Here is a 72089-nt window from a genome sequence, read left to right on the forward strand (position 1 = left end):
GGAATTCCGCCTGTCAATTTTTTCTGCGGAGAGACACAGAGAGTAGAGGCGCCCTATACTTAACAATAAGACACTGAGGCAGCCGGAGTGGAGTCTGCGGTGGGATTCCGATTGGAATTTCCACCTCTTTTCCTCAGTGTAAACGCACAGTTATACTTTCCTCAGGAGTAGTTTACTCAATGATCTTTGACTATAGGCACATTAATATTCTTCATCATTAGGTGGCGCTGCTGTACATAAAGGCCAGGAATTCCTTTTTACATATTCTGGATATTATTACATGCAAAAAGGGTTGCACCTGACCTGCAGTAGTTAATGATTAAAGGACAACTCCCATGTTTTTTTTTTCCCCTTAAGGGTACAAACCCACTTGACGTATTTGCTGCGTGAATCAGTCTTAAAAATAAGCAGGCAAAACGCAGGTTGGCTTTATACAATTGTTCTGCGTTAAAATACGCAATTGCATACTTTTGAAGCGTGAAGCTTGTTGTTAGCAAAGCATCAGTTGTTAACAACCTGTGCGAAAAACGCATGTAGCTTCACGCTTTAAAAATACGCAATTGCGTATTTTAACGCAGAACAATTGTATAAAGCCAACCTGCGTTTTGCCTGCTTATTTTTAAGACTGATTCACGCAGCAAATACGTCAAGTGGGTTTGTACCCTAACACACATTGCAAAGTTATATAACTTTGCAATGTATGTTAGTACCCTTTTTGGAGCCGTTCCACCTCTCACCAAACAGCAGCTCACGATACGATACATACACTGGATTAAAAAATAAATAAAAAAAAACAGCCAAGTATTTGTGAAGGCAGAAGTTACTGCTGTGATACATGAAGGACTGGAAGGTATAACATATAGAAAAACATTTTTTTAGGTCCTTTAAGTAAACCATATTGGTCCTTTTACACAGAGCAATCATTAAAATTTTCACGATAATCGCATTTGAGCGATAATCATCTTGTGTAAACACTGCGTACGATCAAGGGACGGGCGATAAATCTTTCATCATGATTTTTCAACAAGTTCTCGTCATTGGTCGTTCACTGAAAATTCGCAGATTGTTTCGCATAAACAGTCTTTCATCAATTCACCCTGTGTGTGAGATAGGCTTAAGTGATCTTAACCCTTTGAGGACCAGGCCCAAAATGACCCAGTGGACCGCGCAAATTTTGATCTTAGTGTTTTTGTTTTTCCCTCCTCCCCTTCTCAGTTTTCTATCTACAGGGCCATGTAAGTGCTTGTTTTTTACAGGAATAGTTGTACTTTGTAATGAAGTCTTTCATTTTACCATAACATGTATGATGGAATTCCAAATATATTATTTATGAAGATATAAATTGGTGAAATCGTAAAAAAGAATGCAATATGGTATCATTTGGGGGATTCCTGTGTCTACGTAATGCACTATTATGGTAACAGCAACATGATACTATTATTCTATAGGTCAGTCCGAACACAACCATATGCAGGTTACACAGATTCTCTAACGTTATATATATTTTTTTAAATGAAATCCTTTTTTTGGCAATTATAAATAAAATGGGCCTATTGTGACGCTAATAACAGTTTTATTTTTTCACCTATGGGGCTGTATGGGGTGTCATTTTTTCCGCCATGATCTCTAGTTTTTATTAATACCATATTTGTGAAGATCAGACATTATGATCACTTATTAATTTTTTTTTATATATAATGTAACAAAATCGGTAATCCGCGCACTTTTTCCCCTTTTCGTGTACGCTGTTTACCGTTCGCAATGACGCTTGTTATATTTTTATAGATTGGAGAATTACGCACGCTACGGTATATTATATGTTTATTTATTTATTTTTATGTTTTATTTATATAATGGGAAAGGGGGATGATTTAAACTTTTATTGGGGGAGGGGTTTTGGGGTAGTGTGTTAGTGTTTAACTTTTTTTTTTTTTTTTACACATTTGAAGTCCCTTTGGGGAACTTTTACATCCAGTACTTTGATTTTTACACTGATCATTGCTATGCCTATGGCATAGCAATGATCAGTGTTATCGGTGATCCGCTCATTGAGCCTGCCTGCGCAGGCTTAGTACGGCAGATCGCCGATCGGACCGCAGGGAGGCAGGTAAGAGACCTCTGGCAGTCCGTTTTACATGGTCGCAGCGTTTAAGGAGTTAATGACACGGGGCAGCGCGATCGCTGCAGCGTGTCTTTACCTGTGAGGTCCCAGTTGCTGATTGCAGCCGGCCCCCACCTGCTATGAAGCGCGCTCTGCTCCGGAGCACGCTTCATAGCTGGAGAAACACCCAGGACGTACAGTTACGCTCTAGGTCGTCTGGGGACAGACTTCCAAGGCGTAACTATACGCCCTGGGTCATCTAAGGGTTAAAACAATCGCAATAACGATTTTTTCTAACAATATATTGTTCCGTCTAAACACTCATCGTTATAAAAAAAACACAGTTACTTCGAAATTGTTAATCGTTCGATTAGGCAAATTATCACTCCGTGTAAAAGGACCATATAGAATCTATTGGTTTCCATGGGGCAACGCACATAACCATTCTCTCATGTTCAGTATATGTGCAGAAGTCCTTGGCAAAAGCAATAAATAAGACATGTACTCATACGGTTTATATTTGCGGAATAGATTAGTCCAAAGAATTCAACAGGTCAATTAAAAAAATACGGACAGCATACAGATTACTAGCCTGTCCTTTTTCATGAACCAGTTGCCTGGCAACCCCTGGCTGGGCATCTGTTGCAGCACTACTATAATTTTTACACATTTCGCCAAGTAAGGATGCTTTTTTTTTGCAGGGTAGGGAAAAATAAATTCAAAGAGACGCCACTGCTTGACTGCTAAATACATAGGGGTACATCTATCAATGCTGGCGTGCACTTCTTAGTAAATCTGTCTGGCAGAAAGGAAGTGGGGTTCTAAGAGGTGCACATGTGGTGTCCCACTAGGGGTGTTGCGTATATATACACCCTTCGCAAAAGTCTGTACTTATTGTACTGTTGTGGTGATGAAAGTAGTACTAAAGTTCGCCACTAGATGTCGCTATATTATGTATGGAAGCTGCACAGCTTAAGAATTGTAAAGGGTTATTGTTTTTGTGTGTCACCTGAGTCTGTAGACCAGTAGGAGTCTAGCTTTCTTCTTTTCTGTCATCTCCAATTTCTTCTTCTGATGCACTCTTCACCCACTCACAGCGCACCTAACACGCTGGGGAGAAAGTAAGTCACATGGGTGTAGGAGGAGTAAAGGTCTTTCGTTCTGGACGTTGTAAAGGAAGGACACATGCTAGATAGCTCTCCACATTGGTCCTATCTGGGCCCCTGGCCCTCTGCCAGGTCCCCGTACCTAAGGGCAGTCTTGCGCCCTCCCCAAGCGGGGTACTGACTAAGACAGCACGCTGCTACCAACTTTTTCACTAGTAACACTCCAAAGCACTATGCACTGTTAAACTACTCTTAGGAGAGGACAAGCCAGAGACAACCTCAACCCATGCCATGGGCAAGGAGAAGTCACAGAGCAGGACAGCATCCACAATAGAGCCAAAGAGCTAGGAACTGATCTGGACAGAGCAAATTTGCAGTAGTCTATAATCTCTGTCTCCCAGTGTGGGTGTCAGCAGGAAACCCTCAGCATTCGGCTCAACCTAGGTAACAAGGTCTGGGGCCGGTGTCACCCATTAGGAAGGTTCAGCCGAGTCTAGTGGGCATAAGGTGGTGTGAAGACTAAAGTAAAGGTCAATACACGGGCACTGGTGGTGTTCTAAGTATTCTACCTCATCCTCCAACATCCCGGCAGAGCACAGTACTACATGGCTTAAGACTCTCATGGCATCCTCCTCTCTGCTACTCTACATTTTGTATCGCTCAGCACAACTCAACCTACACTGCACTTCAACTACAGATCAGGTTGTTCTATTGTAGAGTATTTATTGGGAACTTTTGTCAAGTGTGTTTCAAGTGCTTTATCCAGAGAAACCTCATATCTTTGACTCTGTATTACCTGCTGCACATTTACAAATAAACCAGCTTAACTATAACCAGAGACTCATTCGTGAAAAATACCGACACAGCACACACCGCGACCTTGGGACACTTCCCCTTTTCTGTGGGTAGGGGGTCCTATCATCCAGGAGGGTCACTACACCACTCTGGTCATCCGTGACCTAACCCCAAGGGACACAGTAGCAACTAGTCAGGACACTGACCACAGGGGAAAAGGGTACAACCGGCCTTGTAAAATAAAAGCAGGCGTGCCATCACACCTGTGTGCCCACCCGGCATTGGCGTCACGTGACAATATCCCAAGGTCTAGCTGTATCTCAGCCAACCACCCAGAAGTGGTGTCTCACTTCACCATCAAGCAAGTGACCGGATGCTCCTCCAATATAACATTACACCGGGGGTACACCACACACACCTCTTCGTGAAGCTGGCGAAACACATGCCTTGTGCAAAAATCAACTTTCCAGGTGTAAATCTTAGGTGCAATAACTTAGGTGCAGGAGGAAGCCATGCAGCTTCCCTGTCTTGCAGCTCCCTGACCACCCATCAAGTGAGCCTCGCTACGGCTGGCTTAATCCACTGGCAAGGTAAGAATAGGTGCACTTTCTGTGGCATACGCCAATGACGCAATGTTAATAAATGTGCCACATAATCCTTCTGGATGGGATTTAACTCACTCGGGGGTGCACGTTATTCCAAGGTAACGGCTTCAAAAAGCATCTGCAGAACTCACCAAATCTTGACCTGCAATAAATACACTCACCAGCCACTTTATTAGGTACACCTGTCCAACTGCACGTTACCACTTAATTTCTAATCAGCCAATCACATGGCGGCAACTCAGTGCATTTAGGCATGTAGACATGGTCAAGACAAATCTCCTGCAGTTCAAACCGAGCATCAGTATGGGGAAGAAAGGTGATTTGAGTGCCTTTGAACGTGGCATGGTTGTTGTTGCCAGAAGGGCTGGTCTGAGTATTTCAGAAACTGCTGATCTACTGGGATTTTCACACACAACCATCTCTAGGGTTTACAGAGAATAGTCCGAAAAAACATCCAGCGAGTGGCAGTTCTGTGGGCGGAAATGCCTTGTTGATGCCAGAGGAGAATGGGCAGACTGGTTCGAGCTGATAGAAAGGCAACAGTGACTCAAATAGCCAACCGTTACAACCAAGGTAGACAGAAGAGCATCTCTGAACGCACAGTACGTCAAACTTTGAGGCAGATGGGCTACAGCAGCAGAAGACCACCCGTTACTAGCATGGTGTACCTAATAAAGTGGCCGGTGAGTGTATATCTCAAGATTCAGTAAGTGCTGCGCATTCTCCTTTACGTTTATTATTTATATACAGATTAGGTTTAGTAGATTTGTTTTTGCTTTCTCCTTTCTTCCAAGCTCAGGTCTATGTCCCATGCAGAGGTCAGAAAATAACCCAGGTTCAGGCAGATAAACGGCAAACTTCAGCTGAAGACCCTGACCTGCAGGAGGCAGCTGGGTGAAGAAGCACTAGAGTGCAAAGTTCTTGAAGCGTCAGGATGATCACCACCATCTCCTGGACAAATCCCATGATGCCCTTCTAATGATTAGTGGATCTGGCTGTCTGGGGGCAGGCCGGATCACTGCTCTGGAGGGCAGTAGCTCCAAAGAGCCTTATTAGACTACAAACTGCAGGGAACCAGTGCAGAGGATAAATGCAAGAGACTTAGGGTGGTATTATCGGGCCGACATCGGCCTGTGTAATACCTGTAAACGAGCAGCGATCTGCTAGATCGTCGCTCGTTTACTGGGCCTATTACACGCCCCCATAATTAAACAAGGGCTGCAGGGACACAGTTACCGATGTCCTTGCAGCCCTTGCTTAACTATATACATTACCTATCCACGTTCCAGGGCTGCTGCTGCAGTCTTCTCCACGGGTCCCGCGCGCTCTAACTTCAGAGTGGCCAGTCAGCTGACAGGCCGCTCAGCCAATCACAGGCCGAGACCGCCGCGGCCTGTGATTGGCCAGACGGCCTGTCAGCTGACAGGCCACTCTGAAGCTGGAGCGCGCAGGACCCGGGGAGAAGACCACAGCAGCAGCCCTGGAACGTGGATAGGTAATGTATATCACCACTTGCTGGCCGCGCACCGCTATTACACGTAGCGGTGCGTGGTCGGCGCCCGACGAAAATACATCGTTGTCATCTGCTGATCATTGTATTTATGACATGGAGCGATAATCGGATTATCGTTCCGTGTAATAGTACCCTTACCTTCATTCTCAGGGCCCTGTGCAGTCAGGAGATAAAAGCAGCTTAGATTTATGGGGTTATCCAGCACTACAAAAACAGGGCCTCTCCACTCAAAGAATTCTGCCGTTTTGCTCAGTGTGAACTGGCCCTTAGGCTACATTTACACAAGCGTACTCTGCTGCAGATTGCAGCTATTTATACTGATTAAATCCGCAGGGGAAGTACATATGAACACACTCTTATAGGGTAGATGCAGTCTAAGGAGTTGAAGTTCATTTCTATTTGCCAATTTTATCCCAGTATGACCCAGTAAAGAGAAGCATCTGACACAAGCTTATGTATCTCTCCATTTATTGCACCATCAGTGTGAATATTACATTGGTAGAATTACATGTATCAAAACACAAAGATCTGAAAATGACAGATAAGGATATTTTGCAGAAGTACTTAAATATTTAAAACCTTCCCATGACAGATAAGAGACCTGCAGGCCTTTACAAGGCTCTTGGGGGTGCAGCATCCACCAAATACACTAACTTTAATTCACATTCAGCTTTTACCCGGAGTTATGGTATCATTTACACCAAGAGGCCTTACCCAATGGTATTCTATCAGAGAACCCTACAACCACTTTGTAGGCTGCTGCTAAACTATGCCTTCCAAATAATTTTGTGAACAGCAGCCTAGGGAAGTCTGCTCAGTAGTCCATAGGATTTTCTATACAGTCTCCTAGGCTGCTCCTAATCAGGTTTTCTAAATCTTAGAAAGTGTTCTGCAACTTAAGCACATTGCAGTCCAAGGTTGCCAAGGTCAATTTAAAGGATTCAAATGTGTAAAAACTGTGTAGCTCGGCAACTGACATACACAGCGTGCCAAGAAGAAATTGAAAATGCTACTTGTCCAACAAGGTGGTGGTTTATTGGAAAATAGCTGGCTTACACCAAGACTAAGCATTGCAAGGACTGAGCCAATGTGATGAACCCTGTCGCATTCATAGTGTCTAAATTTTTACTGTCTAAGAATTACCCAAGCAAAAAAACTACACCCTTATTGATATTGGACCTAATGTCATATGTATAATACCCAATTATAGAACATATATAAATGATTAATACTAAAACAAATTAATGAAATATTAATCTTTATTACATATCAAAAATATGGCTTAAAAATAGATAATACATACTTCACTGATAACATTACACCAGGAATGGGGAACCTTTGGCCCTCTCCAGCTATAGAAAAACAAGGCAGCCAACAAATATGGTAGATGCAGTAGTATGTAATAAATAAAGAAAAAAAATATGTTACAAAGAAAAATTACTAAATAATCTGGCTCCACCTGCTGGTCAATTCAGTAAATAAAGTGCTGAGTGCAAGCCCTTTGTGTTATAATACACCAGTGCTATAACAATAACAGTAAAACCTAGAATATAAAGAACATGGAAATGACAAAGCATTAAGTTGCAAAACACGTGTCAGACACTCTATATTCTGGCTTTTCACCGAGATTGATCTGTGTGCTGTGACTTTACTGTCCTTGTAGTGTTATTGTTATAGCACTGGTGTATACACACAGGGCTTGCACTCAGCACTTGCCAGATTATTTAGTAATTTTTCTTTGTTTGGGTATGTTCACACTGAGGAATCCACAAGAAATTAAATAGAAAAGTTTCTGCTTGAAATTTCTTGCCAATTCAGCTCTGGCAGAATAGGAAAAGAACTTGAGCCGAATGCAAGCAGAATTCCAGACCCATTGACTTCTATAAGATTCCTCTAGCGGAATCCACCCAAAGAATTGACATGTCATTGACAACGCGAATCTGTGCCGAAATTTTCACAACGGAAATCCCGCCGTGTGCACGAGTGAGCGGGAAGCCCATTATACACAATAAAAAAATAGAAATTTTTGATCTTACGGGTGGAATTTTGCATTTTTCACACGGAATCCGTTTAAAATTCTGCACTGATTCCTCAGTGTGAACATGCTTTTAATTTATTATATACTACTGCATCTACCATACTTGCCTGGCTCCCGTACCAACACTCAGATTAGTACCCTGGTCCCTTTTATTGTCTGTGTACTGTCAGTGAAGTATTTTATCCATTTTTAAACCATTTTTGAACATTAGGGTGCCTTCACAGCACGCTGCGAGTCTGGTAGGTCCTGGAAGATCACTTTCACTACATACACGCAGCGGTCTGAACGTGTATGTAGTGAAAGTGATCTGCCAGGACCTGACAAGACACGCACCGTAATTTACACTGCAAGTCACTAGGTGTGAAGGCACCCTTAATTATTTCATTTGTTGTAGTCTTAATGATTATATAGGTTCTAAGAATTAGACAGGATTTCTAACTCTCCCTGCCCCTGTGTTTCCATTCCTCCTCATTAGGGATTTCAGCTTTGTAAATGAGAACATTCTGGCTACATCTAAAACTAGAAAACATATGCAGATCATGTCCAACACACAAGTACATGGCTCAAAACAGTGACTTGCTGCTTTTATTGAGACCTACTGGATTTTATCAGGGCAGGTGTTTAACCTCTGGAGTAAATGGTCTTTACCTGACTGCAAGCAGAGACCTTAAACAGCAAGAGGTAAAATAAAAGGTTACAGATCATTTTGTAACACAACCAAGCTTTCTGAAAAGGAAGTTTTCAGATGGTGACCTAAAACAAGGTAAAAGCTGAATTTGGGTTTTGATGGAGTTCAAGCTTAAATAAATACTGATGACTGAAAACTTTGCATTGTCAAGACGGAGCCCATAGAGGAAATAGACTAGGATGCAGAATCCACAGGTTGTGAGAGGGGGTAATGGGGGAGAGAAGAGCTAAGAAATGAAGTTAAACTAAAGAGACAGGAAGATGTAGTGATCTGCAGTGTCTAGTCATCCGCCAGTGCTCTCCTCTAGGTGAGGTGAGGAGCAGAGGCTTCATAACAAGCATTCTGGGTACAAATGCTGATCTAAACAGGTCCAGATCTCTGGGAAACCCTGCTGTTCCACTGTTCACCCCTGAGATTCATCCTTATATTGACCAATGTGTTTATCCTACAACTTCCAGCATCTACAAAAACATTCATAGATCCATCAAGGCAGCTTTGCAGACTTTTGTCTACCAGAGAGTCGTAGTGCCACACCGGCCATAACACAGGAAGATCAGGCAAGGGGACAGTTAACAGCAGGGTTTAACCTCAGCAACCCTTCTGGGTGATGTCTCCTCCAGATGATTTGGTGACCTCCAGGGTTGTAAATGCCTATAAAAAAAAATAAAAAATAAATATAAAATTTGACATTTTATTGCAATGAGATACAATCAGGAACTTTAGATAGTTTATTCACATACATTACAAAGTTATATAACTTTGCAATGTGTGTTAACCCCTTGCCTCAGCAGCCTGTTTTGGCCTTAGTGCCCAGGGACTATTTTTCAAATCTGACCCGTCTCTTTATGTAGTTATAACTCTGCAATGCTATTCACCATCAGGGTTATTCTGAGTGTTTTTTCGCGACATATTCCTCTTTGTGTTTGTGACTGCAAGGACCCTGCAGAGACTTGGTTCCCTCTTCACAATGGCGCAGGTAAACAAATCTGAATACCGGCCACCGCAAGCTCCACAACCAGGCCACAAGTCTTGATTCCTCGCAACAATTTGTTTATGAGGTCCTTCTGTTTGTGCTGCGGTGATCACGGACTGCCTTCAGTAGAGTTGTGCCTATCATTTGCACAACTCTAATAGGCGAGTGTGTTGAGAGGCTCTGACGGTATTTTTACTGTTACACCTGTTGTGCTCAGACGCTATTGCAGTAGGAAGCGCCCTTCTTTCTTTCCTTTTTTTTTTTTTTTTTGTGTCTTTGTGGCATACTTTCGATGATACTCAGTTTTTAGTAAAAAAAAAAACAAAAGACAAAACACATTTGCACAAAAAAGTTGAAAAATTTACGTTTCTTTATATTCTAAATTCTCTTTTCCACATTAATTATTACTGCAACATCTATAACATGTCTACTTTATGGTGACATCATTTGGTGAACGTCCTGCTTTTTAGAATGTTAGACTGCTTAGAAATTTTGCAGCGATTTTTCAAAATTTCTGGAAAATTTCAAATTTATTAGGGACCAGTTCAGCTCTGAAGTGGACTGAAGAGCACTGTAAAAACTGCACCCATCAAAGTATTCAAAGTAGCATTTCATAAGTTTATTAATGCTTTAGGTGTTTCGCAGAAATTTTAACAAGTTGCCGAGGGGAAATTTTAAAATGTTAATTTTTTGGCAGAAATTCAATTTTAATTTATTTATTTCCTATTACACAGCAAATACTAACTGAAAAATGGAACTGAATATTTATTCTCCTTATTCCAAGGTTTCTAGAAATCCCCCACATGTGGCCGCAGTGCGTCACCTGACTCAACCACTTGCCTCAGACATCACAGAACTGGTGAATTTTGGGGCCTTTTATTATTTCAGTTTTTCTTTTTTAGCCATTATATCATGTCACAGAGGCGTTGCGGTGCCAAAGTATTTGTGTAAAACAAGTTGACATTTCCATCTGTACCATTCGGGGGGAGGTGGTACGAATTTAAAAAAACAAAAAACAACACAATTTAGCAGCTGTTTTTCATCATTTTTTTTTGTACGCCATTTACTATATAAGTTACATATGACATGTTATCTTTGTTGGTACAATTACAGCGATATCCATTTTATATAGCTTTTGTTATAGTTAATGGCATTTAACGGCTCCCTTTCCGGGCAGTGGCAGGAGGCTGTGTGAGACAGCCTTCTCCCGCTGCCCGATCACTGCTAGGGACAGCGGGGGGAGGCAGGGAAAACATCATTTCGCAGCAAGGGGTTAATTAAGCAGAAAAAGTATAACACCAGAGTTCCCCTTTTAAGAGATGGCCTGAATAAACTCACCTCTGCACAAGTTGGATGGATTCCAATGGTCTCATCCAGCTTTTCTTTGGTCAGACCACACTTCATTGCTGCTGCAAATCCCTGAGTAATCTCTCCTGCATTTGGCCCCAAAACATGGAAGCCGATGACTCTATCCTAAGAAAGGAATAGAAGTTATTACTATGAAATACAACTAAAAAACAAAATGGTATAACCATGGAATAATCCTGTGATGCTTAGAAGTCCGCAATTCTGATATATACCCTTTATCTGTATTGTTGCCTCTACAAACCAGAGTGTTATGTATTATGTCAGGCCATATGCAGACTTTACTTGCTGATTGATTTAGAGACGATGATAGGAAATTGGAAGCACACAAAGAGTTTGACTGCAAGTCTCAGGTTCGATTAATGCTGAATTAGAGACCTAGGAAATGTTTATGTTTCAACAACTATGTTATGGAACGTGGTAATACAGAGATCTCAAAGTGGCTACAATTCCCTACCTGTAACTATCAAAGCATGCTGGGATTTGTGTTACCACAGCTAAAGAGCCAGATGTTAGAGACCCACGCAGTACAGAATCACAAGTGTGTCACTCAACATATCCAAAGCAGGAGCCGAGAAAGTACTGACTAAATCGGCTTATATGTATGTGCTCAGAAGCTCAAAAACAGGAACCTCTGAACACAATGCACAACAGTGGTGCAAGATCTGCTCTTCCCATTCAGAGACAATTTCATGAAGACACACATGCAAGATCTTACACAAGAATAAGCTCTCTAATACTTACATTGTCAAGTTTGTTGCAGATGACTTTGGCGAAACAAGTGTTATTGTCACGCCCAGGGACGGTCCATTCAAGGGGCCAAAACAAAGTGTGGTAAACCTAGAGAGAACAGGAAAGACTTATATTTTTCCTTTTTCATTCCCCACTTCCTGGCCAGTCAAACATTTTACTTTTTCCCTTCATAGACTGTAAAAAAGCAGATTTGACTGACAGATGGGGAGATGCACCACCACCCGAACCTCAAGATCGTAGCGGTTAAACAAAAAAGTTAACACAAAATGACAGTAATGATTTAATAAAGTTTTTTGTGGTTTTCACCAGTCCAGTATCTTGGCAGAGCCTGAAGCACGGTAAAAAACTTTATATGTATAAGACTAAGCAAAGTGGTGGAGAAAACTGGAGAAAAGAACTGTAGACAAACCTCTAGAGTTTCCTCGCCAAAGACTTCAATGGCTTTATCCTCTGAATATCCACAGCAGCCGTACTCCATTGGAGTAAACACTGTTGTTGGTACATTTATGTAGTCACACTGCAAGGAAGGGGATTTACATTAAACTTGCCAAATCTCAAACTTCACTTTACCCCAGAGTCCAATAATACAAAAAAAAACAAAAAAAAAAAAACAAAATCCACATGAACGCATCTGCTCACATTCTAATACCCTTATAGTACACCCCCTGTCAGCTTTGAAGATTACTTCAAATCTCTTCCAGATGTGGATATTTTAAATATGCCTATTTATGTAGTGCGGATTTACAGTTTTGGAATCTGGAAGGAGTAATATCACCCAGCAGAAAGAAACTTTGGATTCTCTGACACCCAGGAAGACATATAGACTTGTCAAAGGACTCTAGTATAATCCTGTAATCAGATTAAAGGCTGCCCATAACTGTGTAACTCAGTGGTCTGCAGCTAGTGGATATTCAGCTGCTGTGAAGCCTATGACTAATGTGCTGGAAGTGGTGGTTCCACAACAGCTAGAGGAACACAGGCTGCAGCTGACTGCTGTTATTCATTAGGTTTAGTACCATACCTTCACATTAGAGCCACCATACAGCCTCCTGGCCAGCAGGCGACCAGCTTGGATTGCCACTGGTGTTAGCTCTAACTTTCCATCCAGGATATCCCCTATGGCGTAGACATAAGGCACATTGGTTTGCTCTTCGTCATTCACTGGAATCTTACCATTCCTGCAAACCGTAATCAAGATATTTATAAAAGCAACAAACACAGAGGAATATATAAAAAGCAAAGAAAAAAAAAAAAAAAAAAAAAAAGTGATCAGCTCTCACTTCTCATTTATTTTCACACCAATTTTCTCAAGACCGATATTTCGCGTGCAAGAATCCCTCCCGACAGCAATTAACACCTGCAAGAAAAAAAGTGAATGAAAAATTACTCAATGGTTGAGTGAATATATTAGGATTTTAATTTCCAAGTATGATTAAAAATAAAATAAAAAAATAAAAATCTATAATTTTCAACATAACAAAACAAATTTAAAATTGGTGAAGATAGTCTCTTTCCCTGGACTGTCATTTGCCATTTAGAAAAACATTTGACATGACAAAGACCAGGTCTGAGTACAGGACCTGTACTGATCGAGAAGACCAGGTTAAGCAAAATCCTCTCCCAGCTGACAGATTTTTGAAGCCAAAGCCAGCAATGGATTTGAAAAGGGGAGAAAACTCAGTCTTTCGTTTAGGACCTGTTCTCTGTTTATAGACCGTTCCTAGCTTTGGCTTAAAGGGGTACTACAGCAAAAATCTTCTTTCTTTAAAATAAACTGGTTTCACATTATTATATAGATTTGTAACTTAAGTACAGGAAGACTTGAGATTTTTTAATAGAATTATCAGATGTTGTATGTCCAGCAGGAAGTGGCGTTTTCTTTCCAGTCAGAGACAGTGCTCTCTGCTGCCACCACCAGATATTTTCTATGGGGATTTGCTCTTGCTCTGGACAGTTCCTGACATGGACAGAGGTGGCAGCAGAGAGCACTGTGTCAGACTGGAAAGAATACACTACTTCCTGCAGGACATACAGCAGCTGATCAGTACTGGAAGACTGGAGATTTTTAAATAGAAGTAAAATTACAAGTCTATATAACTTTCTAAAACCAGTTTATTTGACAAAGATTTTTGCTGGAGTACCCTGTTAAAATAGTCAAGATATCTGTGTATTTGTGTAAAAAAGCTATTTTGTGTAAGTTATTATGTGTACATCAGTAGCACTATTTCGGACCACTATAGGACAGGTCCTCTGCATCTATCAGTGTGCCCTCACCAGTCTCAGTCAGTTTTCCAGTAATCAGCTTGTCAGCGTCTATGCCTCCCATGTACACACAGAAGAGGGGAAAGTCTGCTATTCCCCACAGCCACATCTCACACACAAACAGAAACCGCGCTTGTGTGAGCAAGATTTGGGGGAGGGGAGATGGCATAGCATTGTTGTATGTCTGTGCCTATGAACCGCAGCTGAATGTATTTAAAGTAAGGACTATACAATCACTTACTGTATTATATTCATCTTCAATTATGGTATCGCTTTCGGTAGACTTTGCAACAACTTTTAGCCTCCCTGGAGTCCCAGCTTCTAGCTGCTCCACCTGTTGAAATTCAGAAAAATTATGGTTAACTCTAGAAGCAAGAGTGAAAAAAAGGCTAGGGCTACACAGCAAACTGAACAAGTGTGTGGGCCACATGGACAAAAGCCGATGTGTCGCACTGCATTATGTTGCTTCCAACTGGCCTCTTTGCCAGTCAATCACCCCTGCAGATGGTGCCGACAGGCATAGAGCTGTGACTGGTCACAGCCCAGACGACTAGTTCATGGCTCTCCCCCAGCACCACATGCTGAAATAAACAATGTTTTATCAGGATAAAGGAACAAAACAGCAGATATGGTAGGCAACCTGCTTACAACATCTGTGCAGTGTTGGTGGAAGCTCCTTTAGCATAAATTTACCCTTCAAATTGGTGCCTTTAGAGTAAGTGTACATTTGTCCTTGTTAAAAAATGTTTTATATATATTTATATATATATTCTATCCTGTTCTTGACTAAATGATCAGATGTTTCACTTTTATTTTACTTTTAAAGCTATGCTGCCAGCCCCCATGTATGGTGGGGTGGTGCAACTTTAGGTACTGACACTAATCCCCATTCACATCTTATACATCTACCTCAATGCTGTCAGTTTCCATAAAATATGTCTGCACCCCTGCTGGTGACATTCTAAAAGAAGAGGGTGGTTTCTTACTGAAGTTGGAACAAATTTCTTAATGAACTTCACTCCATGGGTTTCCATGTAGGCTCCAGCTCTTTCTGCCATCTCTTGGTCAAAGCCACGCAGAAATATGGAGCGCACCATCACTGTGACATCCAGGCCGATCCCGGCAAGAAAACCGGCACACTCCAAAGCCACATAGGAGGCTCCGACTACAAGAGTCTTCCCAGGACAGTAGGACAATGAGAAGAGATCATCACTATAAGAGAAACAATGCAGACACAGATAAGAGGGAGGCAGCTTCATATAAATGACTCTAGAGTTGGTTATATACTGTAAATTGTGCTTCTTCAAAACTCCAATCTGGTTATTCACAGGTTGCAGATTACTGCTATATAGTTTCCATGAATTTAGATCGATATGTGCATGTAGACATTGGCATACTTTGCACATCTTGACCATTTATATTTGGGAGGCATTAGGCTCTGCCCGTGTCAGACCTAGGCTCTGTGCACACGGAGAAAAAGTGGCAGAATTCAGATGTGGAGAATGCCGCCAGCCTACCTGTCATAATGACAGTCTATGGGAGGCTCACGCGCCTCCTCTCCACGCGCTGAAGAATGAACATGTTTATTCTTCAGTGCAGAGATATTACTCTAAGTCAAGATATACAGTACTTTCAAAATAACTGGCAGTGAAAGGGTTGACGTTTGCACCATTTTCTGTGTGTTCTTGATGAAACAAGAAGGTTTTCCACTAATTAACATCAGTAATCCCACTAATTAAATACTGCAGCATTATTTGTATGTGAAGAAGAGGAACCGCAACAAGCGGCTTAAGGAGATTAACACACAAATCTAGAAGAATTCACTTTGTGGACAGCGATCCGCTGCCAAGATTCTGTCAAGTCCAGATGGTTTTAAACCCCATTATACTGACACATTAGGAGAACACGGACTCAGACAAATCATTAGTGTATGTCATCAAGCTAGCCAATGCAGGGAATCTAATAAAACGTGACTGCCCTATAAAAATCATCTTACTTTGATGCATCTTTAAGAGGTTATCTAGGCTGAGAGAAACATGGACATTTCCTTTCAGAAAGTGCCTCTCCTGCTTTCAGTTTATGTTAGGGTATTGCAGCTCAGTTTCATTGAAGTGAATTGTAAAAATGACATACAACCTGCGCACAGGGTGATTCTCTGTGTAGGAAGGTAGCTGTGTTCTTAATACTTGACAAAACCTCTTAGTACATTTGTATTTATAGATTAAATAATTCTGAAACATTTAATAGAATGCGGTGGTGTGATTTCTTATTTTCCTGTTGCAAATCTGCATAAATTGATAGCAGAGTATTAAAATTACTTGTCAATGAAGTTTGCTTTTACACACTACGTCCTAGGGCGCATGCTTTACAAAGACCTCAAAGAGGGATGTTCATAAAAGTGAAAAAAAAGTACAACAAATTTCATGCAGATTAGGATTTTTTTATCCCCCTAGTGAATGCTGGGACACTGAATCAGAGGTCTATAATGCCTTTGGTATCTATACAATAAGGACCTAAAAACCAAATTATGTACAGACAAGTAGGCAAGTACAGTGGTGCCTTGGATTCCAAGCATAATTCGTTCCGGGGCCGTGATTGTAATGAAAATCCACTCTTAAACCAAAGCAGATTTTCCTATAAGAAATCACTGATATGCCGATAATTTGTTCCACCACCCCTCCCTCTGTTCGGGGAGAGAGGGGTTACAGCTGTGGAGAGAGTACCTCCACAGTCCTGTCCTCTGATGCAAGCCTCAGCCTGAAGTGGATCTGCTATGATTTGGAAGGTGAGGGAGACTTCCTGGGTCATAGTACAGGGATGTAGAAGAAGCTATGCAGGCCATGCCCCTCCCCCACCCATCCAGTACAGGGAGCTATTACACCAAAGCGATAGTCTTAAACCAAGTTACAATTTTGAAAAACTGAGCTCTTCTTGCAAAATGCTCATAGCACAAGTTGCTCTTAAACCAAGTTACCACTGTACTTACATATGAAGGGATGGTGGGAAGTTTGCTTAACAAACATGAATGATGAAACCCTCCAGAGATTTCACAACCAAAAAGAAGCAGATCACAGATATGGCACAAAACTAAGAAGTCATGTCAATTGGCAACTTTCTGGCTTTGAGAGAGTTAAGAAATTATGGAATCATAAAACAAAAGAAAACTCCAACAGTTTTTTGTTGCACCCCCTCTTGCTTTTATAACAGCTTGCAGTCTCTGAGGCCTGGACTTGGAGTTCTGTTTGTCACTCATTATCAATCTGCCTCCAACTTTCTTTGATTGCTGTTGTCAGACCAGCTTTGCAGGTTGGAGCCTTGTCATGGACCATTTTCTTCAACTTCTACCAAAGATTTTCAATTGGATTGAGATCTGGACTATTTGCAGGCCATGACATTGACACTGTCTTTTTTCAAGAAAAGTTTCAACAGTTCTTGCTCTATGGTAAGAAGGGATGCACGATGCACCGAAATATCAATACTACTATCGATATTCCGGGCATAAAAACGGTTCTGTACAAGGATTTCCTGGTATTCGATACTTTATGTTAAACCGCCTAACAGAGCAGCTTAAAGTATAATGCAGAGAATACGTCCGGCATCTGAGCGCCGGCCATGTTCTTTGTGCACCCCCTAGAGTCAACTCGGCTGACCGTCCACCCTCCTCTCCCAACGGCGCCAAATTCAAATAGCCGGCACTTAGCGATCGCTAGTGCCGGCTATTTAACTGTGTACATGCCGCTGTCACACTTGACATCGGCATTTAACCCCTCCAGAAATGATCCTGCGGGCAGCAGTCATTTAGGGTGCAAGCGGGCCGGGCTGCGGGTGTGCGCAAAACGATTTTTCCGTATGATATATCGTACAGTCTAAACGCTGATAGTTATGAAAAGAAAAAATTGTTACTCCGACATCGTTAATCGTACGATCGGGCCAATTATCGTTTCGTGTAAACGCACTATTAGTTGTGGGAATGAAAAATGACAGGGTGATTCCATAATATTTTTCCTCAGGTTTGAGTGATTCAATAGTTTTTCCCCTCTGCTTTGTCTAAACAATTAAATGTTACTGACCACATTTTTATTTCATGATTTTTGTTAGTGTTTCTAAAAGCGAGAAAGTTACCATTTGACATGATTCCATAATTTTTGCGAGGGGTTATACATATAACCATATGAGGGCTCACACTTTATTAGTACTATACTGGAGTAGATGGAACAATTTTTATTCCATTTCACTCACATACATGTACTGTGCAAAAACCAAAAACAAAAAGTCTTAAGCAGCACCAGTTAGGCAATGTTTGAGCTTGGGTGCATGTCTCACCAGACCGGACCCAGGTCCGTGTAGAGATCCAAAGAAATGTAGAGGAGACTGCACATCCAAAAAAGATCTTCACTTTAATCACACCAGTGCAACGTTTCGGCTATAGAAGCAGCCTTTCTCAGAACAGCTGCTTCTATAGCCGAAACGTTGCACTGGTGTGATTAAAGTGAAGATCTTTTTTTTGGATATACATGTACTGTGGTTATTGAGCTCCTAACAGTGCTCTTCAGGATGCACATCTACTTCTCATTCTCTTCATTTTAGATGGCAGAAATAGGGCTGGGCAGTCTGCCAACAGGACACTAAATCACACCTCTCTACCAGGCCATGATATAAATAGGATAGACTATAGAATAGGATAAATAGGATAGAGTCATGGTTCACAGATGTAAATTGGTCTTAACTCTATACATGGTGTAGTGGCAGGGACAGGTTCCTGCAGCTTGGCTCCCATTGAAGTAAATGTTTATATTACTGTAAAGCAGCTCCCAAATGTACATTGGCACAGGCATGGGTAGGGCTGGGCGGTATACCGCAAAAATACCGATACCGTCACTGGCGTCGGTTAACCGACCTCAACTTAGCCAGGACGGTATCTGCGGTATTTTTGTACTTCCATCTTCCTTTCAGAGCGCCCTCTCCCCTCTCCTGTCCCGTCAGAGTGCTCCCGAACACACGCGCGCTGCCCTGCATTAGCGCTGCACGTTATGTGCAGGGACGCCGGCATCAGAGCGGGAGGAGGAGGAGCAGCAGCAGAAGCAGGGTCCAGGTGAGAATGCCCGCCCCCGCCACAAGTCCCGTCCGAGCGCCCGATCTCCCCACCCGTCTGGTCCCACCTCACCCGTCCGAGGCCCTCACCCCACTGGTCCGGTCCCGTCCGAGGCCTCCCCACCTTGCCTCACCCGTCCGAGGCCCCCCACCGGTCCGGTCTCATCTGAGCGCCCCCCACATCCGGCCGGCAAGTTCTGCACATGTGTGTGTGCAGGGACGCCGGCATTTCAGAGCTGGAGCAGCAGCTGACCTGTAGTCCTCTCAGTAAACGGACAAGGCTGTAAATTAGGAGGAATGGATGGGCTGCAGCAGGCAGGATGTCGCACACAGCAATGTCTCCTACAGCTTATCCTGCCTGCTGCAGCCCATCCATTCCTCCTAATTTACAGCCTTGTCCGTTTACTGAGAGGACTACAGTCATACATACACGCCTATCCACCCCCTGTATAGTAGCACATCCCTGTCCCCCCGTACAGTCATAGACCCCTGTCCACCCTCCCCCTGTACAGTCATAGACCCCTGTCCACCCTCCCCCTGTACAGTCATACACCCTGTCAGCCCTCCCTGTACAGTCATACACCCCTGCCGCCCCCCCCCTGTATAGTCATACACCCGTCGCCCCCCCCTGTACAGTCATACACCCCTGTCCGCCCCCCCTGCATAGTCATACACCCCTGTAGAGTCATACACCCCTGCCGCCCCCCCCCTGCATGGCCACACACCCCTGTACAGTCATACACCCCTGTCCGCCCCCCTGTATAGTCATACACCCCTGTCGGCCCCCCTGTATAGTCATACACCCCTGTCGGCCCCCTTGTAGTCATACACCCCTTTCCGCCCCCCCCCCCTGTAAGTCATACACCCCTGTCCGCCCCCCCTGTATAGTCATACACCCTGTCAGCCCTCCCTGTACAGTCATACACCCCTGCCGCCCCCCCCCTGTATAGTCATACACCCCTGTCGGCCCCCCTGTATAGTCATACACCCCTGTCGGCCCCCCTGTATAGTCATACACCCCTGTCGGCCCCCCTGTATAGTCATACACCCCTGTCGGCCCCCCTGTATAGTCATACACCCCTGTCGGCCCCCCTGTATAGTCATACACCCCTGTCGGCCCCCCTGTATAGTCATACACCCGTCGGCCCCCCTGTATAGTCATACACCCCTGTCGGCCCCCCTGTATAGTCATACACCCCTGTCGGCCCCCCTGTATAGTCATACACCCCTGTCGGCCCCCTTGTAGTCATACACCCCTTTCCGCCCCCCCCCCCCTGTAAGTCATACACCCCTGTCCGCCCCCCCTGTATAGTCATACACCCTGTCAGCCCTCCCTGTACAGTCATACACCCCTGCCGCCCCCCCCCCCCCCCCCCCCGTATAGTCATACACCCCTGTACAGTCATACACCCTGTCAGCCCTCCCCGTACAGTCATGCACCCCTGTCGGCCCCCCCTGTGTAGTCATACACCCCCTAATAATGACAAATGATAATAATAATGATGATAATGATAGACTAACCACGGCTTGCTGCTCAGTGAGCTTTTTTACTTTTTTGATATCAAGTATGGCAAGTGGGTGTGGTTTGCATAGCAAGTGGGTGTGGTTTGCAAAAAGGGGAGTGTCATAATTATCGTTCAGTTATCGTTACCGCCGCTACATGTGCGATAAACCGCGATATTGATTTAGGCCCATATCGCCCAGCCCTAGGCATGGGTCCTCTTTGTTAGCAATCAGCCAGGCAATAAATTATTTTGTCATTAAAATACAAAAAAAAAAAAAAACAACCACCTTTAAAAAAGCCCCAGAGTAGACTCTCTGAAGAACATTGCCAAGCTCAAGGCCCTATTCCACCAACAGATCTGACGACAGATTATCTGCCAAAGATTTGAAGCCAAACCCAGGAACAGACTATAATCAGAGAACAGGTCATAAAGGAAAGACTGGATTTCTCCTTTTTAAATCCACTCCTGGGTTTGGCTTCAAATCTTTGGCAGATAATCTGTCGTCAGATCTGTTGGTGGAATAGGGCCTTCAGCTTGCATGCACAGTCCAAGTAATTTTAATTTCACAGCACAATCTAAGCCCCATCCCCAAATTCTGTGTTCTAAAGACAAAATTTCACTAACAAACAGAGGAAAGTGGATTGCAGAGAAGTGAGACCCTCAGTGACTCACTCAGAGCTTTTTTTCCCCCCTGGGGTAAGGAACGGATTAGCACACCTTGAGCACCGTCATGGTATGGCATTTGCTTACCAGTGGCTGAAGTTGGACGCAGCCCAAAGGCTCCCTGGAAAACACGGATACAGTCATAGGCTGTATACACGTTTTCCAGGACCCCTATAGGGCTGCATCCAACTTTCTCAGCCACTGGTGCTATACCCAAGGCTGTATTCAAAACAAAGAAGCCATGGGCTGACAAGTAAATTTTTCTTGGAATACTCCTTTAAAAAGTCCAAACAAAAAGTGTGCTCAGTATGAGAGGATTTTCCCCTTCACACACGTGACATAGGCACAGATACATGCCTCTATTACATTAGCACTTGGGTAGGAAGCCAAGTTGAAGAATACCACCTGAGGAGATGAAGCATGGTCACCATGCTTGCCAATTAAACATTCCACAGCGGTCTGATTCATGTGATTTTCTTTCCATTGATTTTGTATGATTCTAAGCACAAGATGCCTTTAAATACTAATGTGAACTTGGTGTCAATAACTACAAGCTAATATGTAATCCTCCTCCATGTCATAAAACTGCAAGAACATAGCGGAGATAAGGGAAATGGTGCAATGTCCAAGTGAAGTGTTAACAGACTGGTATGTAGTAAACAGCAGCTAGGGAAAAAAACTGCTTTTACTTTTGAGCAAAGCCTCACCTGGTAATGCAGTATTCTTTATCGCCTGGGATATTGAGATATCTAGGCCTCTCCCCTGTGGCGATCACAAATTTTTCTGCTGTGAAGAAGCTTTCCTTCCCTCGCTTGTTTGTTGCCTAATAATCCAAAAAAATATTTTGAAAATGTTATATTAAGTCATCATGTGAGATGAGACACCCATAATAGTTAAAATCCAGATAGTACAGAAACACTGCTGAGTATAAAGGCATTTTGCGTAACTTAAAGTCAATAGGCATCCATGCAATTCATAAAAAATAAGTTACAGTGCAAGAGCCATAATCGATTTCTACTCTGAAGCATAAGTGCCATATACAGAATAGATTAAAGGGGTAGTCCAGACAGGAGCCTTTTAATATATGCCTAGGAATAGGCTGTCCTGAAACTTCTGGGACCTGGTGTCACGACATTGCAAGCCTACCCAGCCAATCCTCAGCACTGTCCGGCCTCAGTCACAGATTGGCTGGCTGGGCACGCAATGTCATGGCTCCAGGACCCGGAAGTGGCCAAACAGCAGGATGGATCGGTAAGATACCAGCGACGCCACAGGAGCCAGAGAAATAAGTGCAATTTATTGTTTTCAACCAACCTATCTCCAGAAATATATGAAAAAGGCCTCTGCCCAGAGTACCTCTAACACAAATTATATATTTACCTTGATCTTGTGTGCTTCCACAAACTCTCCATATGCGTTCTCATAGAGGACATTTTTGTCCCTCAGTGCCACTCTGTAACCCCAATTCAAAGAACTAATATAGTTCTGGATGCTCTCTGTCATGGTGTCCCAGTTGTGTTGTACTGGAAATTAAACAAAAGGTGAACACAAAACATTAGTAGGAAAGCGCTGACAGGAGGGCTTAATTGTCTTTAAGGAGTTGTCCCTTTTGTATTTTACCTTGTTCATCATATTCCCAGCCAAACTTTCTGGAGTCTTTCAGAGCCTGACCTAGGAGAGCAGCTTGGTGCATTAACTTCTTAGGAATACACCCAACATTGACACATGTACCGCCAAGCCCTTTATAAAAGAAACCACAAATTACGTATAAGAGCCAATGCTTGAAGACTCCATACAGCAATACAGAGACTTTCATGTCTTAGAAGCCATTACTGCTTCCATAACAACTCAGCCTGAGCAGTAAGTGTGTGAAGTACTGCAACTATCCAATGTCATCATTCATCTCAGCAATCCATGGGGAGGGACTGTATGACCAGTGGGCGGCCATCACATTGGTCAAGTGTTCACAGTTCACTGCAGCTGCATCACACACACGCCACTTTAGTTGATGGCTTCAACTTTTACACACATGAAGGAAGTATATCAAGTTGTCCAATCTGATGTAAATGAACTAAAAATAATAAACTGTACAGTATGACAACTTTATGGGGTGGTCACTCTCACACAGCTTTTTGTGACAGTTTTATTAGTTTCTTTTCCCCATGCCCAGAAGTACCCATCAGGAAGGAGATGTATGAGAACACATCAATTACTTCACATTACCCACTTCTAGTTTTGCATCAAAAAATACAAAATGAAAAACTGCCAAAAAAACTGCACTGTTTTTTCCGCCTTATAGGTGTTTGAAACACACACACAAAACTTAGACCTCCTTCTCACACAGCTAGGGGTTTAGACAATACTCTGAGGTAAACCCAACAGGAGGACATATTTTATTCTCCACACCAAACAATAGTCTTATTTGAGCTTAGAATATAACAAAATGCAGTTGTGTAACAGAGAGGTTTATTAACATTAACAAGTTTACTTCTCCTGACAAGCACAGATCTTAATCTGAATCACAAAACTTACCCCAAGCTGCCCCCATAGGAGTGGGAGCAACAAAATCCAGCACCATTACTTTCTTTCCCAGAGCTGCAGCTTCCTATAAAGAAAGAAAGACTCCGTTTTACTGCTACATTTATTCACTTTCACCAATACAATAAAGGAGAAGTCCCACAAAACTGAAGGGAAAAAAAAAATCTATATCTTTTTGACTGGTGCCTTGGATTACGAGCATAATTCGTTCAGGACAGTGCTTGTAATCCAAATCCACTCTTAAACCAAAGGAAAATGTTTCCATAAGAAAAAAATTGAACTGCAGACAATTGGATCGACACTCCAAAAATACTCATTTTTTATTCTGAACAACATGTAAAACAGATGAAACAAACATTTAGAAACAGCTAAATGTTTCATTATACTGTATGTTACTGTACAGTACAGCAATCAGCATGTGGAGTATAATGTATAGCAAGTGTATAAACCTGATAACACAGCAGCAGTTTGTAGATACAGGACGGAACTGCAGATCCCTATAATGCAGTAGTGTAGTACAACAGGCTAGAATATTGAAGCATGCCTGCTGTCAGAGGTCTGTGTGGTCACATGACAGCAGTGGGGAAGGGGTGTGTGTTCAGCATGGACCAATCGGGAAGTGAGAATCAGAGCTGTGCAGAAGGACTGTGACAGATTTTTTTTTTTTTTTTAATTTTGAGACAGTGACAGGGATTGTGGTTGGGAATTGCTATATCTCCCCGAGGTACCTGTCATATGTGAACACTAGGTTCCAGAAAGTCCATACCTCATCCAGGGAAAGCTGGGTGAGATATGGAGGAATCCAGGAAAGTTAAAACCCATAGCAAACTACTTGCTATGGGACTGTTTTTAGTTGCTGTAAAAGGGCCTGGATTTTTATGGAATGACAGGCAGGTTGGTAGTGGGGCCTGTCATTCCCTTTCTGGCCAGTCCAGGTTTTTCTATCTGGCCAAGTCAGCCCAGGTGCTGGAGGCCACTGATCACAGGTCTCATAAGTGGAGGCACAGAGTGTTCGAGCTGTGGCTGTGCATGGAGGTCTCTCCTGGCTGTGGAGAGGGTCAGGGCTGCTAAAGCTTCTGCTTGGACTTTGAGCCACACTGGTATTATACAAACTGATGTTGTTTTATGTTGGGTGACTGGTAGCAAGTCACCTGTATAGCTAGGATTTGCTGTGTTCCTGCTCGTCTGAGCTCTAACTATTTTGAGCCTGTATGTAAGGGTACAAACCCACACACCGTATACACAGCAGATACGCAACAAATACGCAGCAGATTTGTTGGTACAGATTTGATGCTGTGTTCAGTTATTTAGATATAATCTGCTGCGTTTTTGCTGCGTATTTGCTGCGTGTTTGCTGCGTATCGCAGCAGTAAATATGCTGCTTATACGGTGGGTGGGTTTATACCCTAAGGGTACAAACCCACACACCGTATACACAGCAGATACGCAACAAATACGCAGCAAATACGCAGCAGATTTGTTGGTACAGATTTGATGCTGTGTTCAGTTATTTATATATAATCTGCTGCGTTTTTGCTGCGTATTTGCTGCGTGTTTGCTGCGTATTTGCTGCGTATCGCAGCAGTAAATACGCTGCTTATACGGTGTGTGGGTTTATACCCTAAGGCTGAATTTCTTTTGGTTTCAATAAACAAACAGGGGCATCTCATATAATAATATACACACACACACACACACAGGTCACTTTATTAGGTACACCTGTCCAACTGCACGTTACCACTTAATTTCTAATCAGCCAATCACATGGCGGCAACTCAGTGCATTTAGGCATGTAGACATGGTCAAGACAATCTCCTGCAGCTCAAACCGAGCATCAGTATGGGGAAGAAAGGTGATTTGAGTGCCTTTGAACGTGGCATGGTTGTTGGTGCCAGAAGGGCTGGTCTGAGTATTTCAGAAACTGCTGATCTACTGGGATTTTCACGCACAACCATCTCTAGGGTTTACAGAGAATGGTCCGAAAAAGAAAAAACATCCAGTGAGCGGCAGTTCTGTGGGCGGAAATGCCTTGTTGATGCCAGAGGAGAATGGGCAGACTGGTTTGAGCTGATAGAAAGGCAACAGTGACTCAAATAGCCAACCGTTACAACCAAGGTAGGCAAAAGAGCATCTCTGAACGCACAGTACCTCCATCTTTGAGGCAGATGGGCTACAGGAGCAGAAGACCACACCGGGTGCCACTCCTTTCAGCTAAGAACAGGAAACTGAGGCTACAATTTGCACAAGCTCATCGAAATTGGACAGTAGAAGATTGGAAAAACGTTGCCTGGTCTGATGAGTCTCGATTTCTGCTTGAACATGACAATGAGTTCACTGTACTCAAATGGCCTCCACAGCCACCAGATCTCAATCCAATAGAGCATCTTTGGGATGTGGTAGAACGGGAGATTCGCATCATGGATGTGCAGCGACAAATCTGCGGCAACTGTGTGACGCCATTATGTCAATATGGACCAAAATCTCTGAGGAATGCTTCCAGCACCTTGTTGAATCTATGCCACGAAGAATTGAGGCAGTTCTGAAGGCAAAAGCATGGTGTACCTAATAAAGTGGCCGGTGAGTGTATATGTACATAAATAAATCAGGCAGGGGGTGTAGTAAAATAAAGTAAACTTACCTATCCTCGTTCCCCAGTAATACCACACCTGGGTCTTGTTGACAGTTGCTGGTGTTCTGCAGCTCTCCTGGCTGCAATGTCATGTACCCGGGTGAGCGTTTGCCCGCTTAGCCAATCACTGACTGAGGCGGGACACCGCCCACATCACTGACTGGCTGAGCAGGCAGTTGCTCATCCGGGCCATAAGAGCTGGATACGTAACACACAGTTTTCAGCAGATGATCACAGCTGGCGGCCATGAAGTTGACCAGGGAGCAGTGCTACGGAGGCACAGGGAAGGGGGTGTTTACTTGTTTCCTCACATCCCCCTGCCTCCTTTTTTTAATTTCTCTCTTTATATAGTTTCTTCATCCACTATTCCAGGATGAGTGACTGCTTGACACAATTCTGTCAGCCCAATCATTACATACAGATAGCCACAGCAGTGATATGAATGGATTAGAGAAGGGTTCTTGGGCGTATCTATTCAGGGCATGTGTTAATATAGCTTTGCCTGGGATAACCCTATGCTGATTTTGGCAGTCCACCATGAAGCCAGTTGTCACACCTTAGACACTATTCTTAAAGCTGACGCCTTTCCAAACTAATAAAAAATTATACAGAATAAAAACGTCACAGTATATTATGTTTATGTAAAAACCACTTATACCATAGGCAGCGCATGCCTTCTGACAGCACAGGAAGGTATTGTTCATGTATCAGTCACAAGGTAACAAGAACATATAGTCAAAGTCAAAATAGCTGCAGATCCAATTCAATGATGACTGACATCAGACCTTGACAGGCAGGTGATTGTTTGTCCCAAAGAAAGCCTCTTATGTGTATCAGGCAGCTGAGAAAATCTAAAGGAAATCTGCTACTATAATATGTATCTCTAAGGGCCGAATTACGTTCACTAACGTAAGCAAGCGGAACTTGTTAACTGAGCCTATAATACAGGTGAATTATTGAGCAGCTAGGGTTGTATATCTAGTTAGCAATGTCTGTGCAGCCCGGTGTTGTTCTTGCTTCCGCCTTCTGTCCGCAGCAGCCACTGGAACTCTTGAGCTGGCATCATCCTGTATCTGCTAGTGATTGGCCTGTGACTTTCGGGACTAGCTCAGAAGTTCCAGTGGCGCCTGCTGACGCTGGGCAGAAGCAAGGAGGACACCAGGAATCACAGAAAAGTAAGCATTGCTTTTACACAAAGCCATGTGTGCCTGTCAGCCAATTTTTAGACTGGAATAAATGACAGCAGTCAGCCGATCGTTGTCTTTATTACACAGAGCGATAATCTGCCGAATCAGCCCGATTTGGCAGATTAGCGCTCCATGTAATTGGGCCCTAAGAGTGTGAATAAAGCTATAGGGCAGTGCCATAAAGCATCACGTCTCCACTGGTACATGTCTCAATCAGCAGGATTATGGATTTTTAACGGCACATAAGGTAGAACCACAAAGTGCCCCGCTGCTCCTGCTCCTAAATCTCGAAAGTGGTGATCACCTGGGTGTGGGCGAGCAGCCCAGCAGGAGATGCTCTAACCTGCAGGAAAAGCAGCTTGCTGCTTCGGGCTCTGTCTGACTCCCTGTTCAAGCTGGAGGCCGCCAGGAGCTGCAAGCCTGAGCCCTGCGTGCCACTACTTCCCTGCAGGTCAGAGCGCACTTTATTTTTGTGAAAATCAAGTTTACGATTTTTAATGAAAATCAAACTGATTCTCAAATTCTTGGTGAATTGATCAAATTAATTGCCCAGCCCTAGCTGCAGGTAAATAGTTTTAATAAGCTTACATCCACATCTGCCATCATCTCTTGTTTATTTAGTGGAAAACTTAAGACTTGGGGAAAAAAGAAGGGCATGGGGTGAGACAAAAAAAAAAAAAAAAAAAAAAAGTGACAATACCTTGGAGCACGCCAGACCACCTGAGCCACCGCCAATGACAATAAGGTCATAATCGTAGGTGACAACGTTGTTATCCAACAGCTTCTGCAGAGTTCCATCCTGGTGAGCCTGCAACCCAGAACACACATGATTAGGGAAGTAATTCTTACCTAGAGCTCTTCTACTCTCAACTGTGTACTAAGGAATTGCACTTTTCATACATATAATATACAAACTGGTGAGGACATTTATGAAGTGTCATAAAAACTACACTTTACATTGGAATCATAAACCATGTTGCAGGCTACATGCTGTCTGTAGACTTTGTCTGGTACTACATTACAGCCCCAATTAAGTGAAATTTATTTAAAAAAAAAAAAGTAGCCATGGTTTTTTAATCTTTGTGCAACCCTATACCAAATAAATCCAAGCAGAGGTAATGTGTGACTGCAGGATCAGACAACATAGGGTTTGTTGGTAGTCTGTAACCATGGAGATCCGTAGGTCTGCAATTGTAAGCACACAAAAAAGTAGGAAAATTTCAGTAAGGTTACAAACACACACAAACACAGTATAGCAAATACACAGCAGATATGCAGCAGATTTGATGGTTTAGATTTAATGCTGTGTTCAGTTATTTAGATCTAATCTGCTGCATATTTGATGTGTATCACAGCAGTAAATACGCTGCGTATACGGTGTGTGTGTTTGTACCCTAAGGGTAAATTCACACGGGCGGATCCGCCGGGAGTTTCATGCACGAAATCCGCAATACTCGTAATAAGAATACGTGAATTGCTGATTAGCTGCGGATTTCGTGTGCAAGACTCCCGGCGGATCCACCCGTGTGATTTTACACTAACTGTAAAAAAAAAAAAAAAAAAAAAATTTTGCCATATCAAAAGTTTTTTGAGCGGCAGGTGTCCAGGTGCCAAGGACCCCACTAATCACAAGAACGATTGTGAAGCACTCATTTGAGCACCGCTTTTCCCCCCTGCTTTAGACAGGCCCTATAAATTTCCCATACGGCCTTTAAAGCAGTGCTTCTCAATTCCAGTCCTCAGGCCTCACCAACAGGTCATGTTTTGAGGATATCCCATACAAAAGACACCTGTGCTAATACCTGATGCACCGAGTATTATTATTATATCACCTGAGGATATCCTCAAAACATGACCTGTTGGTGAGGCCTGAGGACTGGAATTGAGAAGCACTGCTTTAAACTGCAGGGACAAAGTGCTCAAACAAGTGCTTCTCCCCATTCATTCTAATTGATGGGGGTCTAAGAAACCAGACCCTCATGAAAGAAAACCTTAAACATATCTCTGACTTTTTAACACTATTTTCCTGTACAGTGGAAATCTCACCTGTAGCGTTTTATCACAGCCGCCCACATGAGTCTTATTCACAAAGACATTAGGGACGGTCTTCTGTCCGGTCATCTCATGCAGCACTTCCTGGATACTGCTGCCGTCATCTACAATGTGAACAAAATGCAATCACTGACAATAAAGCGGCCTCCTCCCTGGGAACCAGGGCAGGGATCTGTAGTAACCCCTGCCTCCTGTGTCATAAGAAATGGTAAGCGCTGATTTTCTCTTTATGACCAGATTATTCATATGCCTGCTCTGGCTATAACATGTCATACTGTGAGTCAGCATTTTCTATATCTGAGCTATCAGTGTGTGAAACATGTAACAGCTCCAAACAGAGAACAGAGAAAGGATGTGGGATGTGATCAGATAATTTACTAACCGCACTGATCCAGCTCCAGCGCAAAATATTCTTTTCCCAGCGAGGTAAAGAGTTCTTTTACCTAAAGAAACGACACAATAAATTGACACATAAAACCCATTTACTTTTAACATACATCTTCACTGTAATCTATTGCTCTATGTTATCAGCTATTTCAGGTTGGTGAGAAGCAGACTATTGTTCTCCAACAGGATGGAAGGCAATAAGACATGGGAACACCCTGCTGCCACCATGACAGAATCTCCACAGACATTACCACATGTGTGATTGCTTTGGAGTTGGCAATTACACAGTCTAGATAGGAATCTAGGTTAACACTGAACAAACTTCCTGTTTCTTTTAGCTGGAAAATTTACCATTAAAGCAGGAAGTAACAGGAGAAAAATACAGGTTCCTTTGTTCTGTCTTGTCTATGACAGGGACCTAGAATAACCCAGAAGGCAATGGAAACAAGATACAACAGTATAGGTATCCTGTTGCAAAGGTCTCTATTCTATTCTTCACACAAACTTAACAGTACCTTCCATCAGGATAAAAAACCATGGTTGGACGGGGCCTCAGCAACACACAAGAGGGGTTAAACTGGTGTGCCGAAGAGTTATACACCACAAGAGATGAGCGAACCTAGAGCGTGCTCGAGTCGATCCAAACCCGAACTTTCAGCATTTGGTTAGCGGTGGCTGCTGATTTGGAATTTGGAAAAAGGAGAAATCTCAGTCTTTTCTTTATCACGTGTTTCCTGTTTATAGTCTGTTCCTGGCTTTGGCTTCAAAAATCTGTCAGATTAATCTCTCTGTGTAAAGGCACCCTAACACCCACAGTTCCTCACTAGAGATGAGCGAACCTTGAGCATGCTCGAGTCGATCCAAACCCGAACTTTCGGCATTTGATTAGCGGTGGCTGCTGAAGTTGGATAAAGCCCTCAGGCTATGTGGAAATCACGGATATAGTCATTGGCTGTATCCATGTTTTCCAGACAACCTTAGAGCTTTATCCAAGTTCAGCAGCCACCGCTAATCAAATACCGAACGTTCGGGTTTGAATCAACTCGAACCCGGTTCGCTCATCTCTATACACCACCACTAAAACAAGTGTATGAGACACAGTATAAGGGACTTATCAATCCCAATAAGCATTAGCATGGGATTTGTATAGCTTAGCATTAAGTACCCACACCAGATAGCCCAAATTAAAAGTCAGCCATCTTATAACTTAGGGTATATACCTGACAATGTACAGCAACCTGTGGCTCTCCAGCTGTTGTAAAGTGATAACTCCCAATAAGCCCTGGCTGCACGCTGGGAGCTGTGGTTGTATAACAGCTGAAGAGCCACAGGTTGGGGTACAATACAGTAAAGTCTTCTACAGAGATTCTTCATTTTGGAAGTTTAACAAATGTTTCTCACATGTCATCCTGTACACACACAGACACAGTAGTTTCTAATCCCTAATCTGCATGTGTTAACATGAAAGAACCAGGAAATATGGAGAGCAGTCAACTCCCCAGTCCCCAGTGATTCAAGGAAGGTTTGTGGCTAGCCAAGAATAGTCAAACTGTCCTCACCGGTCCTATACCATACTAGCCGCTCTGTGATCTGAGCCATGTACAGTAAGTACAGTATGCGACCACTGTGCCTATAGGACTTCTGCAGAGGTAATGTGCCGATAGCTTATAAACCAAGACCAGAGGGGACAGTGCAGCGTCTGCAATATATCACCAGGGGAATGTGTGTACATAAGTTACTTATAATGAACCGATCCTGAGATACAGCTTATATTATCATACAAATCTCCGCTTGCTGCCACTGAACAGAACTCTTCTTTACAAGCAGAGGCTGACAGCTAGCCATGATCCAATACCTGACAGTTTCAAAGGGTCTATTGAGCAGGGTAAGCAATTGATGTGATCTGTGCTCTTTGTGATGTGATGCTCTTTGTGATCTCTCATGAGCTGTATGCAGGGAGAAGGGTCGGTGGAGAGACTCCACCGACCCTTCTCCCTGCATACAGCTCATGAGAGACCCCATTGCCTGAGGAAGGTCCATAGCGGACCGAAACGTCGCACCATATGTTATTTGGTCTCATCTCTTGCATTTCTTATGTACGGTCGGAGTAAATACCTTGTATCTATTTGCTAAATAAAAAAACCCTCACTTATTCTTGCAACATCGAGTGCCGTCTTTAGACCCTGACCCATCTATAGGAAGAGCGGGGAGATGACCGAATGCTTCTCTCCCTGCAATTTAGAGTGACCCCTTGCATTGGAAGTCCATCTAGGTCACATGACACAGAGCCAGGTGTGAATGCTCTGCATGCAGACTTCTCCCAGCTCCTTCTCATGACCAGTCGCAGTCTGAACACTCAGTCGCAGTCTGACAAAAAAACTTTTCGTCTCTGACTTTTTTTTTAAAGACAGCGCCCATTAAAAGAATTCCTGTAACTAAAAAAAGTTGACATATTACATGGAGATGTTACAATTTTTACCAGTGAGATCTGGGGGGGGGGGGGGGGGGGGTCAGACCCCCCCCAATCACCAGAATGGGTCTCCATTAGCTTAGTTCTGTCCCTTTCCAAAGCTGAATACCTAACATCCTGGTTATGTCTCAGTGTGAGCGACATCTCATTTATACACAGTCCATGAGGCAGAATCACCTGGGGGCTTTTATGTTCACAATGGCATCCTGTTCTGTATAATGTCTATAACAGATCTCAGGACCAGCCCCCCCCCCCCGGACAGTCCCTTTAAGAGTCCCCCTCTAGATGATGCGCTCCTGTGGGCTCTTCCTGCAGGTGCCCGTCACTAGACTGGTACTGCAAGCAGCGTCACGTGACCTACCGACACCAACTCAGGAAAGTCACCTGGAGGACAACAACCCCTAGCCCCCCCCAATAACTCGGGTTATTCCTAATAGTATACATGTATATAGCGACGCACAATGCTCAGCAGCAGCAGCTCCTCTCCCCCCACACCGCTCCCCTGCTCACCCGCACACAGTAGGGGCAGTAGCTCTTGCTGAACACTATCACCGGGTTGTTCTCCAGCAGCTGCTCCACATGGCTCCGCAGAGCTTCCCTGCCGGTCGGCGGCATGGTGATGGCGAGTGGCTCTGTCCCTGCTCGCACACCGTCACTCTATGTCACTGCGTTTTCTTCCCGCCCGGCAACCTCCCGCCGTGACGTCACTTGGCCCCGCCGCACACGTACTGCGCTCGCAAAACGCCTAGTAACGATGAACGTGCAGAAGTCGCTTCACGTGATCTTAAAGTGGCAGGAACGAGTAGTAGAAGCCAATGAGCAAGAGGAGGGCACGTGGTGTGAGACGTAATGCCGGTCCTCGGGTCGTTTAGAGGAGCAATATCGTTCTATTCGGCCGATATCGGCCGCTACGAACGATATTCGTCCCGTGGAATAGAGTGCAACGATCAGCCGACATCGTTCATGTCGGCTGATCGTTGCAGTCGCTTGTTTTTCAACATGTTGAAAAACAAGCGACTGATATAGCAGCGATCTGCTGCCGTCGCTCCGTTGAATAGGAGCGTCGGCAGCAGACGCTGCTATATCCTATGGGCTGCCCGGACGATCAGCGATCCCCCAGGCAGCCCCCCCGCAGCTCCCCGCCGCCCCCTCCCGCACTCACCCGCTTGCTGCCGCCGCGTTGAATAGCGGCGGCAGCAGCGAGCGGGGAACGAGGAGCAAACGAGCGCTAATAGTGCTTGTTTGCTCCTCCAAACGACTCGTGGAATAGGGCCATTAGGGTCCTTACACAGAAAGATTATCCGACAAAGATTTGAAGCCAAAGCCAGAAACAGACTATAAACAGAGATCGGGTCATAAAGGAAAGCCTGAGATTTCTCCTCTTTTCAAATCCATTCCTGGCTTTGGCTTCAAATCTTTGGCAGATAATCTTTCTGTGTAAATGGACCCTAAGCTGATGCTGACTCAATAAGGAACTAACATCTCCACCTACAACCTAATACAAGAAATTGGGCAGTTGGGCGGTAAAGGGGTATTCCCCCCAAGAGCTAAAAAGATAAAATGCTCCCAAACCTAGCCGGTCTTACTCACCAGGTGCCCCTGAAAATTTTGAGCCGTCTCCCGTCTTTCTAGCTGCTTCCATTCCATAGTTATGAGTTTTTAAAAAACCCGAACTATATCCAACATGGCGCTGGCCTGAAGACTACATCTCCCATCATGCAATGCTTATGCCTGATTGGTCCATGATGTAGCAGAGCTGATATCCACAAGATATACAGTAGTTGAGTGGGTTGCATAGCAGAATGAGCGATATAGCAGAGCTGAATGAGGCTTTGGGTGGGGGTGCTGCCAATGCTGGTGATTGACGGGGGGGGTCAATGGGTTTGGTGGTGCCGCAGCCGCAGCTGCTGTGTCGGAGCCCGGGGGGGGGGACGGGGTATGTGCCGCCGACTCTGGTGATTGACGGGGGGACAGGACTTTGCCAGTGTGTGTGTGTGGGGGATCCATGTCAGCTGCTGTGTCCGGGGGGGGGGGGGGGCGGGTTGGTGTTACGGGGATGTGCTGCTGAAGCCACGGTCGGGTTAAGGGTGCCGCCGCTGGTGAGTCCGGAGGGGGGGGGGGATATAGCGCCGCTGCTGGTCTTTGAGGGGGGGGGGGGGTGGCGTGGTGCCGCCAAAGCTGCTGGTGGTGAGTCCGGGCGTGGTGAGTACCAGTACTGGTGCCGCCACAGCTGCTGGTGGTGAGTCCGGGCGTGGTGAATACCAGTACTGCCGGTGATTGACGGGGATGTGTAGGTTTAGGGTGCCGCCGCTGGTGAGTCCGGAGGGGGGGGGGATGTAGCGCCGCTGCTGGTCTTTGGGGGGGGGTGGCGTGGTGCCGCCACAGCTGCTGGTGGTGAGTCCGGGCGTGGTGAGTACCAGTACTGCCGGTGATTGACGGGGATGTGTAGGTTTAGGGTGCCGCCGCTGGTGAGTCCGCGGGGGGGGGGGGGGGGGGGGATAGTGATGTAGCACTGCCGCTGGTCTTTGGGGGGGGGGGGGGGGCGTTGTGGTGAGTACACCCGCACCACCACCTGCCAGTGAGTGACGGGGATGTGTTGCTGCCGCCACTGCTTGTGAGCCGCAGGCAGGTTTAGGGTGCCGCCGCTGGTGAGTCTGGAGGGGGGTTTGCCGCTAACGCTGGAGAGTGTGTGTATGTGGGGGGGGGGGGGGGGCCGCAGCTGCTGGTGGGTGACCGGGGGCCGGGGGATGCCGCCGCTGCTGCTGGTGAGCTGGCTATTAAGCAGCAATGGGGGCAAAGTTAGGGGGCACAGTGTGGGGGCCACAGGTGACCTGGAGGGAGGCAGCAGCTGCCAATGTCCTCCCTCACTTCAATGGGCAGGGTTAGAAGCCAGCCCATTAATGAGACGGAGGACGCTTGATGCCGTCTCGAAGGTTGGGGGCCAGGAGCCGGGAGTGGAGACAGGTTGGACTGAGGTCTGATGATTCTATACATTCGGTGGGGGTGAATGCACCTAGATAACAGCAAAACTGTGCAGAATCCATAATGAATTGATATTGGAAAGATGGAAAGCTATGGGTGGGCAACATATTAATGCAAAAAAAATTTCTGGGGGAATACCCCTTTAAGCTACATTGCTAAATTGCCTTTTTGGTGTGGTTTTCTTAACACCCCCCATTTATGTTTCTGGTTTCAGCTTCACAAACTGCATAAAAAAACCTGAATGTGGGAACAGACTCCTAAGGGCGTCCTCATGTGGCAGCTAAAGGGCGTCTGGGACTGAACTGCTGACAAGTTACTGGATTTCACCTGAATTTTACAGTTAAAGGAGAAGGCCGGCGAAAATTTTTATTAAAGTATTGTATTGCCCCCCAAAAGTCATACAAATCCCCAATATACACTTATTATGGGAAATGCATATAAAGTGCTTCTTCCCCTGCACTTACTACTGCATCAAGGCTTCACTTCCTGGATAACATGGTGATGTCACTTCCTGGATAACATGGTGATGTCACAACCGGACTCCCAGAGCTGTGCGGGCTGTGGCTGCTGGAGACGATGATGGCAGGGGGGGGGGCTAGCTCCTCCCATAGGCTTTATTCTATGGTTTTCCAGATTCCGCTGACCGCCCAAAGAATTAACCCGCTCATTCTTTGGGCGGATGGCAGAAACTGGCAAACCATAGAATTAAGTCTATGGGAGCAGTAAAGAGGTGCGTGGCTGCCAGAGTCCGTGAGCGGGTGCGAGCTGCGGAATCCGTGGCGGGTCTTCCGTCGGGATTCCATAGTGTTCACATACCCTAATGGAGTATTAGTCACATATGCACACCACCGCTCCATTCTGATAAGAGACTTGGGATGGCAGGGGCTGTCAGAGGTCGGACCCCCACAATCAGACCATTAAATCCTTTAATTGCCAATGGCCACATGATAAGCTGCTGTTTGCTGCAAAGCTGCACGGTGAAGAAGAAACTTGCATGTCAGTGTAGTCTAAAGCCATATTTCATCCACATCTTCTGCCACAAATAGAATACTCACATGACAAAGCACACACATTTTAGGCCGTGTTCACACACGTTGGAACTTCATTGCAGCACTGTTGTGGTACTGTAGCGTCTTCACAGAAATAATGCAGTACCGCAATGACATTTTGCTCTATGGCAATATAACTGCAATGTGTGGACACAGCCTACTGACTATTTTTGCAGTTTTGTTGTTTGATTTATGACCATGTGATTTGTACCGATGAGCACAGTCCCACAACACAGCAAAATATATACAGAATTGCTGCACAGAAATGGGCAACCTGCCACTTAACAGTAGACCCAGCCTAGGGGCCCCACACAGGCATATAATCACCTCCTTCTTACTTCTACAGTATTGTCCCAGACTGTGAATCTTATGACCTGAACTGACAGCAGTCTATGACCTAAAGTTGTAATAAACACAATTGTGGCATGATGCCCCTGTTTGGGGACCCTTATTAACCCCTTGCCTCTAAAGCCTGTTTTGGCCTTAATGACCAGGCTCATTTTTCAAAATCTGACCTGTCTCACTTTATGCGCTTATAGCTCAGTGATGCTTTAACATATGCTAGCGATTCTGAGATTGTTTTTTCGTCACATATGACACTTTATATTAGTAGCAAAATTTGGTCACTACTTTGTGTATTTTTTGTGAAAAACATCAAAATATCATGAAAAATTTGAACATTTTGCATTTTATGAACTTCTGAAATTCTCTGATTCTAAAAAAGGAAGTCATAGCACATAAATTAGTTACTAAATCACATTACCAATATGTCCTCTTTATTCTGGCATAATTTGGGAAACATATTTTACTTTTTTAGGGTGTTACGGGGCTTAGAAATTTATTAGCAAATTATCACATTTTGTGAAAATTTCCAAAACAGATTTTTTTTTTAGGGACCAGTTCTTTTTTTAAATGGATTTAGAAGGCTTGTATACTGGAAACCCCCATAAGTGACCCCATTTTGGAAACTAGACACCTTAAAGAATTAATCTAGGGGTATAATGAGCATTTTAACCCTACAGGGGCTGGAGGAAATTATTCACAATTTTAGGGTGCGTTTACACAGAAAGATTTATCTGACAGATTTTGGAAGCCAAAGCCAGGAATGGATTTGAAAAGAGGATAGATCCCAGTCTTTCCTTTATGACCAGATCCCTCTTTATGGTCTGTACCTGGTTTTGGCTTCCAAGATCTGTCAGATAAATCTGTCTGTGTAAACGCACCATTAGGCCGTAAAAAAATCGAAAATTTAAATTTTCAAAAAATATATACGTTTAGATTAAAGTTTCTCATTTTCAAAAGGAACATGAGAAAAAAAGCATGCCAAAATTTGTAACGCAGGTTCTTCTGAATACAACGGTACCCCAGATGTGGGCGTAAACCACTGTATGGGCACACAGCCGGGCTCAGAAGGGAAGGAGCACCAATTAGCTTTTTTAATGCAGATTTTGCTGAAGAAATTTCTGAGCGCCAGGTGCATTTGCAGTGCCCCTGTAGTGTCCGCAGAATAGAATCCCCCCAAAAGTCACCCCATTTTTGAAAGTACACCCCTCAAAGGATTCATCTTTGGGTAGGATGAGCATTTTGACCCCACATGCATTAGAGGAAAGTATTCAAAATTAGACAGTAAAAATGAAAAACACTAATTTTTCCAATAATATGTTTGCTTAGTTTGAAATTTCTCAATTTCACGAGGAACAAGAGAAAAAAGTACCTCAAAATTTGTAAAGAAGGTTCTCCTGAATACAACGGTACCCCATATGTGGGCATAAACCACTGTATGGGCACACAGCGGGGCTCAGAAGAAAAGGAGCGCCAATTAGCTTTTTCAATGCAGATTTTGCTGAAGAAGTTTCTGAGCGCCAGGTCCGTTTGCAGAGCCCCTGTAGTGTCCGCAGAAGAGAAACCCCCCAAAAGTCACCCCATTTTGGAAAGTACACCCCTCAAAGAATTCATCTTGGGGTGTGGTGACCATTTTGACCCCACAGGTATTAGAGGAAAGTATTTAAAATTAGACAGTAAAAATGAAAAACTTGAATTTTTCCAATAATATGTTCGTTTAGTTTGAAATTTCTCAATTTCACAAGGAACATGAGAGAATCCGCACCCCAAAATTTGTAACGCAGGTTCTCCTGAGTACAACGGTACCCCATATGTGGGCATAAACCACTGTATGGGCACACAGTCGGGCTCAGAAGGAAGGGAGCGCCAATTAGCATTTTCAGTTCAGATTTTGCTGAAGTAGTTTCTGAGCGCCAGGTGCGTTTGCAGTGCCCCTGTAGTGTCCGCAGAAGAGAACCCCCCCAAAAGTCACCCCATTTTGGAAAGTACACCCCTCAAAGAATTCATCTTGGGGTGTGGTGACCATTTTGACCCCACAGGTATTAGAGGAAAGTATTCAAAATAAGACAGTAAAATTGAAAAACTAGAATTTTTCCAATGATATATTGGTTTAGTTTGAAATTTCTCAATTTCACTAGGAACAGGGGAGAAGCTGCATGCCCAAATCTGTAACGCAGGTTCTCCTGAGTAGAACGGTACCCCATATGTGGGCATAAACCACTGTATGGGCACCCAGGCGGGCTCAGAAGGGAAGGAGCGCCAATTAGCATTTTCAGTGCAGATTTTTCCGAAGAAGCTTCTGAGCGCCAGGTGCGTTTGCAGCGCCCCTGTAGTGTCAGCAGAATAGAACTCCCCCAAAGGTCACCCCATTTAGGAAAGTACACCCCTGAAAGAATTCATCTTGGGGTGCAGTGAGCGGTTTGACCCCACAGGTATTAGAGGAAAGTATTCAAAATAAGACAGTAAAAATTTTTCCAATAATATGTTTGTTTAGTTAAAAATTTCTTAATTTCACGAGGAATGGGAGAAAAAACGTACCCCAAAATCTGTAACGCAGCTTCTTCTGAGTAAAACGGTACCCCATATGTGGGCATAAACCACAGTATGGGCACACAGCAGGGCTCAGAAGGAAGGGAGCGCCAATTTGCTGGAGGAAAACCGCAGCTAGAAATAGTTATTAGAATAGCGCAGTTACTAAAATACAATAAAAAATGAGATTACAGGTAATGTGGGGTGGTCACGGGCAACCTGGGGTGGTCACGGGCAACCTGGGGTGGTCACGGGCAACCTGGTGTGGTCACGGGCAAGCTGGGGTGGTCACGGGCAACCTGGTGTGGTTATGGGCAACCTGCGGTGGTTATGGGCAACCTGCGGTGGTTACAGACAATCTGGGGTGGTTACGGGCAATGTGGGGTGGTAACGGGCAACGTGGGGTGGTAACGGGCAACGTGGGGTGGTAACGGGCAACCTGGTGTGGTCACGGGCAAGCTGGGGTGGTCACGGGCAACCTGGTGTGGTTATGGGCAACCTGCGGTGGTTATGGGCAACCTGCGGTGGTTACAGACAATCTGGGGTGGTTACGGGCAATGTGGGGTGGTAACGGGCAACGTGGGGTGGTAACGGGCAACGTGGGGTGGTTACGGATAAACTGAAGTGCTTATAGGTAATCTGGGATGGGTACCTGTAATTTGGGGTCATTACAGGCAATCTGGCGTGGTTACGGGAAATCTGGAGAGGGTCACTGGCAATTTGGGGTGGTTAGAGGCACCGTGCGGTGGTTATAGGCAACGTGCGGTGGTTATAGGCAACGTGCGGTGGTCAGAGGCAACGTGCGGTGGTCAGAGGCAACGTGCGGTGGTCAGAGGCAACGTGCGGTGGTCAGAAGCAACGTGCGGTGGTTACGTGCAATCTGGGGGGTTACGGGCAATCGGGGCTGATTACGCACCATCTGGAGGGGGTCACTGGCAATTCGGGGTGGTTACGGTCAACATGTGGTGGTTACAGGCAACGTGCGGTGGTTATAGGCAACGTGCGGTGGTCAGAGGCAACGTGCGGTGGTCAGAGGCAACGTGCGGTGGTCAGAGGCAACGTGCGGTGGTCAGAGGCAACGTGCGGTGGTTACGTGCAATCTGGGGGGTTACGGGCAATCGGGGCTGATTACGCACCATCTGGAGGGGGTCACTGGCAATTCGGGGTGGTTACGGTCAACATGTGGTGGTTACAGGCAACGTGCGGTGGTTATAGGCAATGTGCGGTGGTTAGAGGCAACGTGCGGTGGTCAGAGGCAACGTGCGGTGGTCAGAGGCAACGTGCGGTGGTCAGAGGCAACGTGCGGTGGTCAGAAGCAAGTGCGGTGGTCAGAAGCAACGTGCGGTGGTTACGTGCAATCGGGGCTGATTACGCACCATCTGGAGGGGGTCACTGGCAATTTGGGGTGGTTACGGTCAACATGTGGTGGTTACAGGCAATGTGCGGTGGTTATAGGCAAAGTGCGGTGGTTAGAGGCAACGTGCGGTGGTTAGGGGCAACGTGCGGTGGTAAGGGGCGACGTGCGGTGGTTAGAGGCGACGTGCGGTGGTTAGAGGCGACGTGCGGTGGTTAGGGGCGACGTGCGGTGGTTAGGGGCGACGTGCGGTGGTTAGGGGCGACGTGCGGTGGTTAGAGGCGACGTGCGGTGGTTAGAGGCGACGTGCGGTGGTTAGGGACAACGTGCGGTGGTTAGGGGCGACGTGCGGTGGTTAGAGGCGACGTGCGGTGGTTAGGGGCGACGTGCGGTGGTTAGGGGCGACGTGCGGTGGTTAGGGGTTAGGGGCCACGTGCGGTGGTTAGGGGCAACGTGCGGTGGTTATGGGCAACGTGCGGTGGTTATGGGCAACGTGCGGTGATTACGTGCAATCTGGCGTGATTACGGGCAACGTGCGGTGGTTACGGGCAATGTGCGGTTGTTACGGGCAATGTGCGGTGGTTACGTGCAATCTGGCGTGATTACGGGCAACCTGGGGCGGATATGGGCAACCTGCGGTGATGACGGGTAATCTGGGGGGGTTAGGGGTAATTTTGGAGTAAACTGCAATTATTACTATAATAAAAAGTGTGTGTTTTATTTTTTTGTATGTTTTTCACTTTTTGTACTTTATACATTCATTTTCACTGTATTACTATGATTACTGTGATATTTTCTATCACAGTAATCATAGTTCAGTGACAGAGACCAAATTGGTCTCTGTCACTTAAAATTTTCAGAGCTGGCTGGTTGTGAAGCGCATGCGCACTTCATAACCAGCCAGGACACCGAAGAGGAAGGAGCTCCAGGATCAGGTAACGTATATGGGGAAGGGGGGGTGACTGGGGGACGGGGGTGACAGGGGGGGTGGGGGTCGACTTGGGGGGCGACACACTAAAACTTTTTATCCCGTCACCAATGATTTATGGTGACAGGGGATAAAAAGTGCTTTTTTGCACTGGGAACAGGCGATCAGCGGTATATAGTATATACCGCCGATCGCCTGCTCCGGGACCACACGGGGGGGTCCCCGATCACTGCCCCATGCTCTCCGCTACCTCCGGTGGCGGAGAGCATGGGGCTTTGATCATTTATTCATTTCCATCCCTGCGAACAAACATCGTTTGTTCGCAGGGATGGGGGCGGCCATCTTGGATGTGATGGCCGCCCGGGGAGGGGAGGGTTAGTGATCGCCCACTAGGGGGGCTGATCTGGGGTCTGATTTATACATTTTCATCTCCCCCCACCGTGGATTCACGGTGAGGGGAGATGAAAGAGATCGGCGGCGCCGGTAATGCCCGCTACCGGCGGATCGCCGCTATAACGGTAATAGCGGCGATACGCCGATTTCGGGGGACGAGGGGGGGTCCGGGGGACACATCAGATGTGGCGGTGGGAGGAGGCAACGTTCTACAGCCTCCTCCCGCCGCCCGATCGGCGGGGGAACTCAAATCTCCCCCATAGACGCTGCGGTCGCATTGACCGCGGCGTTTATGGGGTTAACTGCCCGCGGGGAGCGCGGCTCCCCTCCGGGCAGATGCAGCGGGATGATGCTATGTGACATAGCCTCCTCCCGCTGCCCGATCACCGTCAGGGACAGCGGGGGGAGGCAGGGAAAGCATGACGTTTGGGGAACGTCATGTTGCGGGAACTACTTGTTTTACATGACGTTCCCCAAACGTCATTTTGCGGCAAGGGGTTAACAAGCACTTTCACTCACCTTTCCTAAATTTCCTGAACAGCATCTTATAGTGCGTTTACACAGACAGATTTATCTGACTGATTTTTTAAAGCCAAAGCCAGGAACAGGCTATAAACAGAAAACAGGTCATAATAGAAGTACTGATATTTCGCCTCTTTTCAAATCCATTCCTGGCTTTGGCTTCCAAAATCTGTCAGATAAATCTCTCTGTGTAAACGCAGCATTACTGAGTTACGGTAGATTCACACTGAGGAATCCAGGTGGATCACCCACCGCGGATACCGCCGCTCACCCCTGTGCACATCTTCGCTCGTGTCATAGACTCCATTCTATGGTAAGGCGGATTCCGCTGTCCACCCAAAGAACTGACACACACCTCTAGGACTCAATAGATCGGCCTAGCTGTACCTAGCACACTAGCACATTGATAGCAATCACCACTCGCTGTGCAGAGGCTGCTGCACACAGGGATTGTGACAGGCTGAATCCTGCTCTGTATAGTGCTGTGCCATAGAACCTGAGAAGTGCAGGGGATTAGGAACTGTGGGTTTTAGGGTGACTTTACACAGAGATTAATCTGACAGATTTTTGAAGCCAAAGCCAGGAACAGACTATAAATAGGAAAAAGGTCATAAAGTAAAGACTGAGATTTCTCCTTTTTTCAAATCCTTTCCTGGCTTTGGCTTCAAAAATCTGTCAAATAAATCTAGCTGTGTAAACACACTATTAGACTGCCATGCACTTCCTGACACAACCGGTGGCAGCACAGGGGGTTGTGTTTATGTAAATAAACCATTTATTTTAATAATGTTATATTACAAAGTAATACACTTTAGTAAAGCAATGTATTAGCAAAAAAAAAAAAAAAAAAGTATCTGGAGTACCCCTTTAATAAATCCCCCTCATAGGGCCTACAGTCTCCACTGCTCCCATATCAAACTCAGAAATAGTCTTGATGCAGGATAGACATGCTGCCCTCTACTGTCAGCTTCAGGTATACCTTGTAACTCTTCCTGTCCTGTACTTATGTATCACATAGCTCTTTCCCCACATACTCTCCTGTCTGTAGGGGCAGCAACATAGGGGAGTAGACACAGTACAATGCCTTTAGTATTGTTTTATTGCTTGGTGTGCTGTTGCCTTCCTGCCCCAGTGTCTCTGGTGTGACATTTTTGGAAACATTTGGATGTTACTATTGGACTGAAACTTATGATCACTATCCAGCAATTTGTGGATGTTGTTAGCGGTGCAGATTTTATTTTTTCACAATTTACTCTCCATTAACCAGATTACAATAACGTAACATGTTAATAAAACAAGTCCAAATATTTCAATTAATAGAGTGTAAGCCTTCTGTGTTCCCATGGAAACAGCAACATTTATAAGTGTTTCATCTCTCGGAGGATAGAACTGTTTGCAGATATTAGAGTCAACAAGCAATGTTACATTTACATTCGACATGATACTGAGTCCTCGTGATTCTGTCAGTAAGAAGTCATGAGGTTAGATTTTTAAGGAAGAAGGATCTGTTTTAGAACCCGGTATAGTTGCTCCGAATTTTATTAGGAATTAAAATTCAGCTATGCTGTACAATTGTGAAAAGTGAGAATGTACACAATCCATGTGTCCTGAAAAAGCTGACATGTTGCCCTCTAATGGACACACAGGATACTACAGTTTCTGCAGAAAGCTCACAGTTTTGCAGCTGAAGATCCTGATCATCATTATTGGACCAGTCATCTACATAAAGGCAAAGTCAGTTGATTTGAAAATATTAACAGCTGGCAGGGGCAAACATAATAAACAACCACTACTTACCTCTACTGTGACCCAGAAGCACAGATTCACAGGCACCGGAACCAGTGTCGGACTGGGGTATCTGGGGCCCACCAGAGGAAATGATCCTGGGGGCCCACCAATGAAGAACCAGTGAGAAAAAACGTGTCAATCAGTGTTATTGCAGGTTCTAAAGCTGAGGGCCCACCGGAGGATCCTCCGGTCCACTGGTGGGCCAGTGCGACACTGACCGGAACCCCCTGCCGAAAGGCATTTTCCCCTGAGTTCCAATGTTGCCATGACCTGGCTGATGAATTGCCGCTCAGCCAATCAGTGACTGGAGCGTCACCCTGTCCCAGTCACTGACTTGCTGAGCAGGCAGTCCATGAACTGTGTTGTGATGTTCAAGCAGCAAGCGATTTCTGAGCCCGACGGGGTCCCAAATTGTCAATCCAGCAGTGGAGAGGATGTAAATTTTTTCAAATCACTGGACATCTAAAGAGGTTTTCCCACAAAGGCCACTCAGTATAGGGCTGAAGAGTCTGACAACTGATTATGACCCCCCACTGATTATGACCACTACGGTGTTATCACCTATATATCATGTGCAAGATCTCTCTTTGCCATTAGTGAATGCAAATATACACTGTTAACATCAACAACTTGATAGTTCTGGGACCTAGGGGGAACCAATTAGTTGACATAAGAGGCTGATTCCTTATTTTTATCCACCTAGAAGATGCTGTAGATGCCACTGTCTACACCAGTTAAAACGATACTGTATCCACCAACCTGCCCCCCCCCCCAAACCGATGGTACCGGAGGGTAATGGTGCGTTTACACAGACAGATTTATCTGACAGGTTTTAGAAGCCAAAGCCAGGAATGAATTTGAAAAGAGGATAAAGCTCAGTCTTTCCTTTATGACCTGTTCTCTGTTTATAGTCTGTTCCTGGCTTTGGCTTCAGAGAAATGGATCCCTGACTGCTATAAAGAAACTATTTAGCAGAAAGTTTTATCTATTCAATGGAGAGTCACTGCCAGGAGGACTACTTTAGGGCAGTTTTCTCTCCCATCATTTTCCATTCTCACCGTTAAGCTCCATTCTGTCTGCAAATTTTTTACAAAGTGGGAAAAAAATATGTTTTCGTTGATTTTCAAGTTATCCAAATTGATGGAGGATTCTCATAATCTGGAGCCTTCGCCAGCACAGGTGCTCCTTATATCATCTGCGGCACTCTGAGCAGAAGGAAAATTGGCACAACGCGTTTCCCGAATAGTCAGCCCTATTTAGCAAATTGTAAATATGAAAGCTGTTACTGTCTTGTTTAACAAACATCCTCTCCTCGTTCTCATGGAAACCCGTCTTTCCCAGTCACTGAGACGCTTGCCTTCCCACTTCACGTTCTGACTGTGATCTCTTTAAAAGTTAGGCCTGGTATTTCCCATACTTGTGTCCCAACACTGACAACTGAGTGGCACTTAAGGGGCTATGTATCAGGGTGGTTTGGCGATCTCCCCACTGGGAGGCACCCCCTGGCAACAGGTTTTCTTTTCAGGAGGGATATCTGGCTATTCCTGTGTTTTAAAACTCATGACTGAGGCTTCACAGACTCCCTTTTAGACCCAGTAAACACAGATCAAAGGATCAGATGATAAGCAGAGTCATGCATGCTCTATGCCTGAGGAGGTCCTTCACCTTAAAAAAACTCGTAATCTTGAAATGTAGATGACTTATTCTAATAGTTTAATAATTCTAATAATCTAGAGAGGGGATTGTTGGCAAGTGGAGACTTCACCCTTTCTTAAAGAGGATGTACCACCAGGTACATCCTCTTTAACCTAAACCCACTGATCGAACGGCGCCGGCACGGGGAAGCCGAAGCCGCGGTCCATTTTTCAGACCGAGGCCCGGTTCCCGTGCACGGCGACATTCTATGCACCGGAACCGGCCGGTGTTCAAGCACTGGAGGCGGGCCGGGCCGCCCCCAGTGGGAGGGAATTCCCTCCCCTGTGTGACGCGGCTCCCTTAGAATGAATGGAGCCGCGTCATACAGGGAAGAGAATTCCCTCCCACTGGGGGCGGCCTGGCCCGCCTCCAGTGCTTGAGCACCGGCCGGTTCCGGTGCATAGAACGACGCCGTGCACGGGAACGGGGCCTCGGTCCGAAAAACGGACCGCGGCTCCAGCTTCCCCATGCCGGCGCTGTTCGATCAGTGGGTTTAGGTTAAAGAGGATGTACCTGGTGGTACATCCTCTTTAAACCAAAAAACAGAATAATATTATTTGCTTTACCATTATTTTAAATAAAATGGCAGATAATCTGTCAGATAATTAGAGATGAGCGAACCGGGTTCGGGTTCGAGTCGATCCGAACCCGAACGTCCGGCATTTGATTAGTGGCGGCTGCTGAACTTGGATAAAGCTGTAAGGTTGTGTGGAAAACATGGATACAGCCAATGACTATATCCATGTTTTCCACATAGCCTTAGGGCTTTATCCAAGTTCAGCAGCCACCGCTAATCAAATTCCGAAAGTTTGGGTTCGGATCGACTTGAGCATGCTCGAGGTTCGCTCATCTCTACAGATAATCTTTCTGTGTAAATAGACCCTTATACAGATTTGTAAATTACTTCTCTCCTTTTCAGTTGCTGTATGCCCCACAGGAAGTGGTGTATTTCTATTCTAACATGGTGCTCTCCGCCGTCAAATCTGTCCATGTCAGGATCTGTCAAGAGCAGTAACAAATCCCCATAGAAAGCCTCTACTGCTCTGGACATTTACTGTCACAGACAGAGGTGGCAGCAGAGAGTGTTGTGTCAGACTGGAAGGAAAACACCACCTCCTGCAGGGCAGGGAGTACTGCGGATCTACAAGAAAATCCTCAACTGTTTAATAGAAATAAATCGATTTTTTAACCTTAAAATATTTACCCACCAATTCAAAGCAGCAAATCTGCATCATTTGATACATATTTACTGCTGCAACATTGTTGTGCAAATGCTGCAAATGTTTCACTGCATTTGTGGCAATGAGCATTAGTCCTTTATAAAAAGTGAGATAAAAAAAAAAAAGAGTGAAAAGCAACGATTTATCCAGTGTATAATTAAAAGAAATAACGTTTTCATCTTCATCCAGGGCATTTGGGTGCCTTCCAGTATTTGGTTATAGCATATCTGTCTTCTAACATGATATATCCTACTATGGTGGAGGGAGTTAGTTCAAGAGGATCAGACACAAAGCTGGAAACAATGCTCAAACATATAATGGGTTCCATGTACCATATAATGGCATTTTGTCATATTTGAAATGTGTGTTTTTTTAGGCTTTGTTGTGTTGTACAGTTCCAAGCTTCTTTTTTTTTTTCAAAATTCAGCATGCACTTTTCTATAGAATTTGACAAAAAAAAAACAAAAAAAAAACACCTAGGTCATGCTGCTAGGTACCATGAACCAGAATTATTCATTATAGACTTTCATGTAAAATCTGGCCACAGAATTTCGAATAAAATTAAAAAATACAAGATAAACAGCATGAAAAATGTGATGTTTTTCCAAACGCACTGGGGAAAGAAATGAAAAGGCGTTAGAGTCTGCTTATGTATTTTACTGTTCCCAGCAGCTTGATTTTTTTTTTTAAAGTGGCACACGCTGACATTTATTTGGCACATTAAAACCTTTTCCCTGCGCCAAATGCTCTGTTTCCAGCAGTTTCAATGTGCTTATTTGTACGGCACAAATTGGCCACTTCTACACCAGAAATGTCAAGGGTATTTTTTTGGGATGAAAATTTGTCGATAAATGTTGTACGCCACAAAATAGGTGCGAAACCTGGCAAAAAGTCCCAGAAAAGGTTAATTCTCCCAATGTGTGTATGTGTTAGGCTATGTTCACACAACGTTTTTAAGGTAAAAATATTTCACTCTTTGTAAAATGAAAGGTGGAATCTGATTGGTTGCTAGGGACAACTGTACACCAGTTTGATAAATCTCCCCCCATGTGGTATAAGTAAATCTCCCCCGATCTGGCTATGTTCACACAAAGTTTTTCAACGGCTGTTAATATGAGTATCAAATAACGGCCGTTGTTTAACATACTTGGGCGGCTGTCATTGCAATGGCGGCCACTGGTACATTTTTCAAGTTTTTCAACCAGCACAAAAGGTTGCTTTCAGGAGACTGGACCTGGATTTCTGGTAAGTTCAGCTTTGCTTTACAGCATGACAACATGACAACAAAAAAAAATGAATGTATATTACAAACTTGTTTTATTTCACATCTACTGTAAATGTAGACTTTGAAAGTTATAACAACAGTGACACTTTAAACCAGTGATTTTCAACCTTTTTTGAGCCGCGGCACACTTTTTATACTTAAAAAATCCCGGGGCACACCACCAACCAAAATGGCACAAAATGACACTAAAACAGTATATATTATACATATAGTTAATAATATATAAATGTATTTATACTCACTCAGTGTGAAACCTGGGCCTGTTTTCTTCTCCCCCCTGTGCTTCTCTCCACCATACTTCTCTCCTGTGCTTCTCTCCACCATACTTCTCCCCCCTGCTTCTCTCCTGTGCTTCTCTCCACCATACTTCTCCCCCCTGCTTCTCTCCTGTGCTTCTCTCCACCATACTTCTCCCCCCTGCTTCTCTCCTGTGCTTCTCTCCCCCATGCTTCTCTCCTGTGCTTCTCTCCACCATACTTCTCCCCCCTGCTTCTCTCCTGTACTTCTCTCCCCCATGCTTCTCTCCTGTGCTTCTCTCCACCATACTTCTCCCCCCTGCTTCTCTCCCCCATGCTTCTTTCCTGTGCTTCTCTCCACCATACTTCTCCCCCCTGCTTCTCTCCTGTGCTTCTCTCCCCCATGCTTCTCTCCTGTGCTTCTCTCCACCATACTTATAATCCGCCACTGATCACTGCGCATTGCCGGGGAACAAAACACAGGGGCACCATAGTTTGGGGAACTTTCCCCGCGGCACACCCGACCATGTGTGACCCGGCCGCGACCCGGCCGCGGCACACTGGTTGAAAATCACTGCTTTAAACTACACCTGTTTATGGATACCCCCTCCCTCTTTATTCTCCTTCTGGCGTGTTTAACCTGTGAAGAGTTTCTCTATATACAGTATTCCTTGTTACTACTGATGAAGCATCCTTACATAACCCACACCTGTCAAGCCACCCATTATTATCTGTAAACTTGTTATAAGAGCGTCTGTATATGATGCTCAGGATTGTGCCTTGTACTGAGCTGCATGGAGAGGCTGCATTCACACACTCCTCTGCTAGTTGTTATGTGCCAGGTGCGGAAATAAGCCCTCCGGCACTTTATATATCATTAAAACCCGCTTCATAGAAAATAGATCATATGTGTGTTTGCTTAAAGGGGCCACATGTTAATACAAAGGAGAAAACATTCAAACATTTCTCTCATTAAATCCAGTTTAAAGCGCACCTACATCTTGTTAGCTTTCATCTAAACAGCTACCATTCTGTGCTGATTAATTTCATGATTCTGTAAAAGTCCTTTAAACCATCTTTTGGGTGTCTTCACAGGTAGTGGAATATCAAATATTGTGGAGCAGTCTGGGGAAAAAAAAAAATAAAATAAAATAAATATATACATATATATATATATCTACCCGTATTTTCCGACATATAAGACGACTGGGAGTATAACATGACCCAAAACTTTTCCAGTTAAAATATAGAGTTTGGGATATACTAGCCTTTTAAGATGGTGGGGGTGGGTTTATCCATATATACAGTACATGGTGGGGGTGGGTTTTTCCCAGAGGCGGACATATCACTTGTGCAGTCTGTTCAGCTGCACAGGGGCCCAGGCCAATAGAGGGGCCCACCAGGCTCAGACTCTAAAGTGTCAGCTCAGCATGGCACATGTCTATAGTGAGCCCCCCTGGCGGTATCTAGAGATGAGCAAATTTGCCGAAGTTCGGGTTCGTATGAACCTGAACTATTGGCTTCTGATTCCCGCTGTCTGCAGCCTCCATGAACAGGGTGGATACAGCCTAAGGACAGCCTGGAAAACTGTGATACAACCTCTGCCAATGTCTTTATCCCAGTTTTCCAGGCCGTATGTAAGCAGTGACGCCGCAATGATGAGGCGACCTGAGTCGTCTGCCTCAGGCGGCGCCACCAGCTGTCATCATGGGGGCGGCATATGGCGGATTATAATATGGGCGGTTTGGGCGGCCGCCCGGGGCCTGAGGCTCCGGGGGGCCCATGCCTGGCCGCCCACATTATAATCTGCCACTGATTAGCTGCATTCCCGGAATGCATGTACCGGAGTTCCCCCGCGCCCGGGTAGTATCTGTTATTAGATGCTGGGAGCGGGGGAGACTGTATTCATAAGCGCCGCGCTTAAATGAATCAGCCACGCGGTACTGTTACTACAGCGTGGCGCTTATGAATACAGTCTCCCCCGCTCCCAGCATCTAATAACAGATACTGCCCGGGCGCGGGGGGAATCCGGTACCGGCATTCCACGTCCGTGATCCGTCAGGATCACGGAACGTGGGAATGCAGCCTTAGTCGCCCGGGTGATGCGCGGCTGCCGGAGGTGTCCCATCCTGTCCCCGGCAACGTCCCCCGGCAGCCGCGCATCAGCCGGGGACCAGACCAGAGAGGCTCGACGGGGGAACGGATGGCAGGTGAGTTGTGTGCTGTTTTTTGTTTTATCTGCTGTGCAGGGGGGGGCATCTATAAGGGGGGGGAGAGGGGAGAGGGAGGAGGGGGAACATCTATAAGGGGGGGGGGGAAGAGGGGGACCATCTATAAGGGGGGGGGAGAGAGAAGAGGGGGACCATCTATAAGGGGGGGGGAAGAGGGGGACCATCTATAAGGCCACCTTCACACGTCCGGAAAATCTGCCCGGATTTCCTATCAGGAAATCCGGACGGATTTCCGGACCCATAGACTTACATTAGACACGGACACCCTTCCGGATTTTTCCGGAAGGGTGTCCGTTCCGGAAAATAGGTCAGGATTTTTTAGATCCTGTCCTATTTTCGTCCGGAATTCCGGCACGGACGCCCCCATAGAACTCTATGGGGACGCCGGAAAGCCGGACGCTATCCTGATGCACATCAGGATAGTGTCCGGAGTTCCGGATTGATACCCTCCCAAGTCCCCGGCCGCCCGACGCTGCCGCTGTCTCCTGCTGACACCCCTGGACCACAGTGCCCGCCGATCTCTCCCCGGACCGCAGCGCCCGACACCCGGCCACCCCCAACCCCGACCTCTCCCCCCAAGACAGGACTTAAGTGCCCGCCCCACTCCAAACCCCTGCGCCCGCTGATCGCTGCTGCACCGCCCCCCGCCCCCGGACCTTAGCGGCACACACCTCCACCGCCCCGCCGCTTCCACAACCTCCCCCCCGCACGCCCCCCGGAGCTCAGCGGCACCACTAACCTCCCCCCCCGGACTTCAGCGGCATCCCCCCCAAGCCCCCCCCGGAGCTCAGTGGCACTCTACCCCCCACCGCCCCCCCCCCCCCGGACCTCAGCAGCACCACTAACCCCCCCCCCCCCCGGACTTCAGCGGCATCCCCCCATCACCTGCCAGAAGCGTCACCTCGGGGACTATCACCGCAGGAAAGAGGACCAAAGCAGGATCCAGGACAGGTGAGATTATCCCCATAAAACTACTACTCACATCATGTCCCACTGACAGTCCATGATGGAAGTTGTAGTTTTGCAACATGTGCCCATTCAGGTTGTAGAGCTACAACTCCCATCATGTCCCACTGACAGCCCATGATGGGAGTTGTAATTTTGCAACATGTGCCCATTCAGGTTGCAGAACTACTACTCCCATCATGTCCCATTGACAGCCCATGATGGGAGTTGTAATTTTGCAACATGTGCCCATTCAGGTTGCAGATCTACTACTCCCATCATGTCCCACTGACAGCCCATGATGGGAGTTGTAATTTTGCAACATGTGCCCATTCAGGTTGCAGAACTACACCTCCCATCATGACCTGCTGACAAGTCCATGATGGGAGTTGTAGTTTTGCAACATGTTGCTCTCCCTGTTACAGAACTACAACTCACATCATGCCCTATTGGCAGGTAATAATAGGAGTTGCAGTTCTGCAACAGATTAGAGGATGACATGACACAGTATAGGAGGGAGGAGGCAGTGGCACAGTAGAACTACATCTCCCATCGTGGTTTGTGTAGTAATATGCAGGACTACATCACAAATGGGAGTTGTAGTTCTGCAACAGATTAGAGGATGGCACATGGTATGAGGGGGACGCAGTGGCAGGGAACACGAGGGGTAGACGGTGGCAGGGTACACGAGGAGGAGGCAGTGGCAGGGTACACGAGGAGGAGGAGGCAGTGGCAGGGTACACGAGGGGGAGGCAGTGGCAGGGAACACGAGGGGGAGGCAGTGGCAGGGTACACGAGGATGAGGCAGTGGCAGGGAACACGAGGGGGAGGCAGTGGCAGGGAACACGAGGGGGAGGCAGTGGCAGGGTACACGAGGGGGAGGCAGTGGCAGGGTACACGAGGAGGAGGCAGTGGCAGGGAACACGAGGGGTAGACGGTGACAGGGTACACGAGGGGTAGACGGTGGCAGGGTACACGAGGAGGAGGCAGTGGCAGGGTACACGAGGAGGAGGCAGTGGCAGGGTACACGAGGGGGAGGCAGTGGCAGGGTACACGAGGGGGAGGCAGTGGCAGGGTACACGAGGGGCGATGTGGGTACCTGTGATGTTGGCATACTAGACCATATTGAGAACACTTTTTTTTTCTCATCAGGAAATCCTGAAGGTTTTTCTTGATGGTTTCCTGATGGTTTCCTGAAGGTCAAAACGGATTACTGTCAGGAAATCCTGATACTTTCCTGATGACATTTGAGGCCTCCTGATCAGGATTTCCTGACAGTAAAAACTGACACTGACGTGTGAATGGGGCCTAAGGGGGGGAGGGGGAGAGGGAAGAGGGGGACCATCTATAAGGGGGGGGGGGGGGGGGAGAGGGGGACCATCTATAAGGGGGGGAGAGGGAAGAGGGGGACCATCTATAAGGGGGGGGGGGAGAGGGGGACCATCTATAAGGGAGGGGGGAGATGGGGACCATCTATAAGGGAGGGGGGAGAGGGGGACCATCTTTAAGGGAGGGGGGGAGATGGGGACCATCTATAAGGGAGGGGGGACCATCTATAAGGTAGGGGGGAGAGGGGGACCATCTATAAGGGAGGGGGGAGAGGGGGACCATCTATAAGGGAGGGGGGAAAGGGGAACCATCTATAAGGGAGGGGGAGAGGGGGACCATCTATAAGGGGGAGAGGGAAGAGGGGGACCATCTATAAGGGAGGGGGGAGATGGGGACCATCTATAAGGGAGGGGGGAGAGGGGGACCATCTATAAGGGAGGGGGGAGAGGAGGACCATCTATAAGGGAGGGGGGAGAGGGGGACCATCTATAAGGTAGGGGGAGAGGGGGACCATCTATAAGGGAGGGGGGAGAGGGGGACCATCTATAAGGGAGGGGGGAAAGGGGAACCATCTATAAGGGAGGGGGGAAAGGGGGACATCTATAAGGGGGGGGGAGAGGGGGACCATCTATAAGGGAGAGGGGACCATCTATAAGGGGGGGAAGAGGGGGACCATCTCCTAAAAGATCAGCACCCTCCTCTCCTGACATCCTCTGTGCTGCTGGGACTTTTCCTATAGGATTAGCACCCTCCTCTCCTGACATCCTCTGTGCTGCTGGGACCTCTCCTATAGGATTAGCACCCTCCTCTCCTGACCTCCTCTGTGCTGCTGTGACCTCCCCTATAAGATCAGCACCCTCCTCTCCTGACCTCCTCTGTGCTGCTGTGACCTCCCCTATAAGATCAGCCCCCTCCTCTCCTGACATCCTCTGTGCAGCAAGGGACCAAACATTATGGTTCGCCTCGGGCAGCAGAGAGGCTAGAATCACCCCTGTCCGTAAGGCTGTATCCACCCTGTTCATGGCAGCTGCAAACAGCGGGAATCAGAAGCCGATAGTTCAGGTTCATACGAACCAGAACTTCAGCAAATTTGCTCATCTCTAGCGGTATCAGCACCCGGGAAGTACGGGCCCCCTGCTCCTGTGACTGGATGCTGTGCCCAGCCGGAGCTGGTTCTCCTCTATCCTCTTTTCCTTCTGCAAGCTGCTGCTGACAGCCCCTTCCCCTCCTGTACTCAACTGTCCGGCATACCTTGTGTGAGGAGGAGTGGAGAGAGAGCATGTGGTGACAGGGGCTTAAGGGATCCTGGAGGGTTATGGCTGACAGGGACAGCACTGTTAAGAGGAGCAACAGCAGCTCTGACAGTGAGTGATTATTGTCAGTGTGTCTGTCAGGCTGCTGGAAGTTGTAAGATAGTAAGTGGACTGTGTAAGAAAAAGCAGAGCCCCCCCACCCTCCGATGCTGATGTTTCATTGTAAGTTTATGCCTTTTTTGCCAATAACTTTGCCCCCCTTCCCCCTACAGCATGGTTGTTTTTCTCTTTTCTCTCCCCCCTAAGCAGCCAAATATAATACATGTCTCCCACCTAAGCAGCTACATACAGTACATGTATCCCACATAAGCAGCCACATACAGTACATGTATCCCACCTGTGCAGCCACATACAGTACATGTATCCCACCTGTGCCCAAACAGTGATTAAGGGCCTATTTGTTCTATCCCCTATTAGTGCTGTTCTGGGGTCACTTCCACACTCTGAGCTATATACTCTCATCTTCCACACAGCATCCAGTGTATAATGCACCCAAGACCCTCAAAGTTCAACAGCGGCAAACACTACAACTCCCAGCATTTACTAGACAATAGACAACTCAAGGGGTTGTGCCCTTGAGTTCTGCAACTCCCAGCATTCTCTGAGAGCTTTATAAGTGTAAGGCATTCTGAGAGTTGTAGTTATTGTTATTCTGGGAGCTGTGGTCACAGATCCATCAGTCCAGGATGGGACCAGGTCAGCATGTCGCTTCTGACAAGTTCTTTATGTGGGTGCTCCCCATAATCAGTTCTATTGGTGGGCCACAGTCACACTGGGGCCTGCACAGACTACAGTACAGTCCTCTAGTGGGCCCTGGCATCTGAGCTGTGCTGTAGGGCCCTCCCAAGAAACCTGGACACATGTACTGGATACCCAGGCGTACATATGTGTGCGCCTTTAGGCTGGGTTCACACTACGTATATTTCAGTCATTATTGTGGTCCTCATATTGCAACCAAAACCAGGAGTGGATTGAAAACACAGAAAGGCTCTGTTCAGACAATGTTGAAATTGAGTGGATGGCCGTCATTTAATGGCAAATATTTGCTGTTATTTTAAAACAACGGCTGTTATATTTAAATAATGGCAGTTATTTACTGTTATATGGCAGCCATTCACTCAATTTCAACATTGTGTGGACAGATCCTTTCTGTGTTTTTAATCCACTCTTGGTTTTGGTTGCAATACTGACTGAAATATACTGACTGAAATATAAAGATACTGGCTGAAATATACGTAGTGTGAACATAGCCTTAAGGCAGAAAGGTGGACAAATAATTAGGTTATGGGGACCAAAACACATTTTCAACACAGGGGCCCTCTGCAGTCTGTGTCCGCCCCTGGTTTATCCATATATACAGTACATGGTGGGGTAGGTTTAGTTATGGGTTTTTGTGTTAAAGGGGTTATCCAGTGCTACAAAAACATGGCCACTTTCCCCCTACTGTTGTCTCCAGTTTGGGCAGGGTTTTGAAACTCAGCTCCATTGAAGTAAATGGAGCGTAATTGCAAACCACACCTGAACTGAAGACAACAGTAGGGGGAAAAGTGGCCATGTTTTTGTAGCGCTGGATAACCCCTTTAAGAGGTTGGGTGCATATAATCACTTAACTGGTTGACCCGCATCTAAGGAGGCCAGAAATCATATTCTTTAATGCATCCCTATGAGAGGGCTCTCATAGTGATGTATTGGAGACACTGACTTATTGCATGGGATGCTGTTCAAAAGCCCTGGAGAGACTTTAACATTTTTACATTACATTATATACATTGATTTAATTGATCATTGCCATAGCATAGCATTGATCAATGTAATCTGCGATCATTGCATAGACTCTATACAATGAACCCTGATCGGACCTACGCCAGTGGTACGTCATGAGTCCTTAAAGAGTTAATCACTACATAATACGATGCGATAATATTTGGTCATCGGATGGTATAGCATATTGTTTAATAAATACTATACATATACATTATGGGTGCCCCACTTTAGTTTTGCCCAGGGACACAATTTGTCTAAAACTGTCCCTCGCCGTTGTGCCATAGAAAACAACGGACACAGGCCCTGTGTGAACAGGGCCTAAAAGATAACATTCTGGGTGCATATTATGTCCACTAGGGGGAGCTTACACATTTATTCAGCTCCTATTGATTTGAACTTTGCCTAATGGTGCCAGCTACAGGACCCCACAGGAGTGCCTTATAAATATGTAACTAAAGCAATAACCAACCAGTAAACTAGAAGGTACACCTAATAGGAAGATACTGCTATAAAACCTACAATAAACTTTAGAGCCTGCCAGGATTACAGTCTGATCTTTCCCTTTAAATTGATTGCTGTGACAATGAGAAGAGATAATTCTCTAGATTCAGACCTTTGGCGTCTACGCCATGAACAAAAAAATCCTGCTCCCCTCAGCATTTTGTCTCTGCTCTCATTATTTCTGAGTGTTTACGGTCCAGAAATAAAGACATCTGCTCTTCGTTGTGGAAGTCATACTGCCCAGGCTAGAGCCAGAGACATGGGTACTGCCAGTAGGGGGCACTGTGACACTGTGTATGAATCAGACTGCGGCTCCTGCAGATCAGACATTACCTCTGAGCCGTATTGAATTTTGGCTACATAACTAAATAACTCTAGGATTAACACGGCCTTACTACACGAGCAGGTTGCTCTAAACACCGGTCCTGTCTGTGGGCTCACATCTGTGTTACCAAAAGGATAAATAGCAAGAAATACCTAGTGATTCATGAATTTTCATATGGTCAGTGGGAACTGGGATCAGTGCAGGGAAATATCGTAACAGTCTGCTTCTTAGCATGATGTGAAGGAAAATATTACAAAATCATTCACGTTCTAGGGCCAGGGAAGGATTAGACGTACTTGCAAATTCTTCCAGAAAAAGGTCACCTGTAGGCGAATCACTTATATACTAATTTGTCCCTGTCCCTGCTCTAATATTCACTCCCAGGGGCCACAGTAAGCAAAGTGCTTACACCAGAAATAAAAGGACTGCAGAAATGGGGAGAGGTGAGTACATTCACATCTGATCTGGAGTGTGTACTTAGGCATTATGTCATTTGTGACCTGTTCTAAGGAGGAGTATGGTCTGTGGTCTCTCTTTAGGATGTCTGATAGGCAATCTATACTTATTTAGGGACTGTAATCATTTTACGGTGTCACGAAAGCGATCATTTGCACTATTTTCTATGTAAATTCTGTACAATGAGGGTCCCATAGAAATGGAACAGCAATGAGGCTATTTAGTGTAGCACTTAAAGCATGCAGCTTTATAAGCCCCCTTGCGTCATCTCCCTTGTCAAAAGTTGGCAAGTATGAACTAGAAGCAGCCTGTACAAAGAGTTAAGGTAGCCGCATAGTTAAAGTCAAAAGAAGGTCCCCTCACCTCTATGTTCTCCTCTTTCTCATTTACTCTGGATATTGTACTCCCCACCCTGTGAATACTCTGGGTCACTATAGCCACAATACACTTTTATCCATTGTTTTATTATCACTTTTTCAGTGTTGTAACTGACTATGAGGCCACATAGCACTTTTGGTTAAGGGACCTTGGTCGGTGTCCTGTTTTTTTGAATGGTGAGTTGCGTGGTCTGCCTTTATGGTACATGTTGAAGAAACAAAACACAAAGTTTAAAATTTTCAACTTTAGTATGAACACAAATGTCTCAATTCAGTAACAGCAAGCAAGGATCTAAATCATTTTAGGGTTGCAAAGTACAGAGACTATGTTCCCATTCACTGACTATGTCCCCATCCACTGACTATGTCCCCATCCACTGACAGCAAGCAGGATCCTTCAAATGGCAAGGTATGGAAACACACAATATAGACCACCAATGTACTGATTGGTGCTTTTAACAGACACCCATATTAAAGGGAATCTATCACTAGGTTTATGCCGCCTTAGATGAGGGCAGCATAGTGACAGAAATGCTCAACAGATCAGTGTATTACTTCTGTTTAACCACTCTCCTAATATGCAGGAGAACAGAATTCTTGCCACACCCCTCCCCCCGCCCTTCAGCTGCTAATAAACAGTTGGCTGCCTATACACAGCATGAATAGATAACTGTCAATCAGCAGCTGGTGGGTGGAGTTTTCTGCTTCTCATGAATGTCCAGGACTACTGGGCTCATGCACATAGTGGAGAGTATTACTTATTGTCCATGTTATTCAGGAGGATATCTCTGGATAAGCTGCACAGAGCAATGTAAGTGATCCATCATTCTGTTTAGCTTCTGTTACCAGTTTATGGTACCCTGAAATAGTACTGCATAATCCTACTGACATACACACATATTAAGGACTTGTTAGCTTTAATTTTATTTTTGTTATAATGATCTGGATCCAGTGCAAATGCAAGCAGAGAGCTGGCACAGAGAACCCGGCTGGGATTCAGCTCCCACAATGCTCGGTGTTGTGGCATTTGTCCTCGATTGATGCGTCTTTCAGAGCGGCTGCATGAGAATGTGTCGTTTGGAGATGTTTTCTCGTTAGTCCACTCTGTCAAGTAAAGTGCAGCGCGCTCGGCTGCGGCACATATATTTCCTGCCTCGCCTTCATTGAAACAAGTGACCTTACATTTTAGCTCTGACATCGAAATTGCACAGCAGTTGAGAGAAGCAAAACGTCACCCAGTCCACCCAATTGCTTTTGGCCACTCTGACCAGTAGCTCCATGACAAGATGACCTATACAATGTGCATATACAGTAAAATTGCTTTACACTAGCATTTGATAATCCAGAAGGTTTGACAATCCAGCACAGAATTTGACAGGGCCAGATGTAGATGAATGTTTAATCTTTCTTCCTAAAGATCCCTGTCCTTCCATGACTGTCCACCACCATCCCACAATTTTTACATTTTGACCTGTCCATTTACATAGGATGCACCCCCAACCTACAGTGTTTTAATCACTAATTCTAAATATGACCGCCTGTAGTGCACCGCAACAGGCCACAAGCCAGACCCCTTGAAGGGGTTGTATGAGTAGCAGAAAATGTATTAGCTTTCCTAGTTGTCTGGCACACCACTACCGTCTTAATCTTGTCTCAGTATTATACCTTCTGAGATGAAGTAGTCGGGTACCATATCGAGATTATCGCATGTAGGCAAAACCACACAATATTGTCACAAAACACTGGAAGTCTTAGGGTTCTTTTATAGAGATGAGCAAACTGGGTTCGGGTTCGAGTCCATCCGAACCCGAACGTTCAGCATTTGATTAGCTGGGGCTGCTGAACTTGGATAAAGCTCTAAGGTTGTCTGGAAAACATGGATACAGCCAATGACTATATCCATGTTTTCCACATAGCCTTAGGGCTTTATCCAAGATCAGCAGCCACCGCCAATCAAATGCCGAAAGTTCGGGTTCGGATGGACTCGAGCATGCTCCAGGTTCGCTCATGTCTATTCTTTTAACTTTGGCAGACCTATGCCCTATACATCTCTGGTTTAATGGGGTTATCCAGCGAAAATCTTTTTCTCTCAAATCAACTGGTTTCAGAAAGTTATATAAATTTGTAATTTACTTCTATTTAAAAATCTCATGTCTTCCCATACTTATCAGCTGCTGTATGTAATGCAGGAAATGTTGATTCCTTTTCAGTCTGACAGTGCTCTCTGCTGACATCTCTGTCCGAGACAGGAACTGTCCAGAGCAGTTACAAATCCCTATAGAAAGCATCTACTGCTTTGGACAGTTCCTGACATTGAGAGAGGTGGCAGCAGCGAGCACTTTGTCAGACTGAAAATAAAACATTTCCTACAGGACATACAGAAGCTGATAAGTACTGGAAGACTTGAGATTTTTTAAATAGAAGTATATTACAAACCTATATAACTTTGTAAAACCAGTTGATTTGAAAGAAAAAGATTTTCGCTGGATAACCCCTTTAAGTAATTTTTACAAGGCTGAACTATTGTGCATGCAGGACTGCTTGAACAATCATTGGATCATTCATGCTGCTTTCACTTTTATCTTTGTTGCCATACATTCATCTTACACCTGCAGTTACAGCAACTAAAGCCTAAACCACCAAGCCATAAATCTCACATCCAGGTCTGAGGCCTCCATTCCTCTCCTTCCTTGACTGTCTGGGTTTTGTCATATGATCAGCATTACCAGACTTAATCTGATTGTGTATGACTAGATAAACAGCTGCAGTGAAGCCTGGTAATACCGATAACATATCAATGCCCAGGCAGTCATTTGAGACAAAATTGCAGGCCTGTATAATCAATTAGACTTTCATTATGAAAATAACAGACAGGACAAAACTGTGAATGTGCGAACACAGCCTAAAACTATGGACATTCCCTTGAGTAGCCATTGAGTAGTTCTAGCAGCTGTATAGCACAATACATCACACACGATATAACACGATAAACTTCACACATCTCTTTCTGTAATTATCTGAACTATCTGTACAGTCTGTGGCTTGGCAACAAAGAAAAAAATAGTGTGAATTGTAATATTTATATACCCCCCTCCCCCCGTGGCCTCTCCAATGAGTAATGCTATAAATTAAGCCTTATGAGACATAATTGAGTCCCCTGAGACAAAAACTGCAACTGTGCTTTAAATTATATTATATGATAATCTGAGGGAAAAACACAGAATGAGCAGATAGCAAATTATTTATAGCAAACCTATATGGTAAATACCGCTGTCCACGGCGCTGTGTGAAGCGACGGAAATCACAAGGCTTTTGCATAAGATGATAAATATTAGAAGTAATATGTATAAGCTAGTGGGAAAATGTACAGTGCTGGCTTGTACCGTATAATTTCTTAGTAATGGTCCTAAATGCAAATGCACCGTCTAAGATTTATGCATAATATACTATTAGGAATTAGCTCTATCACCACCTAATGGCAGTTCATATGTACTGCACAGAGACATACAGACAGTGTTTATAGACTTATTTTTATGGTCCATTACACGAGATCAGGATTCAAGGAGATAGGATTAAAGGAGTTTGGAATTGGAAGATATCTGACAAAGTACAAACCATTTTCACAGCAAGAGTTCCCCCTTACTTGTAGCTTAGTACGGAATATTTGATCTTTTAAAGGGGATATGTCTGATTGCTAATGATCCAACCACAGAGACCCCTAGCATTCATCTGCTATGGCTAGGAAGACATTCACCATTCAGCCACTTCTGAGAAATTAATGTCATATTATATGGCTACCATTCTAATTGCTAATGGCTATTATATGGCTACAATTCTAATGGCAAATGGCTATTATATACCATTCTAATGGATAATAGTACATGAAGATGCCAAGTCCATTCGATCAAGTAGCTTGACTTGGCCAATATAGAGTTTCCCGTGAGTTGTCTTTATGAGGAAACTTCTTAAATTTGTTAAATTTACCTAGAAATTCAAACTCATCTCATGCACTGAGTGGTCTGCTCCCTGCTGTCCTCTTTTGTTAGAAATAATGACCTCTGGGGAGTAGAGCTGTCATGGTTTGGGATACACAGCCTATGATCTTGTGATGTGCCCTTCCCTGTTTATGCCAATTGACACCATTATGCCACCATCATTCTCTACATCAGTTATTGTCTTTGTCTTTCTGTTCAGTTTGTTCTTGTGTCTTTTGTCGTTTCACGTGATAAAATTCAGATGTGGGAATTACATTTATTTTACATCCTCCTGACTATTTTCAATCATTGCTAATTCAAGCAGGAGGTACACAGGGTTGTTTTTTTTTATCTGTAAGGCCCCGTTCCCACTGAGCAAAACTGGAGTATAGTGTGAAACAGAATTCACTGTAATAGCAATTCCTTCTTTAAGTCGTCCAAACTTGCAGGGTGAAATAGACTTCTCCACGCACAGTCCAAATCCTAACCTAGTGTTACAGTTCTCAATCTTAATAGGTAGTAAATCTGGTTAATGCATGGATACAGCCTGATGTGATTTCTCAGCAGTATAAAGGGAGCCTCTAAACTTCCCCTTTTGTTCATCCACAAAGGGGGTTAGAGTTACTCACAGTCCCATAGGCAATTCTCCTCAAATTCTCCTCAAGGCAAGCATACTTCAACTATAGTCTATCTTGAAGAAATATTTTTAGTCTCTATAACCACACTCACTTGGCCAGGTCTTGCCTAAAGCTTTCAATCCTTTGTCTTTTCTTTACTGCCTAGTAGAAACTCATTTCTGTAGACAAGTATAACTATATAAAAGTGTTACAGTCATTTGTAGTAACTTTTAACATGTCATCATTTAGTCATTACTGATTGCACTGGCTCTCACTCCTGAGGCCTGATGCAATCCTGAGACACAGCCTAGGGGAGTTGGACTTCATTGACACTCCTCTGGCTGTATCTCAGGATTGCAGCAGACTTCAGAAGTGAGACCTGGTAGATTCGGTACCTTTTAACATGCCTGATGACATTTCAAAAGATATTACAATTGATAACAACACTTTAAAGGAGTTATCCAGTGAAAATCGTTTCCTTTCAAATCAGCTGGTTTCAGAAAGTTTTATAGATTTGTATTTTTATTTAAAAATCTCATGTTTTGCCATACTTATCAGCTGCTGTATGTCCTGCAGGAAGTGGTGTATTCTTTTTAGTCTCACGCAGTGCTCTCCGCTGGTGACTTTTGCTTACCCCTTAAACGAGATTCTATGCCTGAGCCAGAAACTTCTGCCATTACTACACTGGTGATGTGTGTCATTCCAACAGTCGGGGCGCAGTCTTTGAAAGCTGAGTATAAAAAGTGACAGTTCTTATGAAGTTTGCAACTCGGCAGGAAAATCAGCGTCAATGTCACCAGAAACAAACACAACGGCTTTTTCAGCTAATGATGCCAAGGAGTCGCCATGGGATGGGAGACTCGCCACCAAAGGGGAAGAGGATGGAGGCATAAAACTCATAATTATCCGCAGAATGTGCCAGTATTATCTTGGCTCTAGTGGAAGAACAAGGAGTTTCCTGGTTTTGTAAACACTTCATCGTGTTAAATACGGCTCCAAGCAGCCATAGATAACATATGAGTAACCGTTATACCGAGATAATCACCGGCAAATTATATGCTTCTTGTTTTTGCACACTGCCAAGCATAAACTGACGGATTCCAGACTCTTCATTACACACTGTGCAGAAAAATACAGCACAACTCCTTTAATTTAGAGTCTGATAATCCAGAAAATCTGATAATCTGATAAACAGAATGAACCAGAGACGTGAAACAGCAGATTTGTGTTTGGGGCTCTTTCTTCCAGAAGGCTCTGTTTAATAATCCAGAATACTGTCTGACACCAGGTGACATTGTGGTGGTCACACAGGTTTTACATTATCGCCATATAAATTGTTTTACAGCAAGGAATTATGAAAAGACATAATGATTATAACTGCTTATAGTTGAAGGCCAAATGCAAAATATGTATTGTATGACATTGAATGTTCTATGCAGGAAAAGGGCTTTTTACCCTCTGTAAGCACAAGGGCCCAGGGTGAGTGCAACCTTTGCACCCCCTATGGCAACACCGCTGTTACATCAAAATCTCCCATACCCTAAGGTCCCCTCCCTGACTAATACATGTCACACATGTACAGTTCATTGACATATACCTTTGAACATGACTAGCTGGCCTTGGTCTGGGATTTCTATAGCACCTGACAATAAAGGCCCAGGGTTTGATCTGATAATGAGTGAGAATAGGATAGAGCATTATAACAGCATGTATGTAATAAGGGTCTGCATCTTGGGCTATAATATTGGGCACGCTATACAATGCCATGCAGAGTGCTAGAATAACCTGCATGGGGGTATATTAATAATACAGAGTGCAATTATATCCCCAGGAGCATGGAGTAGCCAGAGCACACACAGGGCAATGTGCGAGCAGCAGAGGGGTGCATGTTGTTCTAGTCTGGAAAGTCATTGTTGGAACCAGTTCTAATGATCCAAGCGTTCAATACACGCCTATTGTGTAAAGCAAAAATCTTTTCATCATTTCAAATGAATGGAAGACATTTTCCTTCATAAAAAAAGAAGTGTTGTGAAATAGAATAGAGAATAAATTGACAACAGATTAGAAAGTTACACAGTCCAATATCTCACGGTGGAATATTGAAGCATAAAACGCAACAATACAACTGCTCAATTGTTGTCCACATATAGAAAAAAGGAGAGAAAAATAATTGATATAGAGGACTTGGTTAAATGACTGCATACAAGAATAGCTCAGATGTGAGGGGAGGACAAAGCTGATGAAAAGTCTACAGAATGTTCTGTGCAGCAGCCAGGGAATAGAGCTCCAGTATTAATATCAAGGCCTGGTGCATCTGTAACCTCTGCGTATCTTACAGGTATGTGCACTGACATATGGACATGTACTTTCATTCAGCTCCACACCAGCTGCTTGTATCTACTGTTCTCGTATGTGACAGGAAAGAGCTATGGCCCAGGCATAGGTGCCAAGATGATACTGCAATGTCTGCATCTGCAAACCCTGCGAGTCACAGATATATTCTCCTTGATTCAGGAAAGAGATTTAGATTGCTGCCTCAGTCCAGTCTTGAAATACAGAGTGGTTTGTTTGGGCTCCTATAGAAGGCAGCACCCTAGGTCTGCACGTGTATATTTTACCCCAGCTATTCTGCAGTGCCCCACTGCACACCCTGCAGAGGCTGTGGGTTTGATGCTGAATAAATGCGTTTCTGTTGTTTTACAGTTTTTGCATTTTTCTTGTGTAATTCTACTATTGCACTTATTGCCGTATCAGCTCTGTATCATACAGGCCGATTTCTCTATGGCCTATGCTAAGACCAGGGGGAGAGAGGGCAGCCCTGCTGTGGCCCCCTTGTCAAAAAATTTATAGTGATGCATCCTCTAGGATTTATATATATATTAATTTAATCAGCTTAATGTACCATATCCACATTTTTCCAAAATGACCCACTCCACCCTGATAAAAGCCTTAAGGCCCTATTCCACAGAACTTTTTCGAACGATTATCGTTCATAAAATTGTTCAAACGACCGCTCGTTAACGATATACGTTCTGTGGAATAGCTGTAAACGAGCGAACGGCAACAGCGAAATCGTCGTTAAGTCGTTCAATATTTTTTTTCAACATGTCGAAAAAAAATCATTGGTCTTTCAACAATAATTCGCTAATCTTTTCGTTGAATAAAAAAATCTTTTAGTCGTTCTTGAAATGTCTACCTACATTTCCCCACGTTTTAAACGACCATGTAACGATCGCCAAAAAATCGTTACACTACAGATATCGTTTACGTTCCCACACGTATTATGTTATCGTTCACTTAAAAAAATTGTTAAGTGCTCGTTAAAGAGCGGTCGTTGGAGCGAGTCTATGAACGATAATGGTTTCGTGAAATAGGGCTATTAGTAGCATCTGGGGACTGGATGGAGTGGGGAGCCCCATCCGCTTCTCTCTGGATATTACCAGAGACCCCATGAACGCATCTTTTGGTTTGAAACCATTCTGGTTATCATGGACCAACTTAGATATTACTTTTGAAAACATATTTTTGATAACCTTAGCCAATAGTTTTGCATCTGTGATCAATAAGGAAACTGGACAACAATTCAACCTCTAATAGTGCGTTTACAGACAGATTCATCTGACAGATTTCTGAAGCCAAAGCCAGGAACAGACTATAAACATAGAACAGGTCATAAAGAAAAGACTGATTTCTCCTCTTTTCAGATCCATTCCTGGCTTTGGCTTCAAGAATCTGTCAGATAAATCTGTCTGTGTAAACGCAAAATAAGAAGCTTTAATCTTGTTTTAATATAGGAATCATTCTGGCTTCTGGCATTGACACCAGTAGTTCCCCGTTCTCCATAATTGGCACATGGTAAGTGGGGACCCTGTTGCAGATTTTGCACTGGGGCCCATTAGCTTGATGTTACACCTTTGGGCTATGTTCTTACAGTGTATTTTTTATGACATAAACAGCCGTTGTTGGCGATCAAAACAACGGCCATTCTTGTCATAAAATAATGCACTGCACTTAACTCACTGCGAACAGCAGCCATTGTTCACACACTTTATAGAACAACAGCTGTTGTTCGCTCCAGCTACACAAATAATTGTCAATTATTTGCAGCGGCTGGTACACAAACAACGGCCGTTGTTTCCTCTCTCCGTTGTGATGGCCGTACATTGCAGAGTTCTATGGTTAATTGGATTGCAGGAATACCCAAATTGCCTGCAATCCAACTACAAATAAAATGATGTTCCTGCAGCCAATATGACAGTATCGGCCGCAGGAACATGGAATACAGCAGCCGTTGTTTGATACAGCAAACAACAGCTGTTTCAAACAAAGTCATTTTAACTGTGCGTTCACGTAGCCTTGGAAGTATATGAAGTACCAATGCTGTGGTTTTATAATGTAGCTCTACCAGATTTTTGCTTAAGGTCTCTGAGCTAAAGAGCGTACATTGAAGGTTTTACAATTTTCCTGTGTCTCCTCTTCCTAATATTTCCCTCCAGCCAAGTGGACACAGTATGTCTTCGGCAGTGTATGCTTTACATTTTTGCACATTTTCTAGCCTTGGCAAATTACAGCTTTTAGAATGTGACATTGTGAGATGGATCTGACATGTATTTTAATGGGTCTAACAGCCTGCGTGCAGCAATGACATGTACTGAACTGGCCGTGGCATCTAGCAAATGAAAATAAACGGCCCAGAAGCGGCATGGGAGGAGGATCAGATCAGCCAGCCATACAGTGATGTACAAATAAGGTGCCGGTTCAACAGGTCCAGCCAATTCCCACCAGATCCAGCCTAAAATGAGGATAGATGTGACTTCTTTAACAGCCTAATAACATATGTCTACATTTCCTGTCCATAGGGTCACAACATTTTTCACTCTGATTTTCACTTGCAGGTTATAGAGATTCAGGGTGGTGACAAATATGTTCAGACATTAAGTCTGTAAACACCAAGATCCTTATGGGTCAGATTATTCATGATAGGGGTGGGGCTGTGACAACCAGATTTGCATAAAATATACAGTTGTTGGTCTTCATAGAGCATACCATACAATTATTATGTATCAGGTGTTTTGACATTGAGCCTTCCTACCAATTCCAAATTTGCAACTTTTCAGCTAACCCTGGTGCAGTGAACGGCCTGGACAGGATGGATTGCACCTGTGGCAGGCTGGGACTTGTGGTGCACTACAGCTTTAGTCATGTTACCTAATAGTACAAGGCTTTACAAAACAATTCCCATGCTCCCACAAACTGGCTGCAGTGATAAGGGGGCTGCACATTCAGTGGTGAAGAGATCCCCTTAGGGCACACCACCCTTGTACAGTATCCAGCTGATGGGGGTTGGAGTGCCCTTGGTGGTGTACATGCAGGAAAAGACATCAGTAGGACTTGAATCAAACATCAAACAACAAATCAAACAGCATCCATAACATGGAGGTAGAAACTGTTTGGTGCAGTTATCAACAAGATGGAAGTGCTGAATGATTACAGGTGACTGGTATTATTTGATTATGAAAATGATACATGTTTTTAGGTGAAATAGTGGCTTTTTTATACTAGTAGCTATATATAATGATCACAATCATTTTTAATGGCCGTCATTAAAAAAAATAAATGTCGCTTTTTCATTTTAAAAAAAACGTTGTGGGAGCATAGCCTCAATCCACTATTTACAGAATTGCTTCATTTCTTATTTCACAGACATTACAGCAATGCGAACAATGGCTGCAAAAAACCCTTTAAGCGGAGATCTGTTCATTTAACCCTTTCCAGCTGTGGCTATTTCTAATGTGCGTCACAAATTTATTCCACTGGATAATCATGCTTGGTCCTGGATAAGCCAATAGATAGGTATCTGCGAACATGATAGAAGTGTTATAATCTAGATGAATACTGCCCATAAACCGCCTCTGCCGCACTTTGTACAGCCATAAAAATGATATGTCTTAAGATTACGTGTAGAAAGTAATAGGATCGTTCTCCTCTCCATAAGATGTATATGATGGGACGGGCTGGAGATGGAGTTTCAATTATTTCTTATTGACAGAGGACAACAGAGGACAATGTCGACAATAGGGTTCAGACACCAAGCCAGCATTAAAGTCTTGTACGCAGGGTACTAGATAGGGGTGTAGATCTATCTTTATGGTCTGGCTGCTGTGTGGTGACTTGCATACATATTATACCTGATATTTCATCTTTACTTTGCTTCTAAGTTACCAACAAATAAATGATCACATCATACAGGCCTCCCCCCAGGGTCACGGAAGGGCTCCCTGTGTGATTGCATACTCTCCTGCTTGTTGTCAGTCAATAGAAATAAAAATGAAGCCACTTTTTACTTATAATTCTCACTTTTGTGGGATTGTATTCTAGACAATGAGATACTCTAACAGAACTAACAAAATGGGAAAAAGATTTAAACCACCCGATGGTGTAAGGGTGCGTTCACACATCCGTAATTTCTTTCCACATTTGTGGACAGATTACAGACCCATTCATTTCTTTTTTTTTTTTTTTTTTTAATATTTTATTACATTTTCCATCACATAAAACAATAACCAAAAACAGAAAGAAAAATAGCAAGAAGGAGGGGAGGATGAACTGGAAGTAGCAATAGAACCTCCTACAGCAAGAAAAAAATTACAGTGTACAGCAAAATCATTTACACATGTACAATACAAGCAAGCAATAGAACCAATCCACTCTAATAAGGGTTATCTATCTCCAGTCGTATGGGTCTGTAATGGTAACTCAGAAAACAGGAGAACTACATGAGATAGGCACAAGTGTTAGGAAGTGGATTGGGGTACTCTCAATGGTCCCAGGGAATTAGCTAAGACTGCTCTGCAGTACCACTCTGTCAGTTGGAAGGGGCGCACAATGTCAGTAATTTCCTGCGTGTCATAGTGTGTGATAATAAATGTTTTCCACTTTTGGAAAAATGTCTTTGTTGTGTTGGTTTTGTGGCGCTCTGCGTCTAATCGGTCAACTCCGAAGAATATCTTCAATTGCGCTATCACCATTGGAAGATCCGAGGGTGAAGAAGACAACCAATTGAAGAGGAGACACCGGAGCGCCACCAGTAAAATTACACTTACTAGTTGAGGGGGCATGCGCGAGTCATCTTCACTTTCAGGGGGCCTCAATTGGTGGAACAGTATAGTCTGTGGGGTCAAGGCTAAGTTAACTTTCCAATGTGCTGATATGTAAGTGACCACTGCAAGTCCACACCCCGTGCCATAAATTGGTTAGGGGTGTTTGGCATTTAGGACAAGAAGTGATTCTATCTGGAAACGTTGGAGTAGGGAGAATGTTAAAACCATATATAGCACAGTGGGCTAATCTGAAGTATGTTTCTCTCCACCGTAAGCTTATTACGCATCTCTGCACTCTCATCCATCCGACAGAATCACTTCCGTTATTTTTCGGTCCTGAGTCCACAACGACCAAATTTTAAACAAGGCGGAATTGTCTTGTTTCAGAATGTATTTCCTGAGAGCTGTATATAAAAAGGATATAGAGGACTTACTAGACCCGGCAGTAACCAAGTCATAAAATGGGTTATTAGGGGCTTCTTTGGTTAGGTTTGGTTTAGTTTAGAAGTGCAAAAGGCGTGTAATTGGTTTATGTAAAGAGCATGGGCAGACGGCAAATGATATTTAGGCATCAGATCTGATGGTGCATACCATTTGTGGCGTTCCTTATCCATAGGGTCCCCCACTCCCAGTAATCCTCTCAGAGCCCACTGACTGAGCCAAGGAGCTGGTTGGCCGAGGAAGAGTTCAGGATATCTGGATAAAGACATATGTTTGGAAAGAGTGAATGGCAACCCGTGCGCTTTTCTGACCTCCTTCCAGGTCACTATGGTGTCCCGTAGTAAGGTCGAGCTTTTGATGTTTTGGGGGAGTTTAGCATATGTGGTGTGTAATAAGCAGCGAAAGTCCCACAGGTGGGCCAGTTCTTTTACCAACACTGAATTAGAAAAGTGGGAGGATCCCACTCATTTCTATGGTTACATTCACATGCCTGTAGCTGTTATGGGCCCATGATAAGGCTGTGGTCCATGCCATAATAAATGCCTTAGTACAGTCCGCATTTGTATCATGGACTATAGCTGCAGGTCGACGGTCACTGACAGAACTATAGGCATCTTAACTGAGCCTAAAACTGGCCATACAGCTTCAATAACTGTTAGCAGAGTGATTGCTTGACCAACTGTTATTTCATTCCATTATTACTACGGGAGGGAGGGCGTTATAGCAACTGAAATGACTGTCCTCTGCTGGAGACTAGATAGGCAGGGTTACACAACTGTTAAAGCGTTTGGCCAATTAATAGTAAAATAGTTCAGTGTACAGTATTAATAACTGTACTCAAGGTATATACTGACAGCAGCTCCCTGTGTACCTCAGATATAAAAACAGGCTGCGCTATTCTTGCAGCCCAGCTGAGGGCCGGTGCAAATGGGTGCCAGGACCGGCGGCCCCCGGATTGGTAATCCTGGCAGCCCAGTGGGCATTTGCCCGGTTTGCCTGATTACCAATCAAGGCTTGTGCTCCTCCATATCAGCCATCTTATGGACAGACTCACTACAGAGCAGGGCAGCACAGCTTGGAGGAGGAGAGTTTGATATTAGCTCTATGAGGTACACAGGGAGCCCCTGTCAGTAAGTGCTGTGAGTACACTTACTAATACTGTACACTGACCAATTTTACTATAAAGTGGCCAACCTTTTCAATAGTAGGGAAAGGATTATCATAACATTGCTATGTATTCTGTCATGGAGACTGATAAATGCAGATTACTGTGATCGCAGTGGATATATATTTTCCCCAGTGGATCTAATTGTTTAACATGGAAGGAGTTTCTGCTGGATCATTGGAATTTTACAGCCATATAATCCACAGCTGAGCAGGTATCATGGGAAGACACTCCAGTCAAAAGTGAAAAGTGTGTTATGTCCAGAGCCAAAGGGGGTGGAGCATGACAAAGGGACTCTTGCTTTATAGGGGTTATCCAGCGCTACAAAAACATGGCCACTTTTCCCCCTGCCTTGTCTCCAGATCGGTTAGGGTTTGGAACTCAGTTCCATTGAAGTAAATGGAGCCTAATTGCAAACCACACCTGAACTGGAGACAAGAGAGGGGGGAAAGTGGCCATGTTTTTGTAGCACTGGATAACCCCTTTAATGTTCTTAGAATCCCTGTG

At 44.8% G+C, this 72089-nt stretch overlaps 1 protein-coding gene across 1 annotated transcript; it reads right to left on the bottom strand.

Annotated features, from left to right (window-relative positions):
- Positions 1-6571: 6571 nt before the first annotated feature.
- TXNRD3 (thioredoxin reductase 3) lies at positions 6572-33437 on the bottom strand. The gene is made up of 16 exons (XM_069966726.1): positions 33232-33437; positions 30247-30307; positions 29859-29968; positions 28513-28620; positions 23991-24063; positions 23079-23198; positions 22839-22981; positions 22166-22281; positions 15186-15411; positions 14441-14533; positions 13218-13294; positions 12959-13115; positions 12347-12454; positions 11929-12024; positions 11158-11292; positions 6572-9497 (listed from the first exon to the last, which is right to left on the bottom strand). The coding sequence occupies exons 1-16, from the start codon at positions 33334-33336 to the stop codon at positions 9435-9437; spliced, it is 1791 nt and encodes a 596-aa protein (XP_069822827.1). The 5' UTR covers positions 33337-33437; the 3' UTR covers positions 6572-9434.
- Positions 33438-72089: the final 38652 nt, after the last annotated feature.

Source organism: Dendropsophus ebraccatus, chromosome 4 (genome assembly GCF_027789765.1).
Source record: "Dendropsophus ebraccatus isolate aDenEbr1 chromosome 4, aDenEbr1.pat, whole genome shotgun sequence".
NCBI classification, from domain to species: Eukaryota; Metazoa; Chordata; class Amphibia; order Anura; family Hylidae; genus Dendropsophus; species Dendropsophus ebraccatus.

Excerpts from the sequence above, each read along its gene's own strand:
- TXNRD3 (XM_069966726.1), bottom strand. The coding sequence starts at position 33,336 with ATGCCGCCGACCGGCAGGGAAGCTCTGCGGAGCCATGTGGAGCAGCTG. Across the intron at positions 22,982-23,078 it reads CTGGGAATATGATGAACAAG|TACAACACAACTGGGACACC; the intron begins GTAAAATACAAA and ends TTTAATTTCCAG. Across the intron at positions 22,282-22,838 it reads TGGAAGCACACAAGATCAAG|GCAACAAACAAGCGAGGGAA; the intron begins GTAAATATATAA and ends TTGGATTATTAG.